Genomic DNA, 69,941 nt, shown 5'->3' on the forward strand with positions numbered 1-69,941 from the left:
TAACTCCTCTGCATCTTTGGAGTTAAGTGCCATTGCCTTTAATAGGATATATTGTTGAAGGCTTTCACGGCCTAAAACCCACCTTCCTGAGTAGATATAAATGACTTGCCAACACCTTTTCCACATTGTGACACTGAGAGATCCCTTTCTTTCGGTGCTACACCTCTGAAGATGCCAGCCACAGCTGCTGGAGAAACGTCAGGAACTACAAAGCCAAGACCACGGGGATACAGCCCGGAAAATCCACAACAACGATAATAGGAGTTTCTTCCAAGTAGATGTGCACAGAACTGAGCTACACGTGAGCGATACGAAAACTGGGAGCGTGAGATACAGAAAAGTGTCAAAAGTGTCACAAGGACAGGCGAAACAGATCCCAGAGGGATGGGCAACATACCGTCAATTGGGGGCGAGGTCGTGAATGGTGGTAGGACTGGTGAGGTTCTCTGCCTTGGCATGTGAGAAGGCCTTGGAGGGCAAGCAGCGGCATAGCGAGCACTCGGCAGGCCGGGTTCTCACGTGCAGAGGAGGAGTTGGGAGAAAGGGCTGCACGAGTCCGGCTCGCAGGGGAGGGCTGCCGCCTCCCTCAAAGCGCCTTGCGCCGAGCAGCAACGCAGCCGGCAGAGGGGAGGGGGCCCCATGATGCCGCGCGCGGGGGCGGGGGCGGGGGCGCCAGCTGTGCGGCGGGGCGGGGCTGCCCGTTGTCGGCTCGGCTGGCCCCGCACGGGAGGGCGGCCGGAGCGCTGGCCTGCTCCGCCATGAGCGCCCCGGACGAGCAGGCGGCGCCGGCCCCCGCCGCCGAGGAGGAGGACGACGGCATCACCTGGTGGTACCGCTGGCTCTGCCGCCTGGCCGGCGTCCTGGGCGGCGTCTGTGAGTAGCGAACGGGTCCGGCCCGGCCCTGCCCGCCGCGGGGCTGCCGTCCGTCGGGGCGCCCGGGCTGGCCGCGCTGCGCCGTCCCCGCCCCGCCTTCCTGCTGCGGGCTTCCAGCGCCGGCCCGCCTGAGCGCCCCGGGCCGGCTGGGCGGAAAGCGACTGCCTCTGGGCCAAGAGCGGCGCGCCAGGGAGGACCCTCCCCCCGCCTGCCTTGGGGCGGCCCAAACAAGGAGCCCCCTTTTGGGATACGCCCCCCCCCCTCCAGTGCATTCAGCGAAAGTTTCCTTTTGCGTGCGCGGCGCGGTGCTTATCCGTGCGAATGCGCGCAGCGAGCGCGTAAGGGCCGAGGGCAAGGAGACGCCTGCCGAACGGTGCGCCGGAGAGCCGGTTGCGGGAGACTCTCATTTGCCACGATGTAGAGGCCGCCCTTCAATCCGATGGTCCTCAGGACAGCTCGCAAAGAACAGTAGCAGTACAAATGTAGTACAGTGCGAGGCGCAGGGAGGGAGAGAGAAACGCGCCCCGGGGAGGAGCCGCGGCCCCGCTTCCCTGCCCCTTGAGGTGGAAACGGAGGGCTAGAACCGGAAGGGGAGGAAAAGGAGGGGTTGGGTGTTCAGGTGGGTGCCTGAAAAAGGGGTGTGTGGAGGAGCCAGCGCTGTGCTGGGAAACAGGTGTGCTCATCAGAGAGGCAGCTCCATACACGGGGGACTAAGCCAAGTTTGTTGAGCTGGAATACGAGGAACGTCCCACGGAGTCACGTTCACATGATGGTGGGGGGTGGGAGCTGTGTGCCCTGCGTGCCTGCCTGTAACATTAATGTAGCAGACAGTGGAGATGAGGGTCCAATTTGTAAGCTTCCCCCCTGGGTGGAGGAAGCTTTAGGAGTGGGGCTCTTGGTCCCCAGAACCCATTTGTAATTTCAGGGAGGAGCCAGTGGGGTCCCCCACCCCGTGATATTATTCAGCAGATGAGCCTCTAGCAAACACAGCTCACTGCTGCCTCTCTGCTAGTGGAATAAAGTTACCTGCTGACTACTCAAAAGGGGATGCAGCCAGTATTGAATGTAGAAGACTTTGTGCAAGTTTAATGAGTGCCTGATAACAGGCACGTGGCCCAGGCTGGGAGCAAAGCTGCTGGCAAGGGCTTTCTCTTTCATTACAAATCCCATGGGGGAAGGTGTTTTGGGGCTACATAAAATAGCATTGCCAGGTTGGGCATTTTTAAATTTTACTGAATTATTCAAAAGGGCTTTTTACTCAGATAGGAGGGCTGTATTGTAGGGAGGGGGTCTTAGATGCTTTGCTAATGAGTTAGGGACCATAGACTTCACCACTATGTTGCCTTATATATTGTCAGAGACCTGCCAGCTGAGATCTCAAATATGCTGCATGTCCAAAGATGCATGAGTTAAAGCTTTTAATAACCTAAGAGTTCAGAACAGAAAGATTTTCTTGATAGGAATAACTTTTTCCTCCCCCTGCTGGGTATATTAAACTCTCCAAGCACCACCCACTCTACCCCCCCCCCCTTTGCTAAATAGTAAAGAGTCCAGCAGCACCTTTAAGACTAACCAACTTTACTGTAGCATAAGCTTTAGAGAACCACAGCTCTCTTTTGCTTCTGATGAGATCAGTTTGCTTCTGTTAATGAAATCAGTTACTTCTGATAATGAGATAACCATTCATAGTCTCTATTCAGTCCAAGTCTGATTGAGTCAAATTTACATATGAATTCCAGTTCAGCAGCCTCCCTTTGGATTTTGGTTTTGCCAGGTTCCCATCTATGCAGAGAAAGAAAGTACAGTGAGAGAAAGTAGAACTGTTATGATTAAAAATCCTTGGCCATGCTGATAACTGCATTCCTTCTTAGCATCTCACAGCTTCCCAAGCTGAATCTCCAGCACTCCCAAAGTACGTTAAAGATCCTAATAGCACTCCCAAAGAAGCCCAAAGAAGATCAGGCCTGCAGCACACCAGTGAATCCCAAATCCCCAGAGCCGTGACCCTGACGCATACAACTACCTGTTGCTTTAAATATGTACTCCTATATACTGCCTGTGCTTCATGTTGTCTAATGTCAGTCCTAGAATTGCTTATATTCTGTTTCAGCATTTCTTCAATTCTGTATTGGGTCTTTGCTAATGCTACGTCTTTGTAAACTTGTATTTATTTACCCTATGGCATTGTTTATGGAAATGTCCTTGATACTGATTGTACTAATTTCACACTATGTAATCTGCCTTGAGTCTCAGTGAAAAAGGCGGACTACAAATGACACAAATAAAATAAAGCCCGCATTTCTCACTGCAAAGATGAATTGCACAGGAATGTGAAAACAACCATAAGCATAACAAGCAGAAATGTAACACAGCAGAAACAAAACATAAGTAGATTGACATGATGTATTGCATGACACAGAAAATCTCAGTCGGAGCATATTTGAACGCATGGTATGCAGTAGTATATTCCCGTCTCCATCCTTCTACCAGAACATCCCTCTGAGCCTTTTCTTACATGACAGTCCTGTTACCTGAGTGACAAATCCCTCCTGAATAATTCAGTTTTGCATAGTCTGCAGAAAGCCAAGAGCGTGGGAGCCTTTCTGACCTCCTCAGGCAGGCCGTTCCGCAAGGAAGGGGCCACCACAGAGTGTGCGTGGGAATGGGCAGTTGTTGATTTTCCTCACTTGCCATTCACAGATTCTCTCCATATTGTGCAGCGTCTCATCTGGTTTGACCGTGAGTGGAATTTCAACCCAGGTCTCCCCAGACGACTCTGTCCTCTCCACTGGCTCTCAGCCTGCCTCAGGCAGGCCGAGCTGAGTTCATCTGAGAGCCAGTTTGGTGTCGTGGTTAAGAGTAGCACAACTCTAATCTGGAGAGCCGGGTTTGATTCCCCACTCCTCTGCTTGAAGCCAGCTGGGTGACCTTGGGACAGTCACAGCTCTCTCAGAGCTCTCTCAGCCCCACCCACCTCACAGGGTGATTGTTGTGGGGATAATAATAACATACTTGGGGTGGTATATAAATCGCATGTTGTTATTCATCTCCCAAGACCAGGGTTGGGTGCATGCTACAGTTTGACAGGGGCAAGGAATATAATACAGGGCACGAAATCCAACTTTCTTTCACCTTGAAAAGAGTCAGTTTCTAGTTCTGATAGCTGTGGGGATCTGCTTCAAAGTGTAGTGACTGTCTGGTGAAATCCTAGAAGTCCTGGGGATGTTGAAGAAGGGTTCTTTGTAGCTTCCCATCCTGTGCCTCTGGAACTGGTACAACCAGAATCAATTATGAAAAATTCTAAAATTGTAGGGAATGTGACCAACTTGCCTAATTTGCACTGGTTGCATCATAATAGGTTGCCTGGGAGCACAATTTGATTAGCACGGAGTAGACACTGGGTCCTGTGCTGCTTGTGGCCAACTACTTGATCCTGTGCCCATTCAAACTCACCCTCTCTGTGCCTGGGCTGGCCGCTGTGGCTCTTGGGCATCTCTCTTAGCCTCTCTTTGTTCCCTTTTAGCTTGTGCCTTAGCCGGCCTCTTCAACTGCATCACTGTTCATCCACTCAACATAGCAGCCGGAGTCTGGATGATGTAAGTAAATGGGGTCCCCTCATCATGTTTCCTTTCCTCTCTTGATCTCCGGCTTCTCAAGTGCTGTAGACCAGCCCATTGTGGGTGAAGTGTGCAAGGGCTGGCTGCTCAGGTGGCAGGGCTGGGAGGGCATTTTCAGGGGAGAAAGAGCCAAGGGGAGACAAGATGCCGAACTCAAGTCCCACCCACTGCCTTTCCCTGCACTCCTCCTCCTCTTGGCTGCCTCCCCCCAAGAGCTCCAGACTGAATCAAATAGTAGCCCATGTGGCTAACGGGGCCCTCCATTTTCAGAGGTGGGCATCTGTCTGGGGACCACAGTTGAAGAGAGACTTTGGTCTCTAAGCTGCTGTGGGAAGCAAAATAGTAAAGAGTCCAGCAGCACCTTTAAGACGAAGAGAGCTGTGTTTCTTGAAAGCTTATGCTGCAATACAGTTGGTTAGCCTTAAAGGTGCTACTGGACTCCACTATTTTGCAGCTACAGATTAACTTGGCTACCTCCTCTGGATCTGTGGAAGCAAGATACTCAACTAGATAGACTCTTAGTCTGATCCAGCAGGAATGTTCTTAGCTTCTCTTGAAGGTTTGATGGAGTTTATAAATCAGCTACTGTCAGAGACTAGAGATGTAACAGGAAAGACGCTTTATCTGATTTAGTGGGGGCTTCCTGAGAAAGCCCTCGTGATGGTCCCTTTTTATGTCTCGAGACTGAGGGTTCACCAGCAATTGTCCTTGGAATTGGGTTCTTTGTCTAAGTTTCTGGACTATTTGGTAGAACCACTTCACTTGCACCTGTCCTGTATCTGGATTTTTGTTAGAAGGAATAAATTTTCTGTCCAGATGGTTTGGCCTGTCCCCCGCCCTCCTCCTTTTTTGATTTGGCTGACTGTTAAAATCTTTTTTGTATAAATAAAAAACCGAAAGCACGAAAGAAATGGAACTCCAGAGTCCTAGGGCAACAAATAGAGAGCCTGCATTTGAGCAGCTGGCTAGGATTTGCCATCAGGATTTGCAGAACGGGATTCTGGGACTACGTTCCATTCAGCTGTGCTCAACACTGAGGAGTCCCTTGGAGGGAGATGGGAGTGGGCTTGAAGACCTGGTTGTGTCAAGCTGATACACACCTGGGACACATAGTTTGCTCTGGTGGGCAGAGAAGCATGCAGTGTGATGAGGTCATGGGGCGAGGTTTGCTACATGTTACAGAGGGGAATTTGGCATGGGGATACTGTTGAGGCAGCTCTGGTACTCATGTGCCCTGACCTGGATAGCCCAGGCAAGCCTGATCTCAGAAGCTAAGCACAGTTGGCCTTGGTTCAGAATTGGATGGGAGACCTCCAAATAAGACTAGGGTCTCTAATGCAGAGGCTGGCAATGGCACACCACCTGTTAGTCTCTTGCCTGGAAAACCCCAGCAGGGGTGGCCATAAGTCAGCTATTACTTGACGGCACTTTCCACTACAGTACACCTGCCTGCAAGATGAGTGTGTACGGACCAGAAGCACCTCACTAGACATCTTGCTCACTTCAGCCATCAAGGGTTGCGTGTGGTGCCTATCGGATGGTTCTTAGGATGCTCTCGTGGGAGTGGGCGCAGGAGAGATGGATCAGTGCAGGTTTTCAGTCTTTTTTTTTTTCATTCCAAAGGCTGAATGCCTTCATCCTCATTCTCTGCGAAGCACCGTTCTGCTGCCAGTTTGTTGAGTTTGCAAATGCAGTGTCGGCAAGGGCAGATAAGCTCCGCCCCTGGCAGAAAGCGGCTTTCTACTGTGGGTGAGTATGCCGGAGGTCATGTTTGTGCACCTCCAGAGGTGCTTTATCCTGAGAGAAAACAAGAGAAGGATTTCAGGAGGTGGGGCTACTTCTCTTCCCCCTCTACTAACTATTATAATGACTTCATAAACATCAACCATAAAAAAGTTGTATGAACAGCAGAAGTATGTGGAAAACATACTGGATAGCAGAAGCCATGGAACTTACTTTAGACAAAAGGGCACACACGTTGTTCTGCAAATCCTAGCCAGTGAGGAAGACCAAGACAGTTGTTCTTGTAGTTAGATAATAAACCTCTTTCAGATAATCCCAACCAACTGTACTCCCTTCCCTCCTTCCTTCCCCCTTTCCCCTTGCGTGCGGAACACAGTTGAAAGTTTCTGCCTGCTGTGACGTACACCTCTGCAAACTGGAGTTTCCTTCCCCTAAATCGAGAAAGTCCAGTTTGCAGTCACCGCGTTGTGGCAAATTGGAATTTGACCCAAGGCTTTGCAAACCAGGAGGTTTTCTATCGGAGTTAAACTGCATGTCCGTCATGGAGAAGCAGAGGTTCATTATGATGTCTGAGTGCAGATGTGGCCTTAAGTGCTAAAAAAAATGAAGTAATCCTTACAACAATCCTTGAAGGCAGACCAGTAATATTGCAGGTGGGAGATCACACTTTGCTACTCTGCTGGCTCAGCTTTCTATGGTCTTAAAATCAGATTAATTTGATTCTATTTTGCACAAGTTAATGTATATTGCTATTGTTTTTCCCCCATAGCTGCTATAGCACAATAAATTCAGAATCTTATATAAACTGTCATTTTATTTTTTGGTATTTTTATATTTATTGTTTAAAATGCGCTGCACCTTTCAAATTAGATATTTGAAATAATAACAACGATGATGATGATGATGGACTTTACAACCTAATTTTTTCCCCTGAAAAAAATTTAGTTTTAGTTGGGCATTGTTATTATCCCCCCCACCTCCAGATTTCTACAGAGAATCTGATTCCCAGCTGCCTGGGAGCAGTTTATAAGGTGAACCTCCTGGCATGGTGTTTGTGGACAGGGCATTTCTGACCCTCTCTGTCTAGAGCAGTAGCCTTCTGTACTGATGGTAGGTGCGGCTGGGCACGATCCGGGGGCCTTACATGTTTCCCTTTCCTTGTCCAGGATGGCTGTGTTTCCGGTCATACTGAGCCTGACTCTGACAACATTGCTGGGCAATGCCATTGCGTTTGCGACAGGCGTGCTATATGGGCTTTCGGCCTTGGGCAAAAAGTAAGAGAAGACTTTTTCTCCCCTGCCCCTTTGCCTTTTGCCGTGAACTAGGAGGAGGTCTGCTCGTGTTTGTGTGAGTGCTAACATGTGCAAGTGGAAAGAGCATTAAGCATGGGGGTCCATTCTACAGGTCCAATATTCTAGAAATGATTTATGGCGGGAATGTTTTTAAATTAATATCCTTTTGGTCAGCGAATTGTGTTCTAAACGTAGACAGGGCAAGTGCATGTTTGGGGCCTCTGAACAGTTAAGGCACAGCTAATCTCTTCAAATGATCCTCATCAGGGTCAAACCAAGTTCCCTGTCCCATCTTCCTTTGCAAGCAACACAGCAGCTGATAGACACCAAACTGGCTGATTGTCAACCAAGTTGCTCTGCAGTCTGTCGTTTTCACTCCCTTGCTTTACCCCGAGCTGCTGTCCACAGGGCTTCTGCTGCATGTGCCAGGAGCTGTGCATGTAGGGAAATGCTTTCCTTCCTCAAAAAGCCAAAGTCTTGTCATTTGCCTTTGTAGGGGAGATGCCATTTCGTATGCGAGGATGCAGCAGTTGCGCAAACAAACCAATGAAGAGGGCCTGACAGGGACTGTGGAAGGGCAGGCGGTGTGACATCCCACTCCGGAAGGATCCATTTGGGGCCAGTAGTTCCCTGCTTGACTTGCTGCAAAGTCCACACTGGTGGTAAAACTGACCTCAGAACTCGCTTTGAAGCTCTCCCAAACTTCCATTCCAGGACAGGGGAGGAAAGCTTAACCCATTTCTCCCCAAAATATCTTTTAGAAAACGGAACAAATGTAAACACTGTGAATCAAATATGCTGCAGCTTTTAATAGGGAGGGGCTTGAATCAGGACTCCTCACTTCAGGCCCCCCTCCCTCTCAGTTCTCAGGTTGGACTGGAACCAAATAGGGTGAAAAGTCCATTCCCCACAATACCAGGATGTATTCTGAGACAACCCTTCAAATGCTGCTCGACAACAGCCCGCTTTGGCGGCTCGGTATAGTACTTCTGGGACCAACAGGTGCTATAGCCCCAGGTCTTGAGTTTTTATGGGGAGGGCAGTGAGGACGTCAGCTGAACACCCGCGTTCTAATTTGTAAGGGGGTCTGGGGGTGACTAAGCTTTGCCTGCTGCTGTGACTTCTGGGTGTTGCAGACTTTGGTAACTTCACCCCCTTCCCTAAAAAGAGTGTTTCTGTTGTTCTAGTTTAGATGTTCAGTGAGATAGTATAGTAATTTTAGAACTTAGTGGTAGGGTGCTGATTATGAGATGCCTCAGGGCAGGCGGGGAGGAGTGACTCCTTAAAGATTCTTGGTTTGTGTTTTTCCAAAATTTTCAGTCTCCCCTAAAGACTACTTGGTGTTTTTACTATTTAATAAAAGAGAATACTTTGTAGGTATGGCCAGAGTCAGCTCCCCTACCCCTCCTAGCTGGCCAGAGGTGGCGTGGTTTGAATGCCCGCCCTGCCAGCTGGAAGGGCCTTGATTAGAGCTCCCCCTCAGCCCTGGCTGTACAGCACAAAACTTGGACTCTTTAACTCTGAGGCATTGGACATTCTGTGCTTCTGGTTGCTCTTTCTTAGAACAGCTTCCTGGGTCTGGGGAGCAGTATAGATTTGATTCTTTTTCAGCTGTTAATTATTAATAAGGTACTTTTCTGTGCTTTCTGTTTACATTTAATTTATTGATGCCTACCACCACCTCTACTCGTCAGCATAATTATTTAAATTATTTAGGACTTTATTTAGGACATTTTTGGTTTTCTTTGGGTATGGAGCACATGACATTGGTGCTTTCTTGCTGGGAAATGTTTTTTTTCTTCACATTCACATTTGTTCTAAGAAAGGAGATGGTTCTTTGTTGCTTGGGAACAAACTCTCTTTAACGGAGTAAAATGCTATCTAGGATTTAGGCATGAGAATTTTACCTGCTGGCTGTAGTGTTGTATACAACCAGCTGGGGTCAGTAGCTGCCACAGGATGTGGTGGGAACAGTAGGAACCAGAGCAAAAAACTTCCTTTTCAAAGAACAGAAGTTGTCCTAGTTTTGTGTTGCTTATTGAAAAGCAGGGGGAAAACATTGTCAGCAAGTTCTTCTTTTTCTCTGAAATTTCAGATGAATGAACGAGTTCAGTACCATTTTCTTCCATGTGCAACTTCTGGGAGTTCTTGCACTGGCTTCTTAGGATGCTGTCCTGCATGGATCTTACACAGGGGACAGGGCCATATCATTCATGAGGCTGACTCGGCTGAAGCCTGGGGGCCCTGCAGGGGCTAGGAGCCCGTCAATATTTTTTTGCTGAGGCACAGGGTCAGGCTGTCAACTGTAGTGGGGTGAAAGATTGACGTGCCAGAAGGGACCTGAAAGGCTAGGGGCTCAGCCATGGGTTAATATGGCCTTGATCGTACACAACCTGGTTGATCTATCCAGAGCCTGCGGCTTTCTCTTTTGGGTGCTTTTAACAACTTACTGTAACCAGCACCTTCTCCTCAGGTGGTAGAAATGCACTGGACTTGAGCGTTCATCACAACAGGGCCATCTGACAGCAATGCTGATTCTGTGAACCTGGGCAGATCATGAGAGGGGGGGCAGGAAGGGTTACACTATGCTTAGTTCTCGTGGCCCCTTCTTACATGCCCAGGGTAATGCCAATCACCATCTTGGGGTCAGGTAGCAATTTTATCCAGGTCAGTTTGGCTAGGGATCCTGACAGTGTTTTGCCATCTTCTGGGCATGGAGCAAGGATCAGTGTGTGTGTGTGTGTGGGGCGGGGGGGAGGGATAGTTGTGAATTTTCTGCATTGTGCAGGGGGTTGGACTAGATGACCCTGGAGGTCCCTTCCAACCCTATGATCCTTTGATTCTGTGGTCTGGAAGTCCACCCAGGTTTGTCTGGCAGGGGAGTGGAATGGCCACTGTAGTGTGCCCCCTTTCTAGAGCTGAACTTTCTAGGGAAGCAGGAGGGGGCATTTTGGGTCCCGTGTACTTGAAAACGTTCACATCTTTGCAAGATGTTGGTAGATCTTCCTACTAACCCCACTGTTTGTTCTGCAAAGAGAGTAGCAACACCCTGTGCAGTTTTGCCGGCTGATTCGGGCCTTGATTTTTTCCTTTAGTGTTGTAGTCACGATCTAGCCAGGCAAAGTCAAATGCACTGCTAATGCAGATGTCTGTTACTCAGGCTGTATTAGTTGGTCTAGGATCCAGGAGACCCAAATTCCGAGCCTCATCCTGCCACGAGAGCTTGGCTTTGAAATCAGCATTCAGGGCTGCCTCAGACATGCAAATACATCTCTTAGTACAGTTACTTTATAGTACACGAGTCAGCCGAATTTGTGAGTGGACTGCACTGGAAAACATGTTTGAATGATCAGGTGTTATAAAAATGCAGATATAACAGACAGATAAATCTCATTCACATACCAAGTTTTGATTTGATGTTGCAATTAACATTTATGTGTAAATTAGTCTAGCGATCAGCATGCAAGTGAACTGGGGAAAGGCATTTTATCTGTGGGATGTATTCCGCACAAGTCATCCCTTCATACTGCCAGAGGTGAAGTTGTGGGCTCGGCTGTGAGTGAGGTCCATCTGAGTACAAAGTAGGTGTTGACAAGCATAACCCAGTCCCAGTTTTTTGGTCACCCTTTGTATTTTCAAAAGTTCACAGGCTCAAAAAGAAATCATCCTGGGCTACAGAATCAGCTGAGATCCACACACCACTTTTATCAGAGGGATACATGATTTTTTTACTGCCGTGTAGTCACAAGGGCTTCTGCATTTGACTGGAGCTGCAGTTGGCTAACCATCTCCCAATCTAGCTTTGCCCAGAGAGGCTTCAGCACTCCCTCCCTGGCAGTGGACCATCTGGAACTTTCCTGCTAGGTTGAAGGGCCTGTCCGTTCCTACCTTGAAAGGTCTTGTGCAGAGAAATCTGGGCGGGCTACTGGCATTCTTGGTTACACCTTGTTTTCTGGGTGGAGGGAATCTTTTGTACAGGGGAACATAAAAATTACAACTGTGTTCAGGCATCAAGGTAACTATGACTTGATCAAACCTCAGTTAGATATCCCATCAGAATGCAGGTGTTCCAACAAACCAGGGCTTGGTTGGCACCAAATCCAGATTTCAAACTAGGTCTTGTAGTTGTTTGCATTGCATTGCCTACCAAACTGCCTGGCCCCAGAATGTGTCCTGCCTACTTGAGGGGTGGAGAAGAGGAAAGAAGTAAGCAAAACCTGAGTTGGTGCACGAACCAGAATTCGTTAATTGCCTCTGGTAGACTAAGGGCCAAACTACACATTTGGGATTTGAAGAGCTGGGTCTGGGTTCACTAGACCAATCTCTGGTTTTCTGCAGCCACACAGCAGCTGTGGGCAATGGCTTTTAAAAAATAAAGGAGAGGCCAAAGGGCTTCGCAACATGACCACAGGGAAAGGAAAGGCTCCTTTCTCAACCCGCCTGCCGTTTGCGTGTGCAGAAGCATTCTGGAGCAGCAAAAATGGGAAAACTACCCCCCCCAGCTCTGTTTCCACCTGGAAAACCACTTAGGGAAGGAGCCCTTCCCTGCCTCCCAGTGGTGTTTGGAGCACCTCTAGGCTCTCCTTCCATTTTAAAAAGCTGTTCCCTGCAGCTGCTGTGGGGAACCTGAACCCAACTTGGTAAACACCCGATATGTGTAGCTTTGCCTTAACCCCAGAATGTGTTGCACAAACTCTGATTTCTCAAACCCACAGCTGATTGTGATGGTGGAGTGCAGCCTACGTCGGCTCAAGTGGAGCAGCCACAGCACACTCTTGCCCTCAGGATAATTCAGCCTTCCTTGGGTCCACCAAATGCAGGGTAAATGTTTTAAGGTGTGTGAATTGTTCCTGAAAGAACTTTGGCATACCAGTTGCGTGTGCAGACAACACACCAGAGCCTCTGCTAGGGAGGAGGTTGTGCTACACCTGGTGTCTGCAGCACTGTCAAATTCCCTGAGCAGCTGTCCTTAGGGTGAGGCCTCCTGGGTTTGGCACTCTGGCTGGTCACACTGGAAGGAGGGAAGGCTGCTGTTGGTGGGACTTCTAGGAAATGACTGGAGAAGAGTTTTTGTGAGATGTTGAAACTTGGCAGCCACCAGTTTACAGGACTGCCTGAACTGCTCCTCTTCTGTGTATGCAGTGAATAAAAAGACCTTTCTACCTCTGGTGAGAACTCCGTGCTTTCAAAGTCTCCTTAACTGCAGTTCGGGTGCGGGTACAGCCATGGAGTAAGAGAAGCCCTCTTCCTTTTAAGATAGTTTGTCTGAAGAAGGGAGCTCTGACTCTCAGAAACTCCTACCTGGAAAATCTTGTTGGGCTCCAAGGTGCCACTGGACCCAAGTCCTGCTGTTCTTCCTCTGAAGAACGTGCTGTGCAAATAGAAAGTGTGTGCAAAGCTTTGAGTGTCCAGCTCTTCATCAGGCAGAATTCAAAGCCACCTGATTTGAGTTGTGACTATTTAGTTTTTCTGCCGCATCTCCCCCGCCGCTCTCCTATTACACAATTAATGATTGAATTTTTAGGCTGCCCGTCATGCGGGTTTGCTAAACTGCACAATTCAGTCGGATATCTAATCCTGACCGGCAGACACCACCACGCTTGCCAGCTTTTTCAACCAGCCCATCATTGTGCCTCCAACCAGCAGCTTGAGATGTGAACAGGAGCAGGAGCCAAGGTTTCATTTCCAGTATTTTTCCCCCTCTCTTCCCCACCACCTTCCTGATTTGCCCCAGAAATTACTGCATTTTTTTGCTGAGGCACAGAGGAAAAGTTTGATTTATTGGGGAGGGGGGAAGAAATCCAAAATAAATTATGCAAGTGCTGGTTAACCAAGTGTGTTCCTGTACAATCACGTGCCATAAATGTGACTGATCCAAAATGTTACCTTTAAATAATCAAATCAATGCAAACAGACCCTTTAAATCACCCCAGAAAATCAGCGTGACACCTTCCCTCCCCCAACGGGTCTGTTAGCTTCTCATCCAGCTTGGCCATGAGCGAGCTGCCTCCCGCCACTGCCTCCTTAGTAGTACAGATGTGTGTGCAGCAAGCAAACATTGCCTGTAGGGACAGGCAGAGAGAGCCCTTTTTAGGCAGTAGTGCTGCTGGTTACAAAGCCTCAAAGATTCCTGGGCTGTGACTTTTTAGCTCTTTCTGTTATTTGGAGTCATGTGGGCTTGGCTGTGCCCCTGGCAACCTTTGGGTGACTATTCAGATGATCTGAGCACCCCTGGCAATTCTCTCAGGAATCTTTCTGACAACCTGGCAGGGTGAGTTAGCCCTGCTCCCATTTTGCAGAAGGGCTGTCTTGAAGGGAGACTGGCTTCCCTAAGACTGCCTCGCGAGCTCATGGTCAGTGCAGGATGCAAACAGGTTTCCTGCTTCCTGGAGCAGACCCCTATGCTACACTAGCACTTGGCCATAAGCAACTTAGCCGGTGCCAATGAGTCCCCCCCCCCTATTTAAAAAGTAGCACTTGCTCTTCTTCACTTGGAGATCAGTTGCCACAGTTGGCCAGTCCATGCTGGCCTCAAAAATCTCTCCTGTCCACCTCTCTTGATTTGTTGCGAGTTCATTGATGTCGCCGAAAGGATTCCAGAAAGGACTTCCGCCCAGTCCGGAAGTATGATTCAATCCGCTCCAAGGACCTGCCTTTGGTTTCAGGAACTAAGCGTTTTGTGAAAATCAGGTTCACCAAACAGATGGTGCTGAAGAAAAAGAAAGGCACCTCCAGGCCGAAGGATCTCTGCGGAATGAAACAGATGTTCCCAGTGACAACCCAGTAGAAAGGACGGGGAGTGGTGTTAAATCTAAGGAGAGTATAAGCTCGTGGTCTTTGGGGTTTGGAACTGTGGTCGAGGGCCATCTTTGGCTGAGCTGGGTGTGAGGGAGCGTGCAGACTAACCCTACGATGCGCCTCTTTATTTGGAACCCCCCCTATGATGTTCAGGAAGGCCACCTGGTGGTCTGGCTTATATCCCCTGCTTCCCACTTGGAGGAAAATGGGGCAGTACAGCCCAAAGGTGGCAGAATAGGCAAGAAAGGGGTCACGCTCTGGAGCATTTTGGAGGTTAAAAATTTTCTGCTAAGAAAAAGTCAGCAGAGCAACCAAAGGGAAAGAGTAGAACATTCAAGCAATGTTGGCAGTAGTGCAGCAGCCCACTGGGAGCTTTAGGGGCAAAGCACAGGACGGGGGTTCCTCCCTGCACACTTCCCTCTTCTCAACAGCCATTCTTGTCTTCTCATGCATTCGAAGAGTGAAGAGGAGTAACAGCTACGCTACAAACTTGTATCAGATTGGGAACTAAGTTTTCTGCTTATGCAAGACTTCTGTCAATATCTCCCACCATCTGCACACACCCACAGCACTCCATGCTATTTCTGAGGGTCTGCCAAGGCCAGAAACTACGTTTTGGGAAGACGCACAGACTGCTAGGGAAGGAGGAGGTGGGAAATGTCCACTTCATAACTGCTGCTGTGCCAGTCCACAGTCCTTTTATACCAATTAAATGGTCACCAGTTTGCATGAAGAACCCCAGCAGCTGCCCTTGGTGCGGAGAGTAACAAGCCCTTGCCCTTCTAGTTGTGCCCCCTCAGAGAGCTGGACTACCTGTTACGCTTTTCCCAGGTGCATCCCTGGGTAAAGCCGACGGGCATGTTTGGGCAGTTCTGTGCTTCCACAGGATGGGGGAGGGGGGCTGGCTTGGATTGGGACTGTGGTGAGAGGAGGTGTAATTTTTATTTTTAAATTTTACTTCATTTATATCTTGCCTTTCTCCCCAACAAGGACCCAAAGTGGCTTCCATTGTTCTCCATTTTACCCACACAATCATCCTGTGAGGTTGGTGTGTGACTGGCCCAAGGTCACCAAACAAGCTTCCATGGCAGAGGGGGGATTCGAACCTGACTCTCATGGGGCCCTTCCCTCTGTACCAGCTTCAAGGAGCTGTTATTTGCTCCACTGGTAAAACTTGTATGTAGCCATTTGATACTTGCAAGTCTCCCCACTGGGGAAATAGGAGCTCGGCAAGATGATTTCCTGTCAGGAAAAATGGGGTGTGGGGTGGGGGGAATCACCCTCCCTGCATGAGGTCCCAGTCAGACTCAGACCCTTGTGCTCTTGGGGTACACAGAATCCCAAAACTCCCCCTGCTGACCTAGGGAAGGTGTATTGTGCTGTGGGGCTTCACTTACCGAAACCAACAAAAAGACTTTCGTCAGGACGAAGGCAGTCAACCAGCTCACGAGCACACAGAGGCCCGACACCACCCCTCGTGCCTTCAGGGGGAGCACCTCGCCCATCAGCAGCCAGGTGATAGGTCCCCAACCCATGGCGTAACCTAGAGGAAGCAAAGCAGGCCAGTCATTTGGGGGAAAAGCCAGCAGGAGGGGGCCTCTGGCACATATCCGCCATCTATCTCCCAAGGCAAAATAGTAAAGAGTCCAGTAAGACCTTTAAGACTAACCAACTTTATTGTATTATAAGCTTTCGGGAAGCACAGCTCTCTCCATCAGATGCATCTAACGAAAGCTGACAATGCATCTGACAAAGAGCTGCGCTTCTCGAAAGCTGACAATGCATCTGACGCAGAGAGCTGCGCTTCTCGAAAGCTTATGCTACAAAAAAGTTGGTTAGTCTTAAAGGTGCTGTTGGACTCTACTATTTTGCAACTACAGATTAACACGGCTAACTCCTCTGGAACTCTTCCAAGGCAGGTCACTCTTCCACACTCTGAGCCCATTTTCCCCACTGAGCAGTCCTGCTTTGGAGTAAGACTGAGAATGACTTCCTCTGGATGAGGGTTCCTGGCACACCAATTGTGTGACACCGAGGTGGAAAATTGCGGGAGCTTTTCATCCAGCTGTCAGACCGCCCAATGATTTTCTGGGAGCAGCACCACCTTACCCACAGCAGTGGCTAGCAGGCCAATGGTCTCAGAAAGTTAGGGCCAAGGACCCATTAACAGCTGCAGTGGGGGAGAAAATAGTCACACCCGGGTCTCTGCTTTTGAGGGCTCCAAGTTGGATCTCTTATCATCCTGGAAAAAGAAAGGGCCAATGTCCACCTCGGAGTCCTCAAAAACATGCCCACCTCTGCCTTAACAGCTGCCTGCCAGGAACGGCTTCAACAAGCACAGCATGCAATTATCCAAGTTGAGTCTTGCCCACAACAGTTGGTGCCTTAAAAGATTGCCCTCTGGGTGTAATCAGACCCTTGGCCGTTTTGATACAGCAGGCTAACAGGGTGACTCTTGGGGGTGCCTGCACCCATTTCAAATTTCTGCCAGTAGCCCAGCTGTTCAAAGAAGCACTGGATTCCTGCCCAAGGTGGAGCCCTGGCAGTGAATTACAGTGACATGCACGGATGCCCGCTTCTAATTTCAAAATACGGCTCTCCTGGCTGTTTTTTCCAAGGGCTGTGGCTCTGTCATGGAAAAGGGTCTCTCCCTGGTCACTATGGCCTGTCTTATTTTCACAATTTAAGGGAATGGAGAAGGTGCTGTGGGAGCAGATGGTGCTTTAGAGATTCCGTGAGCCATTTAGAGCTTTATGAGTAACTGGAAACAGATCGGGAGTTGGAGCAGATCTTTCAGGACCGGTGAAATGTGCTCGCTATGGTAGATCCCTATTAAAAGTTCAGCTGAGAAGCTGAATGTCTACAATGCCGTATTCAAGGCCTGGGAAAGTAACGCCATTGGTTGGGGGGGGGGTATTCTTGGGGACCCAAGATGTCTTACATCATTGTTTTCTCCTCCATTTTATTCTTGCAACAACCCTGTGAGGTAGGTTAGGTTGAGAGCGTGTGCGTGGCCCAAGGTCACCCAGTGAGCTTCCCTGGCAGAGAGGGGATTTGAACTGGGGTCTCCCACATCCTAATCCAACGCCACACTGAGCAACGTTTTTCTCAGCAAATCTTGGCCACATGGGCCAGATAGATCCCAAATTCAATGGGCCTTTCCTCATACGGAGGCAGTCCTCTGGGAATCTGGGATTAGCCTTCTTTGAATTCCTGCATCACCCCTCCGTGGGAATGTGTATTGGCCAGGTGACCTGCAGGCTTCCACATCTGGCCAACCGCAAGCAGGTGACTGAAAGCCGGAAGTGTCTTTCCACTACTGCCCTGAACGGTGTGACTGCTTCCAATGTCCGTATGTGCTGGCCTGGTCCAGACCAGCCCTCACCTATGATGAAGAACATGGTGGCAATCAAGGGAAGGACGGTGAGGCCGTTCGCTGGGTGGGAGGCCAGGCTCTCATGGCTGCCATTGACGGCTGTCACAGAGGCGTTGTGGAGATGCAGAGGGACGTAGTGGATGTAGAAGCCCAAGGTCAGGTTGGATACAAGCATGATGAAAGCTATAGGGGAGAAACGTCAGGAATGTGGACAAGGAATTCATCTCTGACACCGCCTGACCCTTCAGCCACCCCCCACCCCAACTCTGAACCCACTGGAGACCATTTTGCCCAGGTCCCCCGAACCTATAGTTGACTCTGTCTGTGTGCCATGAAAGATGACGTGGTGTGTGTGGGTGTGTGTGGGTGTGTGTGTGGGTGTGTGGGTGAATAGGCGGGGCTGGCACCTGAGATGTACAGGAGGATCTTTCTTCCAGCTCTATCCATTGAGGATGCAGCAACAATCACCGATGCTAAGCGCACGGCCCCCACGATAACAGCATCGTACTGCGGTGCCTGTGAAGAGCAAAGGACATGCAAACGAGAACTGTGTCCCCCTCCCCTTTCTACGGAATTGGCTTGATGGAGAGGAGAGGGCTGTGGAGACTCATAGGGCCTTTAGTAACAGTCTGTGGGCATTTACAATGAAGTGGATTGAGCGACAAGTACCTGGAGTTCATTTTACAACAGCTTTGCCCCCTAGCAACAGTAGCGCCCCCACAAACTGCTTCTCTCCCCAAAGTCCTTGTCCACCCAGCCGGCTAACTCCCCAGTCCAGCTGGTTCCTTGGGTAGATTTTCTCTTGCACTCACGCCTGCCTGGTTTAGGCAGGCAAGCTTTGCTCAGGGCCTGGCTTGTTCATGCATTTTCTCACGGCCTGCATGGCTTGCTCACTCAAAGAGAGTACTTGCTCGCGACAAGGCCCAGAAACCCAACTCTCGAGCTTTTCTTTCCTCGTGTTGTCCTTTCCCAATGTGATACAGTCAGATCTTGGTGTGCATTCTGACCAAGAAATCACTGTATTTGCTTGCCCTTCATGCTCTGGACATGGCAGCAACAAATGCCTCTTCGGTTCCTAACAATGCCTGTCAGACTGCAGAAGGCCATCCCCTGCACCCCACTCTTCAGAGAAGGTCTTCATTTTCTTTGGAATGGTAAAGGTAAAAAGGTAAAAGTAGTCCCCTGTGCAAGCACCAAGTCATTACTGACCCATGGGGGGACGCCGCATCACGAAGTTTTCTTGGCAAACTTTTTACGGGGTGCTTTGCCATTGCCTTCCCCAGTCATCTACACTTTACCCCCAGGAAACCAGGTACTCATTTTACTGACCTCGGAAGGATGGAAGGCTGAGTCAACCTTGAGCCGGCTACCTGAACCTAGCTTCCACTGGGATCGAACTCAGGTCATGAGCAGAGCTTGGGCTGCAGTACTGCTGCTTACCACTCTGCGCCACGGGGCTCTATCAGAGAAGGTCTTCATTTTCTTTGGAATGGTAAAGCTACCTTATTTGTCCAAGATGTCCTCCTTATCTGTCCTCCGCTTCAGGAAGCAAAGGAAAGTGGGCCTCACCTGCGGCAGCAGCCAAGCAGGACTCCCTATAGTTGCCAACCTCCACATGGAATCTAGAGATCTCCCAACGTGACAACTGATATCCAGACTACAGAGATCAGTTCTCTTAGAGAAAATGGCTGCTTTGGAGAGTGGACCGGCATAATGCTCTACTGAGATTCCGCTCCAAAATCCCCAGGAATTTCCGGGTTATCAGCCCTAGGACTTCCCCTGCTGACAGCGAGTATGCTGTGAAAAGGCCTGGAACAAAGATGCGTCCATCACCCTGTCCTTGTCAGCATGGGGAGGCTCTGTGCACCTAGCCCCCCCCCTGCAACAGCATCAGGGCAAGGATGCACCTGAGGCCCTCCCGGAGACCCTGATGCAGCCAACAGGCAGCCCCCGTTGTCAAGGACATGCAGTCCTATTTCAGAGCTCCAACTGACGGGCCAACTGGAGGGGGGAGGTGCTGGGAGGACCTCAGCTGTCCTGCATTTGCCGATCCAGAAAACACAGGTCCCTCCATTTTTAAGTCTGAAAGATGCTGTGCCCCACATGTGTTGAAACTCCAGGAAACACCAGCATAAACGTTCAACTCTCCCAGCTGACTCTGTCGTTCCCTTTTAATTTTTAACAGATGGAATAACTGGTGGTAATAAGATTATACTTTGATTTTTGTTGTTTGAGAGTTAAGATGTTAGCATGTACTGATGGGGTATGGGTGGGTGGAGGAGGGAAGTCTGGGGGGGGGGGACACTGGCCCTTTACCTTCCCAGCAGGGTTTCTGGCGGGTTGCAGCCCTGAAGGTGGCCCAGAGCAAGCCGAGCCCCACGGCCACTGTGGTGGGAGGGGCAGCAGCACAGGGGCAGCTTGGCTGGGAGCTGGGGCACAGCAACTGTGACCGTGGATGGAGGCACACCCCAACAGACCCAGCACCACTGCCGGTGCCAGAGCGACTGCTGGGCCCAGCTTGTTGCAGGGCTGCTTTGGGACCCCAATCTGCCCGGAGGGAAGCCCCCAGGTAGGGATGCCCTGAGGAATACGGGCTGGGAGGTGTCTGGGGCCAGGCCCCGAGGAGCTCTGGAAGGGGAGGTGGAGGGATGTGGGTGGGGAAAGAGGGAGGGAGCCAGTCTTACCAGGATGACAGCTGTGCTTTTGAAGATCACCTGCAAGTACACAAGGATGGGCGTGACGCCAGAGAGTTGCTGCAGGAACCGCATCAGCAAGGTGATTGCCACTGGCTTGTAGATGTAGGGGTCTTTGAGCTCCGCCCAAGTAATTGGTTTGCTCTGGAGGACGTGGAGAGAAAGAAGGAAAGATGAGGCACCCATTTGGCATAGCATTAAATTTCATGCCGTGGCATGGTGCCTTCCCCTTCCCCCGCCCAACATCCTCGATGAGAACTAGCTGCTCTCAGAAAGGCTGATTTGCCCACGTCAGTGATGGAGCCGTGAGCAGGTTCTGCCGGAAAAGGTAAGTGTTCACACGTCTATTTGTGCAGCAAACTTAAGTGTGGTATCGTGGTTAGGGTGTCGGACTAGGCTCCGGGAGGCCCACGTTTGAATCCCTGCTCTGCCATGGGACTTCCCTGGGTGACCTTGGGCCAGCCTCGCACTCTCAGCCTAACCGACTATCCTGGGCTGTTGTTGAGGAGTAAAATGGGGCCAACAACGTTTTAAGCCATTTTTGGAGAGAAAGGCAGGGTATAAATATTTCAATAAATAAGTCTGTTTCAAGCCCTGTTTAATGGCAATGCTCTTGGCCCAGTGTCTGTCGTTCCTTGCAGAGCCAAATCTTTAACAAAGCAAATCTGCAGCCGCTCACCAGCAGTTGTAAAACTTGTTCTGTGAAGGGGCCATGGATGCTCCATGAGATGAAGGCTCCCTAGGTGGTGCCACGTCTCTGATGGTTTGTTTATTACACATCTATACCCCAATTTCCTCCCCAACCGAGATCCCAATTGGCTGACAAGATCATTCTCTCTTTTGCCATGGTCTCCTCACAATAACCCTCTGAGGTAGGTTAGCTTGGGAGAAAATGACGGGCCCGTAGGGCACCCAGTGAGCTTCCACTGCAGAGAGGGGATTCCAACTTGGGTCTTTAAGATTCAAGTCCAACACTCAAGCCACTACGCAACACAGATCATTACTTGAGATTCCTGCAGGTGTGAACTTGTTTACTGCCTTGTGATTCCAAGGGAAATACAAGGGGGTGGGGGGGTGGGGGGGGATGACACAGCATACAGCAGTGCGTGGAGGCACGAGAAGAAGAGCCAGGACGGCATGTGGCGGTTCGCGGGGACAGATCCTGGCAGATAGTTCAACTTCCTGGCTTTTCAGTCCTCAGCTCTAATGCAATCTGCTGTTTCTGACTGGCAAACAACTGGTAAGGTTAGCAACCTTAGCCCAGGGCCTGACCTTTGGGCTAGACATTCTCAAAGTACAGGCTGGGTTTGTGAGTTGCTTGCAATCAATCCATTAATAGAATAACTAAAAGCTCCAGGAAGCCTGAGCGCCCTCTCCTCCAATGAGGCTGCCCCATCTCTGCACTGGGTGTGATTGGATAATTCAATGAATCACAATGTGGAAAAGCAATATAACTAGGTGAGCTCCAAGGAGGCCATCTATTGCATCTCTGTGTGAGTCACTGATCTGGACTAGTTTCCAAATCAGAAGGCATACACACAACAGTGTCTTGGACATAAAGCGCAGGGAGTGAGTGCTTTTGAGGGGAGGCAGGTCACTTTTACACATTCTAATAGTCCAGACTAGTCATAGCTTGGAAGCTAAGCAGGGCCAGCCCTTCTTAGTACTTTAATGGGAGAATGACCAAGGAGGGTTACGACATACAGGAAGGCAAACCACCTCTGCTCATCTCTAGCCTTGAAAATCCCTAGAGAAGTTGCCGTAAGATGGATGCAACTTGATGGCACTCAATTATTATTATAAATGTCGCATTTGTTGAGTGTGTCTTCACACTCACCCTTAATTTGCTTGGGAACGGCTGCTTTAGACTGCCTTCCTTTAACTGCCGCTAGGAGCTGTATTTCCTTTTCCTTGGTGACTCCCTGCTTTGGTGCCCATCGTCCCCCCACAGGCCTCTGCATGGCATACCTGCTCCTTCACGCTGTCTTTGATCTGTTCATACTCCCACCAGTAATTGGTATCCTGCCCCCGCAGCCAGCCCAAGGCGCTCAGTGCTTCGTCCTCCTTCCCCTTGGAGATCAGGAAACGCGGCGAGTCGGGCATGAAGCACAGCAAGGAGAGCATGAGGAGGACTGGCACTTCCCCGGCCACAGCCAGCCAGCGCCAGGGAAGAACGAGGCCTGGATTGGGAGGGACAGAATGGTAAGAAGTCACACAGAGAGCCCAGAAGGATCCCGGATTCCGCTTTGCTGTACAGCCAGAGTAGGCCCTAATTTGTGTCAACTGTTCTTTCCAAAATGCTTGTGATAAGCAGAAAACTTTGGGCCATTTTTTTAAAGAAAGGAAGATGCCAAGGTGGGGGCAAACATGCAATATGTTTGAACCAGGAAATCCTGCCTCTCGATATCCCAGATCGAGGGGCTGATCAGAGGAGCATTCTGCGCATGCCAGAGACTCCCTAGCCGTCATCTGCTTTAAAGTGACTGTTTGCAAAGTGGAAGCCCTGGCAATACCCCCCCCCCCAAAAAAAGGTTCCAGGGTGGGGGAGCTTCTGCCTGTGTGATTTGTGCTGCTTCTTTGCCTCTGGGCCAAAACTCTGAGGAAGATAAGGATGTAGATTTAGTTTTTTAAGAGAACGACTGCAAAGAAGTCGTCATTTTAAAAACATGGCTTGTAAAGGTCTTTGAGGGAGATGGAGCCTTGATAAAACAGAGGAGAGAAATTCCTCTTCAGATAATTTTCCGTAAGAGACAATGGCTACCTAAATTCCTGAAGGGTAGTTGTGTTAGTCGCTTGTAGCAAAACAAAGTGAGCTCTTTCTCATTCATGAAAGCCCCTGCTGGAATAAATAATGTTAGTCTTTAAGGTGCTGTCGGACTTCTGTCTTGTTTCGGTACATTAAAACAGGTTGATCCCAATGGCTTATGAATTAATTTAAGGGCACCAAGACAGACTTTCTGAACTAAACAATACTGCATCTTTGAGTCCATCATGGGCTGCATTCTTACTTTTTAAATTGCTTTGGGGCCTGATCCTGCTGGGACTGCAGCACAGGAGGATGAGAGGGTCCCCCCCCCCCCGTGCCATATTCAAGAGCTGAAACAGAGCTGAAACCCCCATCCCCCACACACAGTGGTCCTCAGCCGGATCCAGCCTTTGCAGCAGGGCTTTTTTTCAGGGGGAACGCGGGGGAACGGAGTTCCGGAACCTCTTGAAAATGGTCACATGGCCGGTGGCTCCGCCCCCTGATCTCCAGACAGAGGGGAGTTGAGATTGCCCAGCGCGGAGGGCAATCTCAATTCCCCTCTGTCTGGAGATCAGGGGGCGGGGCCACCGGCCATGTGACCATTTTCTCCGAGGGTAATGCACTGAGTTCCACCACCTCTTTCTCCAGAAAAAAAGCCCTGCTTTGCAGTGATGCTGAAGGTTAAAAAAAAGTTATAAGGTCAGGCCTTGTGACCATGGCAGACTCAGGGATGCAGTATCATCTCGTGGGGAAAGCAATCCGAGAGTCCAAATGAGTGCTATTGTCAGATACACCTGACAAGACCTGGCAAGACCTGACAGCTACAGGAAAAAAATGAGAGAAACATGGATAGAAATCACGGTAACTTTCAGATGAACAATTCCTAGCATGCAGAACTGTGAATCAAGGGGGGACCTCAAGAATTGGAAAGGGAAAAGACTAGCAGGAGGCTGAATAGTCAGCTAGCTCAAAGAGATGACATTTCCTTCACTCACAGGAACACTTCACTTTTCACATCTTCCTGCCTCAGAGATTCTTGTCTCGTTGATGGAGATTTACCACAAAAGAGAGCAGATAATTATTTTCCTTTTAATCAAGTACGGAACATTAATTCCCCCCTTTGCCAGTGGTCAGAGAGGCAGTCCCTAATGGGAAGTTACTGAGGAGGTTTAAACGAGCTCATTTTCTCCCAAGTAGAGTCTGGTAATGTACGCACAAGGCCCAATTCACCCCAAGCCATTCTCTTTGTGGAAAAAAATTGGCCTAAATGGGAGGGAGACCCCCTAACTAGAGTCAGTTGGTCTTTACGGTGCTATTGGACCCAGATCTTACTCTTACCTACAGTCAGTTTGTCTTCCCTAAATTTAATTAAACACCAACACAAACTGCACGTGTTAGATTTGCAGATTTTAAAAGTCTTTTCACAGGAGAGCGGGGGGAAAACAGATGGGTCCCCTCCATGAGGAGTTTCTAAACAAAATTTTGATAGTAAATCAGTAATCAGTAAAATCAGGAGTAATCAGTAAAAGGAGTAATCAGTAAAGAATAGTAATCAGTAAAAGGAGCAGACAGGAAAGGAGAGCCTTGGAGAATAGCAAGTATATTCATTGATAAAAGCAGGGCTTTTTTTCAGCTGGAACGCGGTGGAACGGAGTTCCAGAACCGCTTGAAAATGGTCACATGGCTGGTGGCCCCACCCCCTGATCTCCAGACAGAGGGGAGTTCAGATTGCCCTCCGTGCCACTCCCCTCTGTCTGGAGATCAGGGGGCGGGGCCACCAGCCATGTGACCATTTTCTCCGAGGGCAACCCACTGAGTCCCACCACCTCTTTTCCCAGAAAAAAAGCCCTGGATAAAAGTATGCACTCCACTACCTGGTAACTACTTTGCTAGGCAGAGGTATTCTTAGGCACTCCATATCTTGGCACAAAGACCTGCATGAAGCCCTCCTCCCAAGCCCAGAGCCTATACCCACAGTTTTCTCCCCAAGGACTGAGGTCTTAGCATGCTGCAGTGAAAACAAAGACTAGTCTTGTAGTGCTGTAAAGCTTAATAAATTTTAATTCCAGAATAAACTTCTCAGGGACTACAGATTGCCAGGTGTGTGTAGAGCAGGGATATATAAAATGCAGACCGGCATGCACATGTAACCCGTAAACCCATGTGGTACAGCCTGTGGCTTTCTCCATCAATTTGGTGACTCAGCAAATGGACTGGACTGCATGGGCTAGATCCCAGTGAAAATGTCTGTGTATGGAGGAGTTCTGCGCACCAAAGCACAACTTTCCTGCAGTCCCCCAACTATATTCCCAGATGCCTCCCTGAAATGCTCCTCCTTGGAGATAGAAGATGATGATGATCATCATCATCAACAACAACAACAACATTTGATTTATATACCACCCTTCAGGACAACTTAACGCCCACTCAGAGCGGTTTATATCCCCTCAACAATCACCCTGTGAGGTGGGTGGGGCTGAGAGAGCTCCGGAGAGCTGTGACTGACCCAAGGTCACCCAGCTGGCTTCAAGTGGAGGAGTGGGGAATCAAACCCGGCTTTCCAGATTCGAGTCCCGCTGCTCTTAAACCACGACACCAAATTGGCTCTGCCTGCCCTGGGATGGAGAACCTGTGAAAATCACCCCCTTTCCATACATGGACCTTCTGATAGATCCAGGCCCCTATTCACACTACTGGTTTCAGCCCTGAGGTAGAGCTGCCTCCGCAGTGTCTCTGTAGCGAGGTGCCAATGAAGCTGCAGCACAAGAGAAGAGTGGCGATTCTTAGCAAGCAGCTGAGAGGGACGGACACCCCGGCCTTTTTTTCCTTTCAAAATGCGAACAAAGCATGGAGACAAATTGCAAACAGTGGCACAGAGAAGAAGTTGAAGAGTTAAACTCCCTGTCCCTTCCCTACGAAACCACAGGACAAATTTGCAGCAGCATGACCCTGCCATCTGCAATGTATCTATAGCAGGGTTGGACTTGGTTAGCAATTGGATGGGAGACCTGCAAGGAAGGCCAGGGTTGCAGAGGCAAGCAATGGCAAACCACCTCAGTTAGTCTCTTGCTGTGAAAACCCCACTAGGGGTCGCCATAATTTAGGTATGACTCGAGGGCACTCCACACACAGACCCAAGTGTTGCCAAATGCCCTGCATTCTCAGGCGGGAAAGTCAGGGAGCAAGGCCTGATGATGTCATGGGGTGGGGTTTTGTGATGTCATACTCTGCCAATGCCACCCACTTACGTCCAATTAAAGTTAATTCTTCCTCATAAACTATTTGAGTTAACTCAAATAGTCAATCAGGCAGAACTGAGATAACATGAACTGATGAAGGGATCCTCCTTAGGCATATTAACACTGGAAATAGCAAGGGAACCCCTCTGTGGAAGCAACACTCTTGCTCCAAATGCCTTTGCGTTCTGAGCAGCAATGAGAGGGAAACGGGGCGTCACACGCACACAACTCACACGGCAGCAGCCTCTTTACATCCATAGTACTGGATCCGATCCTAGCTGAAGCTGGACCTCATTAGCCAGGGGGCTTGAGTTCCTCCTGACCGTGTGAAGCCAAGTAATGCAAGCAGAAACCTGTCAAAGGACTCCTGAAATATCATTGGAGTTACTGAGCAGGTGCCTCCAGCATGCGTTTGTTTTCTGATCTCTGGTCTTGCAATCAAGGGCTGACGGGGGCCTCTTCCTTCTTCCAGCAGGGTGACGGGACTGGGCACCTAAGAGGGGCCTTTTTTGGCCATTTCATTCACCTACCAGGTGGAACTCCATCCCCAGAAGCTTGACCTGCTCCCTCACTTTTCTCTCTTCCACAGTTGGGAGTGTATTGGTCCCAGGCTTTTAACAGGCAAGGCCATTTCTGGTCTGGGCTGAAGACTTCAGTCATCCATTGACTTTTGCCTTCCTTCCTGCCTGAGGTTCTGGCAGCTCAGCCGGAGAGAAATCTGTCAAGGTGCCACCTACAACCTTCTGCGGAGGCCTCCCTGGTAATGCCCTTAAAAAGGCCATGCGAGAAGTCCTGATTCCTACAAAATCTGCGAGTCGGGCTTGCTCGTTGCTCTGAGCAGTTTATTTTTCTTTCTTAACTGGAGTATTTTTATACCACACTCTTTATAATTACTTCTAATGCAGCTTGCAACAATTAAAATACAAACAGGAGAGCCAGTTTGGTGTAGTGGTTAAGAGCGCGGGACTCTAATCTGGAGAGCCGGGTTTGGTTCCCCATTCCTCCATTTGTAGCCAGCAGGGTGGCCTTGGGTCAGTCACAGCTCTCTCAGAGCTCTCTCAGCCCCACCTACAGGGTGATTATTGTTGTGGGGATAATGATAATATGCTTTGTAAACTGCTCTGAGTGGGTGTTAAGTCATCTGCAAGGGTGATATATAATCAAATATTATTATTATTATTATTATTATTATTATTATTATTAAAACAGCACAGTATGAAGCCATAGCAGTCCCCTTCCCTTCCATGCTTTGCTCCCTGGATGTGGGTGGCTCTAACCAACTGGTCTGTCCTTGAAGCCTTCCATGTTGATCTCTTGGGGTTTTGCCCCACACCTGGCAGGGCTGTGGCTCAGCCGCAGAGCACCTGCTTGGCAGGCGGAAGGTCCTGGGCCCTTGTGACAGTTTAAAATGGCTGAATTATTTTCTAAAATGGCGCTGGTGGCCATGGGTCGGACCCAGGGCTTTTTTTCAGCAGGAACATGGGGGAATGGAGTTCCGGAACCTCTTGGAAATGGTCACATGGCTGGTGGCCCCGCCCCCTGATCTCCAGACAGAGGGGAGTTGAGATTGCCCTACGCACTGCTTGGCAGTGCGGAGGGCAGTCTAAATTCCCCTCTGTCTGGAGATCAGGGGGCGGGGCCACCAGCCATGTGACCATTTTCGCCGAGGGCAACCCACTGAGTTCCACCACCTCTTTTCCCAGAAAAATAGCCCTGGTCGGACCCATGGATGTCCTTTGAGCCTGCACGGAAATGTTCTTGATATGAATTGTACTAATCTCACACTACATAATCTGCCTTGAGTCTCAGTGAGAAAGGTGGACTATAAATGACATAAATAAATAGAAAATAAAAGGACCACGGCTGTTTTCATTGGCAAATATATAACATCAGAAATGCTGTGTTTTCAGATTAAATTTTAGCTCAAATCACACGTGGCTCACACTGGATGTGCCTTATTTTGGTGTCCTCTGCATAGAACTGCCCAGTTTGCTGCATGTCCCAGCCACTGATCTTATTTACTTATTCTTATGTAATCTGTCTTGAATCTAAACAAGAAAGGCAGACTATAAATGCCATAAATAAAATAAATAAATAAAAATAAATGTTCCTGCCAACTATTTGTTTATGTGCCATGCTCTCGTTGCTATTGGTTCTTTGCCAAGAAGCAACTGAAGAGGTTATCAGGAGGGACTTTTAAAGAATCAGATAAGGTCAGTAGCCTTGTGAAATGTACAGTTTTCCTCCAAACAAGACAACAGACCAGGGAATTGGGGGAAGGAGCCCTCTGAGGAGGGGCTAGGCTGGTCTTACCAGTCCAACCAGCAGACAAGGACCCAGGTGGGAACAGAGGAGGCAAGTAGTGGCACGTCAAAGAGGAGAGAAAGGATGGCTTAGTCTCTTCTGATCATTTGAGAAGGAGAAGAAGATTTCAAGAAGATTGCTGCAGCTCAACTGGGGAATCTCCAAACATGCCAGCTGCCTAGAACAAAGCCTGCTGGTCTCGTTTCATCTTCAGAGATTTGTATAGGACTGCATGGAGATTTGTACTTGCCTAAAGCGTAGAGGACGAGGGCACCCAAGACAGCCATAATCTGAGGACAGGAACCCAGAGCGCCTCGGATCCCAGGGTGAGAGATCTCAGAAATGTAGACCTGGAGGCACAGAAGGATGGTAAGGGACACACCAAAATCTTTGCTGCTATGCTTGCCAGTCAGCTGGTATCCTGTTATATAAAAGGAAAGCTGTGTTGCCGATGACTCACTTTTTATTCTGGTAAGCCTGAGCAGGAGCACCAGGATAAAAACTGAGTTGTTGGTAACACCGCCCCCAGAACTGTGGCAGTGGAAAGGCCAGGCGAGGCAGTGCATCCCTCAGAGGTCCCAAGGCGGCCGCGGAGGTGGCAGGGAGGCCTGACACAGCGCATCCCTCCCAACCGTTTGCTAGAACCTGTTTCATTTTTTCATGCAATGGGCTTTGTTGCTAGTTTTATCTATTTGACCAGCAAAAACACATTGTGTAAAGCTAGTAAAGGCCAGCTTCCTGAGAAACTCCACTTCCTGAGCAATGGAACATTCACACAGCATTTTCTTGACTCGGCCTGCCTTGGTGGCCTTCTCCCTCCATCACCACTGCCTTTTTAAAAAAAAAAAAAGTAATTGCTATAGCTGTTGTGGGTTTTCCGGGCTGTATTGCCGTGCTCTTGGCATTGTAGTTCCTGACGTTTCGCCAGCAGCTGTGGCTGGCATCTTCAGAGGTGTAGCACCAAAAGACTTTGGTGCTACACCTCTGAAGATGCCAGCCACAGCTGCTGACGAAACGTCAGGAACTACAATGCCAAGACCACGGCAATACAGCCCGGAAAACCCACAACAGCCATCGTTCTCCAGCCGTGAAAGCCTTCGACAATACATCGTAATTGCTATAGTTCCAAAGCATTGTAACACTTTAGTGGTGTAGCAATTACCGATTTAAAAAGAAGAAAGCAGCTCAAAACCAGTTTTCTAGTGATGTGGAGCGAAATGGTAACTGAAGGTGACTGAATCAAAGAAAATGGTGTCGGTGTGCATCATTCTGTCCCACACAGCATGCAAAGGCACCTCGCCAGTGATCTTTTCCAAAACGTTGTATAAGCAGGTTTGGGAAAGATCACAGCAAACACCAAGGGAAAATGCAGAATTAGGACACAAAGAGGACAACAAAAAACCAAAATGCACACTTGCACTATAGCAGCCCAGCTGGAGCAAAACATCTGCGTGGAAGCAACTGTAGACTTTGAAGTGTGTATTGAACTGCTATTGTGTGTTTTCAAGGACACACTGGGAACAGGAAAGGGACTGACTGATGCATTGACCAGAAGAATACCTGCTTCTGTCTAACAAGAGGTTTAACAACACTTTTTGAAATCTATTGCCCTGTTTGCTTTGATGATGGAAAGGCACCCTGTGTATGTTCTAAAATGATGCCTCCACTCAACTGAAGCAGTGGTGAAATGGGGTGGGCTTAACCCTCCCCCCACAGAACATACTGAAGTTCTCTCCCCCAACTACTTTTCCAATGGAATCTCTGCATCTTGAGAAAAGCAACTGGGGGAAATTTTGGTAGAAAAATGCCCTATCCCCTCATCCCCCGCTGGCACCAATCAGATGCATAGCCATCACTCTTGAATCTACACTTCAGGAACTAAAAAAAAAAACACTAATGGGATATGGATTCTTCCTACATCTTGACTGGCAGTATCTCAGACACGGGGCAAGTCTGTCCCTCAGCAGGCAAGGGTACTTTGGGGGTGATCTGGACACCCGCAGAGATTTGCCGGAATCATGCCAGGCAAGGGAGCCTCGTCGGCAAGAGGTGTCTCTTTTGAGGAGAGAGAGAGAACGGCAGCCCAGGTTATTTCAGGACTGCACACCCTCCACTTTCCCCATTTTAAATATTGCTTAACAGAATTCTGTCAAGGCATCCAGTAAATGAAGGAGGAAGGAAGTGTGTGGCCAAGACTGACACGACTTCCCCAGCCCTGCTTAAATGACAGGCCCAAAAATCCACTGCAGGCGGGGGGGGGGGGGGCGCACACACACAACGAGGGCATCCTTCTCTGCCTTCCTTTGCCTTTGACCTCAGTAAAGCTAAGACCGCACAAGGGCTGAAATGGGAGGGGCAGGATGACTTGGCTCCCCTTTGGAAAAGTTTTGGCAGAATTAGGACCACCAAGTTCTCATTTTCCAAGCACCTGGAGCCAGGGGCACCTTTGATTGGTCAGGGGACATACCGTGGTGAAGTTTTAGTTGTGGTGGGAGGCTTGATACGTTTTTTGTGGTTCAGTGGAAAGGAGGTCCAGCAGAAAGAGAGGAGCGAATGCAGTGGGCCTTAGAGATTAGCAATCCAAGGACCTTCATCTTGATTAAAAATCTTTTGCACCTTCAAAGCCGGTTCCTCTTCCTTTGCTAGCTAACAGCTTGCACCAGACAGCCCCTTTTCAAAGTGCGTGCGTTTGTGTGGGGTGGGTAAGACAAATATGCCAATAATTATGTATTGTGTTTTAAATGATGTGATCCACCCTGAGCCCGCTTGCGGGGAGAGTGGAATAGAAGCCTAATAAAATAAATTCTGAAAGGTCACATCGTCTGAAAAATACAGTGAATACCCCATCTGCTACACTTAAAAAGCAAGTTTAAGTAAAATGTTTGTGTTATTGTTACGTAGCTTATGAAGTCAGGTCTCAGAGGGCAAGAGATCCTGTAGGGCCATAACTCAAAAGTCCTAACCCCCGTTCTAATTACCCTGAGCCCTTGCTTAGAAGGGGCTTTGCCCTGCATACTTCCTTAACAGTTAAGGACCAGCTAAGAGGGGGTAGGAAGGAGCCTGGAAAAACTGGCAGAACATCTCACAGAAATAGGAAAAAGCAAAACAAAACAGGGTCATCCAAAACCTGCACACGTGTTATTTTAATTGAACATCACCTTTGGCTATTATTGTCCGTGGATGCAGCGGCATCTCTCTATGGCCAAACTGTTGCCATTAGAAAACAGAGTGAACACTCGTTCCATTCTATACAGGAAGTATCGCATAGTTGTGTATTAGCTCTTAATGAATGTGGACACTGATCTTGTTGTCCACCGTGTTAAATATAAAAGAATTTATCAGTCCTTTGGATCAAAAGATATACCGATGAAAATAGTTCACTAATTGTAACACACATCCTTTTATTTATGTCATTGTACAGCCAATAAAATGCAGGATACTGAACCTAAGGCAAAAACACTGACTGGGACGCTAAAATAGCTGGTGGCAGTCCCATGGAACAGTTGTCTCATAGCAACATGCCCTAAACGGGCTTTCCTCGAGAAAGCGGGCTCTAAAGGCAGGTGCAAGGCTGCTCATCAGGGCAAGCAGCGGAGCAACGATGTACCTGTTCTTCCGGCTCCTGGTCAGTTTCTGGGCTTCCAAGTGCCACTCTTATCCTTGAAAGCCTGACCTGGGTTCAAGGTCTTTCTTGCCTCAGCTCTTCAGGCTGCAGATGAGGCCCTCCTTCAGGGATACCCCTGAAGTTAGGTAAGAAGTCAGAAGAAGTGGCGCAGGGCCTTTTCAGTGGTGGAACTCCCTCTGCAGAGAAACTTGCCTGGATGATCTTTAGGAGACCGGTCAAAACATCCCTTTCTTTTTGTGGCAGGATGAATGCTTTTTTACAAAGTGTTTCTGGATTTTGGCTTTTTCTTGCTGGTCATCATCATCTTATTTTAATTATTTTAGATTTTTAAACTCATAGTGATGTTTCTACAGTTTTTTACAGTGGTACAACCCCTCTTTGAATCTGAAAGGCAAAATCTGCTCAGATTCAGGTGTGGACATTGCGTGAACTTTGGGAGAGGCTTCAGCCCTGATGGTTGGCTGCCTGACTGCAAGGAGCCAGTTTGCCATGAGCAAGAGATGCCGCTCCCCTGGATCTAAAATGCCCTGGCCCTACACCAGGCCAGCTCAACACCTCTTTCCTTGTTTTGGGTCTGGGCTGAGCAGACCTGCAACATTACTAGCACTCCGCTCAGCTTGGCTCCCGGTCGCCAGATCAGGGCAGCAGCCCACTGCAAAGCACCAGTTCCACATCTAGCGAAGGCCTGAACAACTTGTGAGCCAGCAGCTCAAGAGAGGAGCCCGCCAGCAAGTCCATTAACCTGATTTAGCCATACCCAGAAACAGCAAAGCAGCTATCCGGCCTGGAATGAGCAGGCAAAGGGCTGACGCTGGCCTGAAGCTCTCTTACCGGTATGGCGGCGGACGTCACACCGCCTGCAAACCCCGTCAGCAGCCTGCCCGCCAGCAGCATCCAGACCTCTTGTGCGCTGCCCATGAAGAGGTACCCAAGGACAGAAGGGATAGCGGAGAACATGATGCTCAACTTGCGACCCAGGCGATCGTTAAGGTACATGGTGCCCAAGCCACCTGCAGCAACTCCCAGGGTGAACACAGACTGGGACAAGAGAGAAAATGGAACAAGCATGGGAGGGGGCAAACATGGAACATAAGATGGAACACAGCTGCTGGAGACCCAGAGGTGGGGACGCAAGTGTCAGATGTTGAGGTCAGCCCCTGATAATATTAGCTTTCATTTTTTAAAATAGTAAAGAATCCACCAGCACCTTTAAGACTAGCCAACTTTATTGTAGCATAAACTTTTGAGAACCACAACTCTCTTCTGACTCATGCCCTCCATGCATCTAATGAAGAGAGCTGTTGTTCTCAAAAGCTTATGCTACAATAGAGTTGGTTAGTCTTAAAGGTGCTACTGGACTCTTTACTATTTTGCAGCTACAGACTAACACGGCTAACTCCTCTGGATCTATGACCCATTTTTTAAATGACACATTTCTAGTCCTCTTGCTTGACCATGTTATGAATCTCAGGAGCTGATGATGGAAATGAGGATGAGGGGAAAAAAGAGGAACAGGACGTGGTAAGCAAAGTCTGGTGACTGGTTCCCTCTTCAAGTGAATTAAATCTGTGTTTGGAGCCACTAGAGCTGGTGGTTTGAGCCACTGCTCAAGAACAAAACTGTAATGCCAGGGAAAATAAGTACAGCTGCTAACCCTTTAAATCAATTGATTAAATTTAAATATATTTGCATATTTCTAAAGCCTCAGCATAATGCCTTTTTGAGGTATCAACGAAAGTGTGAAATGACACACAAGTTATTGCTCAGCTCGGGCTATAACACATTGGAACTAGGACAACTGGGAGAAGAAAGAAGGGCTGGCTTTTAACAGTACGCCCCCCTGATTACAACTGAACCCCTCCCCCAATTATTAATGCTTTAAATCATCTATTAATTAACCCTTTCAACCCTAAGAGGGGCAATTCAATTCACAAATGCACTCATACAATTAACACTGGCCACAGCAGAGACAGAATTTTGCTTTGTTATTTTTGCAAAGACAGGCTCTCGGCAACCAGAACCTTGAATTTGTTGCCCCCCAGACTGGGAGCTGCTTGTATGTTGTGTGAAATAAATGCATAAAATAATCCATAGCAGAGGAGCAGCATGTCTGCCTCAGTTATTTGTCTAGCTTGTCACCAGTCCGCTTCAAAGAGGCTCATCTCTGTCTCAAATGTGGGTGAATAATTCAAATTACAAGCAAGACAAAGAGGCAGCAGAATTAGGCTTGTGTCTCTGCGTAAGTTACTGCCGCTCTAAGTTTGTCACTTTCCAATCACGAAGCACAACCAGATCAGTGACTCTTACCGAACATCTTCCTCTGGGCAGGTCATTCTCACTGTTTTACACTGTACAGATAAACCATCTGGGTTGTGAAAATTAAAACATGCTTTCTGCTCTGACTGAGAAGTATGCCTTAACTATCATGATGCATCAACAGAAGCATGGTGTCCAGGTCACGAGAAGTGATGGCATCGCTCTACTCTGCTCTGGTTAGACCTCACCTAGAGGTCTAACGAGAAGTGATGGCATCGCTCTACTCTGCTCTGGTTAGACCTCACCTAGAGTACTGGGTTCAGTTTTGGGCACCACAATTAAGAAGAATATAGACAAGCTGGAAGTGTCCAGAGGAGGGCAGTGAAGATGGTGAGGGGTCTGGAGAACAAGTCCTATGAGGAAAGGTTGAAGGAGCTTGGAATGTTTAGCCTGGAGACAACTGAGAGGTGATATGATAACCATCTTCACGTACTTGACGGGCTGCAATATAGAGGATGGTGCAGAATTGTTTTCTGTTTCCCTGGAAGGTCGGACCGGAATCAATGGGTGAAATTACATCAAGAGAGTTTTCAGCTAAACATTAGGAAGAACTTCCTGACAGTTAGAGCGGTTCTTCAGTGGAACAGGCTTCCTCGGGAGGTGGCGGGCTCTCCTTCTTTGGAGGTTTTTAAGCAGAGGCTAGATGGCCATATGATAGCAATGCTGATTCTGTGAACCTGGGCAGATCATGAGGGGGAGGGCAGGAAGGGTTACATCAGTGCTTGGTTTTCGTGGCCCTTCTGACATGCCCTGGGTGGTGCCAATCGCCACCTTGGCATCAGGTAACAATTTTCCACAGGCCAGTTTGGCTAGGAATCCTGGAGATGTTTTGCCATCTTCTGGGCATGGAGCAGGGGTCACTGGGGCAGTCAGGGGGGTGTATTTGTGAATTTTGTGCCTTGTGCAGGGGGTTGGACTAGATGACCCTAGAGGTCCCTTCCAACCCTAAGATTCTATGATCCTATCAGAAGTTTGGGAAATGCTGGAGCCCACTGCCTCCTCAAAGAGCAGATTTTAACAGACCCACTTGCACCCCAGCTCTGGAGGTCAGGGGTGCACAGCCCCCACTGGCACAGATGTGTCCGTGGTGCGTGCGTTCTGTTTGTGGCCCCTCCTGTCCTCCCAGGATCTCAGGCTGGGAAGCTGCTCGTATTATTTTATTCTTACAACAAGCCTGCCAAGGAGGTTAGGCAGAGACAGGGTCTTGCTCAAGCCCAGCCAGAGGAAACACCTCCCTACTCATGGCCTGTCCGCCCACCCACCCTGGGTATCTTTGCCAAAGGAAGTGATGGTTCTGGGTGGTGGGCAAGCCACACCAGACACTGAGATGAGGGATGGAGCCTGAGCATCAAAGGTGGGGGAGCCTGGTAGAAGAATCCAGTAGCACTTTTAAGACTACCCAACTTTATTGTAGCATAAGCTTTCGAGAACCACAGCTCTCTTCGTCAGATGCATCGTCAACTTTCGAGAACCACAGCTCTCTTCATCAGATGCATCCGATGCATCTGACGAAGAGAGCTGTGGTTCTCAAAAGCTGGCGATGCATCTGCCAAAGATTGCTATGGTTCTCAAAAGCTTATGCTACAATAAAGTTGGTTAGTCTTAAAGGTGCTACTGGACTCTTTACTATTTTTCAACTACAGACTAACACAGCTAACTCCTCTGGTAGGATAGAGTAATACTGGTGGGGAGGAGGTGACACCACCAGTGGTCCATCTCGAACCACATCCTGTCTGGCACCATGCCTAACCAGTTGCCTTGGAGGACCAATAAAGAGGGTACAGAGGCCAAGGTCTTCCCCTTATGTTGCCTCCTAGTACCGGGTTTCAGAGGTTGACTGCCTCTGAACATGGAGGTTCCCTTTAGTAGGCACTGAGGGACTCATCCTCCATGACTCTGCCTAACCCCCTTCTACTGCCTTCCGTGCTTCTGGCCCACTGCTACCTCTACTGGCAGTGAATTCCACAACTTTATTTATTATTTGCTTCATTTATACTCTGCCCCCCCCAGCGAGTACTGTCAGCAGCCTCCATAGTTCTCCTCTCCTCCATTTTATCATACATTGAATAAAGAAATATCTCCTTTTGTGTGTCCTGAATCTGCTGCCCATCCACTTCTTTGGGGGCCTCCAAGTTCGAGTATTATGGGAGAGGCAGAAAAGGCCCTCTCTGTCCACTTGCTCCACCCCATGCACAATGTTATAAGCTTCTATGATGTCCCCCATAGTCCTCTTTTTTCTAAAGTGGAAAGTCCAAGCCTCTTCCGCCTTTCCTCACCTTGGTTCCCCTTCATCCTCTTAGCTGCCCTCTTCCGTACTTTTCAGATACAAAGACCAGAACTGTACACAGTATTCCAAAGGAGGCTCTATACAAGAGCATCACAATATTAGCCTTTTTATTCTCGATCCTTTTCCCAGAGTCTGCCTATTTCTCTGCTACCACTCATGGAGCTGACATTTTCATCGTGCTGTCCGCTACAACCCCAAGATCTCTCCCAAGCTCGATTAGCTGAGAGTCCATCAGCATATATCTATGTTAGAGTTGGTTTTTCTTCCAGTGTGCTTACCTTATGCTTAAGGTTCCTTATGCTTACCTACCCTTAACTTCACTAGCCCTTGTAGGTCAGGATGGAGCCCATCCTGCATGCAAACGCTTTCAATGGAGGAGAAAGCAGCGGGTTTCCGTGGTTCCGTGCTGGGCTTCAGACTTTCCACTGGTGGTCCTGAGAAGGAAGCTGCCTGTGCCCGCTCCCCTGTGCCAGACCCTTCGAGTCCCGGCCCAGGACCTCTGCCCACCCTCCGACAACAGGCCTGGGAGCCAGGGTGCCAACTGCGGGTCGGGAAACTTCTGAGATTGGGGGGATGGAGCCTGGGCTTTGGGGAGAAGCGGGCCCTCAGCAGGTGATAATACCACAGAGCCTGCCCTCCAAGTAGCTGCTTTCTCTGTGGTCTGGAGGTCTGTGGTGATTCCGGGACTAGGATTGCCAACCTCCAGGTGGAGGCTGGAAATCTCCTGGAATTAGAACTGATCTCCAGCAGGTGACAAAGGTCAGTTCCCCTGGAGAAAATGGCTGGTTTGGGCAGCGTATCCTATGGGTTTATAACCTGTCGAGCTCCAGCCCCTCCCCACACCCCCAAATCTCCAGGTATTTCCCTACCTGGAGCCGGCAGCTCTGCGACTCCAGGGCGCGCGCGGAGTTTGGCAAGCCCCGCTTCCCCGCCGCGCCGCGCTTACCCCGAACCAGGAGGCCGTGTGGTCCGTCAGGCGCAAGGCCGGCAGCGGCGTGTCCTCCAGGATCGGGATGACGGGCGAGGTGTAGACCAGCGCGAAGCCGAAGCTGAAGTTGCCCAGCACGGCCGCGAAGGCGGCCAGGAGGAGCCGCCCGTTGCGCAGCGCCCTGGCGGGAAGAGGACACGCGGTGGGACGCCAGGCCAGGCCGGGAGGCGCCCGGGGCAGGGCCGGGCAGGGGCCAGGGCAGGGGCGGCCTTACCGGTAGTAGTCCTTCTCCAGCTGCCGGGCGTCCTGCTGGCCCACGGCTTGGTAGTCTTCGCCGGGCTCCCTGCCCAGGAGGGGCTCGTGGATGTTGGGCTCCATGGCGGGGCCGAAAGTGAAAGGCAGGGCGAGGGCGAGGATCCCTGCGCGGCCGCCCCGGAGACCGAAAGGGGAAGCGGCAGGAGGATGAGGAAGCAGCCGGAGAGCATCCGCGGGGGCTGGCCGAGACACGCGGCGCGGAAGCGGCCACCGGGCGCAGGACCCCCTGGCCTGGCCGGCCTGCCCGTCCCCAAATGCCGCTCGGCCCTTGTGCCCTTCGCGTCTCCCCTTGGCCGCCCAAGCCAAGCGCTTTGATTCATTCGAGCTTCGCTCTCAGAAGCTCCTCCTATCAGCTGTGATTGCTAAGTGGAGCCTCCACGGACAGGGGCAGTCTGCCTTTGACTAACAGAAGTTGGGGGCAAACAGCAGGGGGACTTGGATCAAGATGGGTAGCCCTGTTAGTCTGTTTGTAGCAGCTGAAAAGAGCAAGTGTCCAGGAGCACCTACAAGACTGACAAAATTTGGGGTAGGGTATGAGCTTTCCTGAGCCACAGCTCACTTCTTCAGATACAGCTACAATGTGAGTCCATCTGTCCTTATATCTTGGAAAGAGAGAGAGATCCACACCCACTACCCATCTTCACCTATAAGACTAACAACATTTGTGGTAGGGTATGAACTTTCCTGAGTCACAGCACACTTCTTCAGATATCAAGAAGAAGTGAGTTGTGACTCACAAAAGCTCCTACTCTCCCACAAATTTTGTTAGCCTTACAGGTGCTACTGGAGTCTTGCGCTTTTCTACTGTAGGAGCGGAGCTTGTAAGCCTCTCCTTCCTACCTCCGATTTATATTCCTGCTCCTGTGTGTTGTAGCCCTGTGGAGAACTAAACTCTTTCCCTCAACCCCAAATTTTGCCTTTGCAAAACTTGGGAATTTCCCTCTACAAAAATGCCCCAGGCTGGTGAAAATGAAAGGCAAAGCAAAAGGTGATTCATTCCTGGAATTTACTTCCCCTAGATGTGATGTTAACACGCCCTGGGTGTCGCTGGTATCCTCTGAGTGTGGGTGGCCAGATCACAGCCCCAGTAATTCAGGAAGAAGAGGGCTGTGGACAAACGTCGTCTGTGTCCATGGTGAAACAGAGCCTCCAAGCTCAGAGGCAGTACGGCTGCACGGTTTCAAGCAAGAGGCTGGGGATGTTTTCGCTGGGGATATTCTCACTTCTAAAACTTCTTCCAGCTCTCAGACGTTGACCTTGGAATAAAAAATGATCTTATAAAGCAGCCCAACCTTTTTGGCACCAGGGACTGGTTTCATGGAAGACAAGTTTTCCATGGACCCGGGGTGGGGGTGGGGGTGGTTTTGGGATGATACAATTGTGCACTTTATTTTTATTATTATATCGTAAGATATAATGAAATAATTATACAACTCTCCACAATGCAGAATCAGTGGGAGCCCTGAACTTGTTTTCCTGCAACTAGACGGTCCCTACCTCGCCTGCTCCCTAGAGCTGGCTCTGCGCTCGCCCGCCACACACCTCCTGTGTGGCCCGGTTGCTAACAGGCCACGGACCGGTACCGGTCCACGGCCCAGAGGTTGGGGACCCCTGTTATAAAGTGGATAGCATGTCAGATGAGGATCAGGGAAACCTGGATTTTCTGCTGCCTTCATCCAGGTACAGTGACTGTGTGCAGAAATGTGGTTCAGATACGACTCATTTGGTCTCATAAACCTCCCCAACCAATTCTGCATAAATGGGTCCCACCCACCCCGCCTGAAGGGGGCTACTTTAGATGAGGATAGGCATCCGCTCCTCTTCTTACCCAGTGGGCTTTTAAACAATGGTCAGGGGAGCTCAGTTGTGCGCAGGGGGAGCGCAAGCACCAGGCTTTGGCTCTGTGGTGGCCTCCTCAACCCACCCGCCTTACAGAGGAATACGACAAATTCTGTGCACATCTGTAACCTGTTTATTTTAATAAATTATTTTAAAAAGAAAATGTAACAATTGGAAAATTAATCTCTCCCAAATTGATTTCCTTCCCAGATCCTCTCCAATCAATTGTCCTCTGTGCTCTCCCCAATAAAAGAAAGAAAAGGACCCCTTTCCCCCTCGAGCATCCTGCTCTGCCTTCCTTAGTCCAGGCTACTGGATCCTGCCCCTGCTTCTTCCCCTGCCTAGTTGGGATCAGAGCTTCATGCCTCCAGCTCCACCTTCAGGTGGAAGAAGAGGCAGAAACGGAAAATGGGCCGCTGCTCGCCACAGCCTGCAGCCAGCCGGCCAGCCAGCCAGCCTCACTTTCCCCTCCTCTAGTGTGGCCCCCCCAGGTGTTTGGCAGCTCACCACACCTGTCTCTAGAAGCAAGCAGGGAGTAATCACTGGGCCCCCTGTCTACATGTCAGCAAACTTAGGCTCAGAATCACCAGGAAAAATTTTTAATAAGAAAAAGAAAAAATACCATTTCTGCGCGCACACAGATCGCCAAGAATTTTTTTCCCCGCCCTATTCTGCAGTGGCAGCAGCTATCACAATGCCTGCTTTGCATGCAGTTCCCACAATTCGTCTCCCTGCCTTTGGGGTTGTTTTGCGGGATTGAAAATGAAGTGTGACCTTTGACTGCCAATGGTTTGGACTCACCACTTCGCCAAGCAGTGCAAACATACAATGACCAGCCTCATACAGGCTTGGTTTTTTTAAACAGCCCACATTCTGGCAGTGAAAAGCACGCTTTCACGACCATCCCAGTTATTTAAGATATCCAGAAACCTCCTAACCCCTAAAATCTGAATCTTTACAATCCCAAGAACAATCACCTGTGAGGCCTCTGCCAAGTTTTTTGCTGATAAAATAGCACAAATACGCTCTAATCTAGATGCTAGCTGCAATGCAGATGAGATGGAAGAAATACTTAATGCACCATCTAACTTGCATTTGGACTGTCTTGAACCAATTACAATGACAGGAGGCTGACATCTATGAAAGCCACTACTTGTATGCTCAATCTTTGCCCATCTTGGCTGTTAAAATCAAGTAAGGACCACATAATCACTGAGGTCTCTTGTAAATCAATCGCTAACTCAGGGCATCTTCTCCCAGCCAGGCAAAATTAGACAAAAATGATGTGGCCAGTTATCGGCCAGTCTCTAATCTGCCCTTTCTGGGCAAAGTGATTGAGAGAGCAGTAGGTGACCAACTCCAGACCTTCTTGGATGAGTCTAACGCTCTGGACCCTTTCCAGTCAGGCTTCAGACCAGGGCATGGGACAGAGACAGCACTAGTAGCATTAGTGGATGATCTCTGTCTGAATATAGACAAAGGCCTGCCTCCATATTGCTTCTATTGGATCTATCTGCAGCCTTTGATACAGTAGACCATGCCATCCTGTTGAGGCATTTAGAAACAGAAGTGGGCATCAAAGGATGTGCCCTGGACTGGTTTAAACCATTTCTCTTGAAGTGGACGCAAAGGGTGGCCATTGGAGATCAGCTATCTCCAGAATGGGAACTCTCTTGCGGGATTCTGCAGGGTGCAATTTTACCCCCCATGTTATTCAACCTCTACGTAAAGCCTTTAGGAGAACTCATTCGCAGCTATGGAGTGGGATGTCATCGATATGCAGATGACACCCAACTCTGTATCTCGCTATCCAGGTCCCCACAGGATGCAGTGGAAATCTTAGATCGCTGCCTGACAGCCGTGGTAAAATGGTTGAAAAACAACAAAAATTGAACCCAGACAAGACTGAAGTGATGCTTGTTGGGAAGTCAGAGACCTTGAAGGACATTGTACTCCCCACTTTCGATGGAGTTCTTCTGACCCTTGTAGACTCAGTTAAGAGCCTAGGGGTTATACTGGATCCAACATTATTACTAGAAAAACAGGTTAAGGCAGTGGCAAAAAATGCTTTCTACAACCTCACTCTAGCCTAGAAGATGGATTCTTATCTTGACACAGCTGACCTGGCCACCTGGATCCATGCTATGGTAACATCAAGACTTGACTATTGTAATGCTCTATACATTGGCCTCCCATCTAGGCTAACTAAGAGGCTCCAATTAGTGCAGAATGCTGCAGCTCGACTGTTATCAGGAGCGAGTAGGAGCATGAGCATCGCTCCCATCCTACAGTTGCTCCACTGGCTACCCATCAGTTACCGTGCTTAGTTCAAGGTATTAGTTATTACCAGGGCTCATTTTGAGGGGGAACGCGCTGGAACGCAGTTCTGGCAGTTCCCCAAAGAGGTCACCTGACTCGGCCATTTTGGGCCCGTTTCAGCCTGGATTGGGGCCAAAATGGCCCAGATCGGTCCTCTGACGAGTGGTGGATCACTCTCCCACTCAGCAGTGGCCTGATCCTGACCACTTTGGGCCCCTTTTTGGCCATTTTCAGCCCCTTTTTTCCATTTTGGGCCCAATTTAGGGCCCTGAATGGCCAGGATTGGGTCCAAAACAGCCAGGATAGGTGATGACAGGGGGTGTGGCATATGCAAATAAGTTATGCTAATAACATACTTCCGGTGATGGCAAGGGGCATGGCATATGCTAATGAGTTATGCTAATGAGTTCCTCCAGCTCTTTTTCTACGAAAGGACCCCTGAATACGCCTAATAGAGATTTTGTTGGTCTCTCCTTCAGGTAAAATGCAGCGTCTTACTCAAAGACCAGTTAAGTGAAAGCTCCCAGGACTGGGAGCCAGAGCCCACCTTCAGTGTCAGGGCTCCTCAGCCTATGATTAGAAATGAGAATGCCCGAGCATCGGCAGAGTGCATTTCTGTCTCCTTTTTCTGACGGCTGTGCCCTCTTTTTGCATCTGCCCTGGATTTATATCACCTCCCTGAGCCTGTCTGACAGGGAGGTCTAGAAGTGTAATAAAATAATAATAGTAATAATAATGGTGGTGCCTGTGATTTATAGTGATCTTGCAGTAGCCTAATTTGCTTAAAGGCGCCTGGGTCCCCCCCACCCCCATATTACTTGGCTTCTGTGGGTATGATTCTTTTATTGCATGTTTTAATTTCATATCCCTGTCGGAAGCCGCTTGCTTGCAGGATGGGCGGGGTATAAGCTGAGTAAAATACAGACAGACATTTTCTCTGCCATGGAGACAGGAGCTGCTGCTGCTGCTGCTGCTTCTCAGGCTGGCAACCGGAGGGAGAGAAAGTGCACTTTGCTCCTATGTTTCGTAACAGCAGCCCACAGTGCAGAAATTAACTTTCTCCCATTGCTTTTATTTCATGAATTTCATGTCAGGAAAAGATTTTGCTCACTCAGTTTTTCTGTGTCAGGCGGCTGTTACGGACCTAGGATCAGGGACAGTAAACCAAGTGCCAGCATGATGCAGCAGATGCGAGTTCAAATCCCTACTCAAAAATGTGTGTGTTGTAGTGGTTAGAGTGCTGGGCTAGGACCGGGAGACCAAGTTCAGGTGCCCTCTCTGCAATGGAAGCTTGCTAGGCCAGTCAAACACAGCCTAGCCTACCGCCCAAGATCGTTGTGAGGATATACTTGAGGACCGGGCTTTTTTTTCTGGGAAAAAAGGTGGTGGAACTCAGAGCGGAACTACAAGTGACGCCTGACACAGGTTGGACACTTGCCAGCTTCCCTCAAGTTTTGATGGGAAATGTAGGCAGCTTGGCGGAATGTTGGACAAGTGACAGTTGAAAAGTCCGTTGGACAGCAGTCGGAGAGCAAAGCTGCAAGACCAGGATGCCTACATTTCCCATCAAAGCTTGAGGGAAGCCGAAAAGTGTCCAACCTGTGCCTTTTGTCACTTGTGGTTCTGCTCTCAGTGGGTTGCCAGCACAGGACCACACAATGACCTCACTTTGGGTCAGCTGGAACAAGGGGGAAGTTTTTTAAAGTTTAAATCACCCTCGGTGAAAATGGTCACATGGCTGGTGGCCCCACCGCCTGGTCTCCAGACAGAGGGGAGTTTAAATCGCCCTCCGTGCCGCTCCAGCAGCGCACAGGGCAATCTCAACTTCCCTCTGTCTGGAGATCAGGGGGCGGGGCCGCCAGCCATGTGACCATTTTCAAGAGGTGCCGGAACTCCGGTCCACTGTGTTCCAGCTGAAAAGAAACCCTGCTTGAGGAGAGAATGATATGAGCTGCTTTGGGTTTCCATGGGGGAGAAAAATGAGGCATAAATGATGTAAATAAATACAGGATTGTTGTGAGGATAAAACGAGGGGGGGGGGGCTCTCTCTCTATGCTGCCCTAAGTTCTTTGGAGTGAGGGTGAGATAAAAACATTACAAAATATCATTTTTTAAAGAAAAGTTGGTACCCAGCATAGTTTTGAGCCCTCTGCCCCAGTATCTCAAATTAAATTGAGCATTGGTATCTAAAGTGCTCATCTAAATCAAACTTTCTAGCTTTAGGACCCAGGGAAGAATTACTCTTGGTGGCATTCCTGAAGAAGCATCTGAAGGCAGGTGAGAGGTTTAGAGGCAAGTTTGCAGAGCGTCCGGCCGGCAGGTAAGTGGGAAGGGGATAATGGAAGAAAACGTGCTTTAGCTCTCGGGGTTTGGAATGGGTTGTGGGGACAAGCTTTTGCTCTTCCTAATCTTCTTGTCACTTTTTGTTGGAAAGCTGGGGGGAGAACAGAGAGGTTTTGCCCGTGTTCCCCAAACTCTTTTTTTTTTCTAAAGAGGGAAATGTCCACAAACGTACCTAAGCACTTGCTTGTAGCTCAAAATAATAACTTTCCAAGGAGAATTTAGGGGTAACGTGCAGTGTAATTTCCGAACTTCTATGTTTCCTGAAGATGGAGGTCCCCCAAAGAGGCCCTCTTCTTTCTGTTCAGTTGGCAGCCTTGCTGGCAGGTGTCTTGGGTTTTCATTCAGCACCATAAGTCCCTTTGAGGCCAGTGTGCTTGAGAGTATGCTTAAACCTACAGCCACAGGCGGTGGGTTTGAAACGGTGTCTGTGTGGGGATCAAGGCCATTTAATCTCACTGCCCATTAACGAGGCCATTTCACAGCCATATGCCCATCCGGACAATCCACATATTGTGCTGGTGACCAAAGGAGAGCGGAGGCGGCAGCAGGGTACAGACCTGATGGCTGAGCAGATAGCTGAAGATGACTCAAGCAAATGATCCCAGCTGGGCTTTCCACAAGAAGGCAGCCCTCCTCACAACTGGAGGGTATGCCACATGGTCTGATCTCAAGGCAAATGTCTTCTCTTCCTCACTCCTGGCAGGCAGGTGCTGAGGGTCCCTCTGCTTAGACCCTTGGTCCCCCACCTTTTCTGAAAGGTTACCTGTAAGTCCAAATTCACTTGGGCTGTTTTCACACGGCTTACCGGCCACGGAACATTGCACCAAGCTCCCGGAACGACAGCGTCTTCCTGGTGCAATTTCACATGGGTGCGAAATCTCGCCAGGAAGACGCTGTTGTTCCGGGAGTTTGGCACGATGTTCTGTGGCCGGTAAGCCGTGTGAAAATGGCCGTGGAGTGGTGACCCTCTTTGAAAAAACAGCAGGCACAAGTGAATTAAAACGAAGAAGCCGGGGAGACACGTCCGCTGGCTTTGTGTCCTGCAGGCGGCATAAGAGTGGGTTGTTGGGCTGCCACAGTGGCGTCATCTGCAAAGCAGCGGCTTCCTCCTGTTGCTCTGTGGAAGGCCTTGTGGTGCAGTGGCTGGAGCGACAGACTAGGATCTGGGTGGCCCAGGCTTGCCGTCTCTTTGCCATGGAAGCTTGCTGGACCTTTGGCTAGTCACACACTCTCAGCCTAACCTCCCTCACAGGGTTGTTGTGAGGAGAAAAAATGGAGACGAGTGATGTAAGCCACTTTGGGTGCCCACAGGGTGAAAAGGTGGGGTACAAATGAAGTAAAATAAAAATACCCCCCCCCTTCTTACAATGCAGAATGTAACAGGCAGACGCTCAGGAGGTGAAGCTTCCCCATTGCTGTGGTGGAAAGGAAGAAACATCCTCAGCTCAATTTCTGCCTGTCCTGCTGCCGTGAAAGGTGTGTGAGCACTGCCTGAAGAACTTCAGGCTGGTCTTTTGCTTTTATGGACTTTTATGGCCCCTTACCACAAAACTCTCTGTCACTGTTATTGCAAGCACTCGAGCTTTGACCGAGGAGCCTGGAGGAGGCCCTTGTCCCCAGAGTCCCCACTCCGTCTGCAAGTTGTCTTAGGACTCTTTGCAGGGTGGAGAGTAAACTTCAGAAGCTGCAAGAGGGGCAGATGCGGGTGAGTCAGAGCAGTTGTACGGGAAAATCCAGCAACGGAGAAATACTCAACCACTCCCTGCTCTTTGTTTGCACCCTTCTCGGAATGCCTGCTCAGGGCAATAACACAAGGCAGGTTATTTCCCCAAAGACTTTGTGCCTGCATGCAGCAGGTTGGGGGGGGGGCTGAATCCTGAGGGCAGATGGACTTTACCATCTCAGCTTGCAGATGGAATGGGGGGGGGAATATCAGCTTTTTCCCCCTTCAGTCCCTATGCATAGTAAACAAAAATACTCTTGCCTACAAGAAGGTAGTTAGCACATAAAAACAGAAAGTTTTTTGCCATTCCTTTCCCTTCTGAACTAGTTTTCTGCTTGTAGGCATTTTTCCCCCATAAAGAAGCATTCAAAAATATGACCCCAAGGCGCTCCAGTCTATTGTGTCACACTGGACTTGATTCCCTCATTCTGCCGCATGTATACCCTGCCAAAAAACCATCTTTTGTCTCTCCTAACAAGGGAGATGGAAAAGTGGGACCACCCTAAAAAAAAAGTCAATCCAGCATGTGGCTGTCCCTGTGTTGGTTGGGGTTGGTTACCCAGGTTGCCAAGCTCAAGGTGGGGCCTGGAGTTCTCCTGGAATTACAGCTGATCTCCCTACAGAGATCAGTTTCCCGGGAAGGATGACCCTGTGCCATTTATACCCCACCCTCTCCAGGCTCCACCCCCAAATCCCACGGAATTTCTGAAAGTGGAATTGGCAATCCTACAGCCATCGGGAGGATAAACTGCACATGTATCAGGAGCGCCTTGAGCCTCACTTCACATCTGCTTTTCCCGTAATGATGCCTCCCGTTTACCAGGGACAGTCTGAAATTCTGTGTTCCATTCCAGTCAGTCTTCATTCCTAGTTTGACTTTTGGGGGACTTTCCAAGTGCTGTTAATGTCAGGGAAGCAGTCCATCCATCCTACTGAAGAATGACATCCGTGACAACACACTGTCATGGTTTGTGAGGGTAGACTGCAGCCAGAGGAATCCCTGAGGAAGCTCAGCGAAACGGGTTTCCCACTAGCAGCCTGTTGGGGTGACTTGTCACAGCTTCTTCTGAACCAGGGGTGATCTGAAAAACAGGAAATGAAAGCTACTTATGCCATAATACTTAAAGACTTGCATCTTACCTCCAATCCAAGAAGTTGCTTTAAACGGAAGAATATTCCTATCCTGCAGTAAGAGAGAAACAAAAAACGGTTATTTTCTATACTTCTGAACTTCTATGTTTTCCCGAAGATGGAAGTCTTCAAACGAGGCCCTCTTTTGTATACTTGCACTTTTTGCACTGTTTGAAATAATCTATTTTCATATTTTCATTGTATACAGTGGGGCGTGGGGGGTGGGATTCCCTTCTTGCCACTGGTGCTGTTAATGAACAGGGCAGGAGGAGGGGCTGCTCTTCCCGCCCTTGCCTTTCTCTGGCTTTTCCTGCTGCGGAAACCCCCCTCCTGCCCCCTTCCTACCTTCTGACTCTGTTTTAGGAATAGGATGGGGTGACAGGAGGCCCTTAGAGATAAAGTGAGACGTAGACAATTTTTTAAAATAACATTAAGTTGCCCACTGTTTTCTGTTCCTTATACAGTAATTGAAAGTCTGTCATTTCAGATAGTAGGTAAAAAGTCAGAGAACAGACTGGTGGAGGTTTAGTTTGGGGAGCCAACCATTGTCACTCTTGCCATTTCTCATTCACCTTGTACCTGCATTCTAGGGAAGTCTTCCCTAGACTGCAGGTACTGGGTCAATGAGAGGGAGATCAAAGATGGGGAGGGGAACAAAGGAGCTAATACCCGTTTTTTTCACATATCTGTTTTCTTCATGGTCCATTTCAATGAAAATTATCTCATGAGATTTGCACAATCTACAGTAAACATGTCAGCCTTCAAAGCGTCACAGGATCTTGTTTTTCAGCTTCCCCTCTTGGAGCCTGATTGTGTATTTTTCGCTTTTCCTCCCCACACTCAATAAGTGTCGGCTATCAGTGGCGGCTGGAGGGATGGAGTTCTGTTCATAGACAGTCAAGCAAAATGTCACGGCTCCAAGGTAAAGGTAAGTAGCTGGATTCATTTTGCAGATTCCTGATGCTCTCTGGTTGGTTGTGGATAGACAAAAGGAAATACTTCTTCACATGATGCACTATTAACTGTGGAACTCACTTCTGCAAGATGTGGTTCCTAAGTCTCTGAATGTATCAATCAATTTTTGTTGCAGTATCTCAGCCTGCAAGGCTGATATTATATCTGGGAGCACTTGTTTTCCTGCCACCATGGAAAAACAATGGCATTTGAAGAACTCTGTCCTGAACAAATGTCATTCTGAAAATTCATTGTCCCTTGATTGTTTCACTAACAGATGAGTTAAGCTGTGCCAGAAGTGGGTGTAGCATACTGGCTAAAATTCTGGGAGCTGCAGTGGTTGGTGGTTCAAATCTTATCACAGTCACAAGCCAGTTAAATTAGGCAAGCCTGAGTCCCTTATCTGTGCTATAGAGATGATCAGGCTGGCCTGCTTTACAGGACGTCGTAAATACTGTAACAAAATAATGTGGCTTTTGCTCAGCCAACCGTGTTTTGCATAGGCACCTCCCTACCTATGCTCTAGCGAAAGAAGGTGGGCCACTTTCTGGACAGATTCAAGCAGTGGCTGTGCTCCCTGTCTTTTGGATCTCAGTCCAACTTTCCATTTGGGTTTTGATGATCAGAGCTCTGTCAGGGAGTGAAGGCCCACCCTCTGGTCACTGGAGACCTCAGCCAGTAATTGAACAGACCTCCAAGCTTTCAACAGGCATTGATCACATGCTTCCAGTCAGCTGGTGAGGGCTAGCTAGATATTTGTTCTCCCCTCCTTTCAAAATGAAACAGGAGGTTCTCAAAACCCTGAATTCTGCAACAACAACAACCACTTTTCCAAGTATATGTGCAGAACTGCAGAACACGCAGCTCTGTGAGTTCAACTCCTGGTGCTTGTGTGGTGATGTCACTTCTGGGCAGTGCTCCTGTACTTTGCACGGGGCTAATTTTGGCCCGTTTGGGGCCAAAATTGGCCCTAGCAAAGCACGAGAGCACACCTGCAGCCAGCATGATGATGTCACTTCAGGAAGTGACATCATCAAGCACCACTGGGAGCATGCCCAGTGTGTGCTTTCCTGGGTTGCCTGCCAGTGCCAGACGATCTCCGAGGGGCTTGCAGTGGGGCAAACCTCAGGGAGATGTGAGAAGGAAACGCAAGGTAAAAGAGGCAATTGGACCGCTGTTGGGAGTAGATGGAGAAACTCTGATGCAGGACAGAGAGAAAGCAGACAGGCTTAATGACTTTTTGCCTCTGTTTTCTCCCTGAAGAACTCAGGCATATCTAGAGATAGTAGAAAATGTGGCAGGACACCTGAGTGGCTAATTGACATTGACCGAGAGGTAGTGGAGAGGCATCTGGCTGCACTGGATGAATACAAATCCCCTGGGCCGGATGGGGTGCACCCAAGAGTGCTGAAAGAACTTTCCAGAGAACTTGCAGAACCCCTGTCCATCATCTTCAAGGCCTCCTGGAGGACTGGGGATGTACCACAAGATTAGAGAAGAGCAAATGTTATCCCAATCTTTAAGAAAGGGAGGAAGGATGACCCGGGAAACTACAGGCCGGTCAGTCTGACTTCTGTTGCTGGGAAGATATTAGAACAGATTTTAAAGGGATCAATCGGTAAGCATCTGAAGGACCACTCAGTGATCCGGGGAAGTCAGCATGGTTTTGTTCCTAACAGATCTTGCCAGACCAACCTGGTTTCCTTCTTTGATCGAGTGACCAGCTTACTGGATCGGGGGAACTCTGTTGATGTGATTTATCTGGATTTCAGTAAAGCTTTTGATAAGGTCCCCCATGACATTCTGATGGGCAAACTGGAAGACTGTGGAGTAGACTATAGGACAGTTTGGTGGATAGGGAATTGGTTGGAGGACCGCACTCAAAGAGTGGTGGTCAACGGCGTTTCATCAGATTGGAGGGAGGTGTCCAGTGGGGTGCCGCAGGGCTCGGTTTTGGGCCCAGTACTTTTCAATATTTTTATCAATGATCTGGATGAAGGAGTGGAAGGGCTGCTCATTAAATTTGCTGATGATACCAAATTGGGAGCGGTAGCAAACACCCAAGAAGATAGAATTAAAATTCAACAAGACCTGAATACTCTGGAGAAGTGGGCAGCTGTGAATAGGATGCAATTCAACAAAGACAAGGGCACAGTATTACATCTGGGCCACAAAAATGGGAAGCACAAATACTGGATGGGGGATACACTTCTGGGCAGTAGTATATGTTAAAGGGATCTTGGGGTAAGAGTGGACTGTAAACTGAATATGAGCAGTCAGTGCGATGCGGTGGCAAAAAAGGCTAATTCAATCCTGGGTTGTATCAAAGGGGCCATAGCGTCGAAATTGCAGGAGGTCATAGCCCCTCTCTATACTGCCTTGGTCAGGCCACACCTGGAGTATTGTGTGCAGTTCTGGAGGCCTCACTTCAAAAAGGATGTGGACAAAATCGAGAGGGTGCAGAGGAGAGCGACAAGAATGATCAGGGGTCTGGAGACTGAGCCCTACGAGGAAAGGCTGAGGGCCTTGGGAATTAGTTTGGAGAAGAGGTGGTTGAGGGGGGACATGATTGCTCTCTTTAAATATTTTAAAGGCTGTCATTTGGAGGAGGGCAAGGAACTGTTCCAGTTGGCAGCAGAGGGTAGGACGCAAAGTAATGGGCTAAAACTACATGCACAAAGGTAACGGCTGGATATTAGGAAAAACTTTTTCACGGTCAGAGTAGTTCAAAAGTGGAATCAGCTGCCTAGGGAGGTGGTGAGCTCCCCTTCACTGGCAGTTTTCAAGAAGAGGCTGGATGAATACTTGTCAGAGATGCTTTAGGCTGATCCTGCACTGGGCAGGGGGTTGGACTAGATGGTCTGTATGGCACCTCCCAACTCTATGATTCTATGATATGAGATTGCCTGCCACCAGCAGACAACTGGGAATGCTATATTAATGAGAGATGTTGATTTCTTTAAAAAATTGGTGATAAACTCTCTAAGTTCCTTGCAATAATTCCTACAAAAGAAGAGAGGAGAATAATATTGACCCTCTTATAGTAATGGGATAGGGGAAGCATTATGCAGGTGTTCTGGATAGTTTAAAATGGTATTTTCAATCTTCATATGAATCTGAGCAACCAAATTTTGAGACAAGTCAAAAAGTTTCTTTCAACTACTGGTATCCCTCAAATCATTGTTATGGATTTAAATAAACGTGAAGCTCCTTTTGCTTTAGAAAAAGTGAAATCCGATTTTAAGAAGCTGCAAAAATAGTAAAGTACTAGGGCCAATTGACCTTACATCAGATGTTTATAAAGTCCTTTTGGAGAATATTAGCAGTGTTTTATTATTAGCAATCAAAGAATCAAGGTATAAATTTATAATATGCTGAGTGAGATGGCACCAGTAATACTGATCATAATGTGGAATGACTAGTATATAACTAATACATATTGATATAGTTAAAAAATACAGAAAAGCAGATTCTAGTGCTTAATGCAGAAAAAGCATTTGAGTTGTAGAGTGGAGACAGAGAGATGTTCTAGACTGCTTCAGTCAGAGAGGCAAATTTACACAATGATTATTGATGATATATTATAAACCCATGGGGTAAAATGGCTGACTGGCATAACATCAACTAAATTTAATATAGCCAGAGTCACCTTAAAAGGGTGTCCATTACTTCTACTGGTATTTATTTTGGCGACTGAACCTTTGGCAATTTCATTCAGAAACATTCAGAGACGATGACAAGACTTCAGATCAGTAACTGAAAGCTTTAACTTTATTCAGACTCTTTTTGTGACTCACCACTTTACTTACTCTGATAAACTTATTTGGGGAGCACAAAGTATCTGGCTAAAAAGTTAATTTTATGAAATATGAGTGGCAAGGTTTTAACTTGTCTGTAGAGCAAAAAACCTGAACTAAGAAAAATCCTTCAAATTAAACGGAAAACAAAACCGATGAGATACTCAGGATTTGAATCCGACATCCCCCAGGGAATCTTGTGGGACCTGACACATGAAGAACACGTGTCTGGCGTCTTGTGTAGTTTGGCTGTATGTCTTCTGACAGTGAGAAAAAGGTAAAAATAAAAGGGGGAGGGGGAGGGAAGGGAGGTCCATTCTTTCTCACTCTTGGTGTTCCGTTCCTTGAAATGTGTATATTTCAGGGGAAGGCTGTCTGAGCAGACCCCCCAGGAGTAGAAAGAGATGGAGTCCTAAATAGGATCGAGCTGGAGGAATCCAATCACTTCTAGGCCTGAGGTGGTAGACCCTACTTGTACCATGCAGGGCTGAAAGTGAAATACTCTTTTGAGTAATAAACAAGCAAGTCTTGTGAAACAAGACTTCCTATGTGCAGTGATTTTTTTCCTGTATGGACAACTTTAAAACCGTGATGGTACCACTTCAGGCAGACTATTTATTTGTCCAGTTTTGGCCTCCAGCACAACCTTTCTACCCCTTGTCTTGTTCTGTGAGCAGATTCAGACTGGATTTTTTTTTAATGCCCTGTCACTGTTTTTTGTTTGTTTTTTCTGTGTAAGAAGATCAAGATGCCCAAGGAGTGGAGAATGCTGAGAAGAGGGACTTAGACTGTGCAAATGATCCCGGCTGTCAACCCTGGAAGAATGTGGAGGCCGAGGCCAGAGAGGAGACAGCTCCTTCCGCATCCTCAGAAACGCCTTTGCCAGAACCACAGGAGTCCGACTACTTCCCGTCTGTTTCCCTTGCTGCCTTCTTGGCCCTTGTTTTCATCCTTGTGTCTCTGTTCCTGCTTTCCCACGACAAGGGCCACGTGCCTTTGCACGACTGCTTGGCCTTGAGGCCCAACAAGGCATGCCCACATGAAAGCAGCCTGGAGTTCCTTTGTTGCCTCTTCCCAGACCAGCCAGAATCAGCATGGCAGACTCTCCAGCTGTATGTGTATGAGCAGCATGTGGGGAGTCATCCCGGCAGGGCTTGGATCCTGGCTGCAGTGGAGCTGGGCGATACCAGGGGAGCCCTGTTGTGCCTCGCAAAGGCAACTCTATCACTGCTGACGGATGGCCGTGCCACGAGAGCTCACTTTCCTGAGCAGAGGAGTGCCTGGCTTCCCTGGATGGACTTCCTAGAGAATGGGTCATGCGGGATTTCCACCGCTAATATCTACGTGGGACGCAGTCTCGTACCATATGGGGTGATGGTTTCCCTGCAGAGCTCCTCGGATGGGAAATGGTTGGCCACCACGATCAACCTTGCCCTATTGCTGAATGGTTCAGGAGAAGCTCGGGAAGAGCTGTGATTTCCACGATGGTCTCTAACATTTTGAGTGCCATCCGCTTTGCTGACAGGTTGCCAGAACAGTTGATGATCACTGATGAGAGCCTACCTGTCCTCTTGATAAGGTCTGAGCAGTATTTGGAAGATAGTTTTGCTTGCTAAAGAGAAAAATATGGCACGTTAATGCTTTCAGAAGAGGATGGGGCCCAGTCGTCTCTGGTGTGGTTGTAGAATGCACGGGGGGGAAATGACTGAGGGATGAAAGGAGAATGTCTGTGTCACCCAACAGTGATGGATTCATAAGGGGAAAGAAATGTGTTTTTGTTTTCACTCCTAAGATGAGACAATAGATGTTGCGGAAAATGGCTGATGTACATCTAGCTCTACCCTTTTCTTCCCACTGCAAGGCCTAGTTAGGGCAGCAGGTGAAGGGATCATGGTCCACCTTCATGTCCTGGCCCCTTATCTCTGGCTGGAGGGGCAGACCTACACACAACCAGAGGATGTTTGTTTTGATCTTGCCCAATTAGTTCAGCATGGTACCTTCCATTCTCTACCCCAACTGTTGCATCACACATTTCCATAATTAGATGCTGCCCTGAGCAGCAGGCGAGCTGGATGTGTGGATGGCTTGACTTGCAGCACATGTACACATACAATAATGTCAAGTTTAAGACTTGATTGATCCAGGAGCACAGCAGTGAAACTTGGCACCTCTGGGATTGTAGGTGTAGATTAAAGGAGGTACAAAATGGGATGTTTTTAGACAGAAGGCGTGAGTAAGTTACTGGCTGTGACACACACCTTCATAGTATTTTAGGTCTGCCCATGTCAGTGTTTTCGCACCGACATCCCCTTCCTGTATGCCATTACTACTATTTGTGCGGTTGTAGTCATAGCCACACCAGCCTGCAAGTCAAGAAGCAGACCTCCCCATTAATTATTTTTTGCCATACTTCTTAATTGCCTTGCCATGCAGAAAGGAAGCAATGATGAATTTAAAAGGGAAAGATAACACTAAAATCTTCTTTTCAAAACAGGAGCACCAGAGCTAAAATCTGAGAGTTCCTTATATACCTGGCACAGAGCAGATGAGTTGGAATTAACCTTCTGAAATGGCCAGCAGAGATGGGGCTTCACATGCATCTTGAGGAAGGGTGTTTTTAAAAATTATGTTGCCGCTGCAGAAAATGTCTTTCTCTATGTTCTTGCTTTTCTTGCGGGTGGGGCTTTAACAGAGCCTCCACTGGTGACCTTAATTGTGGAGCGGGCACTTCAAAAGAGGGGGTGGGGTTCTCTTATTGTTTGAAGAGCCAGGTGCTACTTATGAGTATGCTTAGCTCATGGAAATAACTTAGAAATAACTTAGTCCACCATCCCAACAACGTAAATATAAAGCAGGTGTTTGCCAATTCTGGCAAAGCATTTGCCACAGACTTAATGTCTTGAAAGCCATCTTGTTAATACCTGTTCCCTGAAAATTATGAAACTGTTTGTCCACTGAGAGCTAAACTACACAAGACAATTTGCACGAGGATGCCTGAGTGAAGGGCGACATGATGTTAGCCGGGAAGCGTAGTTTGAATTTCATCTCTCTCTACATAGCTGGCAAAGATTGCTCCTCAGAGGGTTTGTTAATAATTGACAGAGCCTTTGGTGAGGCAAAGAGGAAATTAACAAACCCTCTGAGAAGCGATCTTTGCCAGCTCTGTAGAGAGGTGAAATTCAAACTACGCTTCCTGGCTAACATTGTGTCGCCCCTTCACTTGGACGTCCTTGTGCAATTCGTCTCATGTAGTTTAGCTGAAACTTTGCTGGCCACCGTTTTGTGTATTTCATCCCTCAGGAACGGGGCATCCTCATATGGCCAGCCCGCTGTGATGCTGCTCTTCAGCACATATCCTCCTGCCTCTGGGCAATCGGAGCTGGCCTGGAAAGCCCCTCAAGAGATGGCATGGGGGGGGGTCTCTCTTGTGATTATGGAATCCTGGGACCCTGGAGTGGGGCCAGGAGAGCTCCTCAGAATGCACCCACCGCTCTGGTGGTGCCTGCTGATGAAATTGCGTTAAAAGAAAGAGCCAGATTCTGTCCAGTGCAGACTTGGTTATGAAAATTGGTTACAAACTGTCAACTTGTATCTAGTTATCCTATGGCATTGTTTATGGAAATGTTCTTGATATTGACTGCACCAATCTCATACTGTGTAATCTGCCTTGAATCTCTGTGAGAAAGGCAGACTAGAAATGACATAAAATGAATAAATATATTAATGGTCTCCAGAGGGTGAAAAGTAATCCCATGCTTATTGCATGGGAAAATCTGTTCATTTCAGTTTGGTTTTTGTGAAGGCTCTAAATAAAGGGATATACAGTTTTTAATTCTGAAAATGCTTCTGCATCTTTTTTTTCCTACCACGAGACACAGGCTGTTTTCACACTGCTTACTGGCCATGGAACATCGTGCCGAGCTCCCGGACCGACAGCGTCTTCATGGTGTGATTTCGCGCGAGAATGGCAGTTCTCCGTTCCCACATGAAATCGCGCCAGGAAGATGCTGTCACTCCGGGAGCTCGGTGTGATGTTCCGTGGCCAGTAAGCAGTGTGAAAATGGCCATAATTTCCTTGTGGAATTAACTACTACAAGAGGTGGAGAGAGGTTCAAGCTTAGATGGCAAATCTGCAGAGGGTAAATCTCTGTTGCTGGCCGTTGGGTGCCTGAATCCCTTCTGTATCTGGACGTATGGGACTGGTGGGCTCTGTTATGTCCTGCTTGTGAGTGGCAGAGTAGGGACGCCAGCCCCCCAGTGGGGGTGGGGGATTCCTTGCACCCACCCCACCCCCTGCAAAACTCTGTTTCGGAGAGGCCCAGTCTCCTCTAAGCCTCTGCTGGCAGCACTGCCAGTCTTAGACCTTTCTAGAAAACACTTCTTGACTGTCTCATGCTCCATGGGTTTGAAGGGCTCCTTCCCTCAAAAGAATGAATGCTTCTTGAGGGGGCTAGAGCTCCCCTCCAGTCTATCCAGTTCAACAGTTTTAATGTTTGTCCAGCAGAGGGCTGTAGAAGACTACAGTATCAAATTCTCTTGCCCCTTCCATCTACTTTACAGGATCGGTTGAGGATTTTACTTCCTTCATAATGATTTCTTTTGGGGTTGTTCAGTGATTGACCAAACGGACAGAGAGGCAGCTCCAGAACAACAGCGGGTATAGGGCTAGAAATCAGCAAGGAGCTGTGTATGTATAGCAAATATACAGTCACATTTAATAAATCAACAGTCCTCTTAATCACTAAAGATCCAGTATTGAAGGTGTACAATATACATAATTACAATAAACACTCATCCAAAAGGGGAACCGCGTCCCTCACCAGTTCAGTGTCCAATATGTCGATTCCAAAATGCTCAATGGCTAAATAATTCAGTTCACTGAGTCAATGGACCAAACCGGTCCAAATGGTGAGGTGCCAAAGAACAATTCGTGTTGGGAGGCAGTGTTACAATCCACAAAGGAAGATGCTTTCTTTTGGGGTTGTTCAGTGATTGACAGCAGGTTCAGGACTGTCAAAAGGAAGTACTTCATACATCACAAAATTAAGCGAGAGAACTCACTGCTACAAGAATGGGAATGGTCATAGTATAACACTATCTATTTGAAATATTTACTTCCTGCAGTATCTTATATTGTAAAATAAAAATATAATAAAACAAAAAAATTGAAACCAGCAACAGATAAAACAGCAAGAATTAGATTAAAACCAGATAAGATCCTAAAATGAGCCTTCAAAACCTCAAACGCAAAATAATATGGTAGATGGGGCAGCTAAAATTAACTGCAGGGGTCAAAGAAGGCCCTAGAGAGTAAAAGCATCTTTACCTGGTGCCCAAATGGATACAAGTTTGGTGTCGTGGTTAAGAGCAGCAGGACTCTAATCTGGAGAGCTGGGTTTGATCCCCCACTCCTCTGCTTGAAGCCAGCTGGGTGACCTTGGGTCAGTCACAGCTCTCTCAGAGCTCTCTCAGCCCCACCCACCTCACAGGGTGATGGTTGTTGTGGGGATAATAACACACTTTGTAAACTGCTCTGAATGGGCATCAAGTTGTCCTGAAGGGCGGTATAGAATGTTATTAGTATTTATTATATGTTCAATGCTAGGTGAGCCTCTGTGTGTGTGTGTGTGTGTTTGTGTGCACGCATGCGTGGGGGGGGAGTAGTACCAAAGACCAGGCATTATCCTGAGAAGGCTCTCATGCTAGCCCACCAAGTTTCCAAAACTGGGGTGTGCAAGGAGGGTCTTTGGGGATGATTTCTGCTGGTTGTCAGTTTGCATGGCAAAAGCTGTTCCTCTGACAAAAAATAAAACATGTCTATCAATACACATGAGCCACGATTGCTGCACAGAATTTCCCTGAGGACAGATGGAGAGGCTGCTGCCCTGTGTCAGGCTATGGATGACAGGCTATGGCAGATAGACCCCTGTACCATTACAGCAAGAATTCCAGTTTCTTGGTTTAAAGGTTTTGTTCAGGAATCAGATCATTTCCACAGATACGTCCACAGGATTACTCAGAAGCAAGGCAAGCAACTAAGCAGTAATAACAGGTTGACAGGAATGACAACATGTGGAAAAACCGTTCTTCTTAAAGAACACAATTACTCCGTTCTGTCAGCACTGTGGCTAGATAATGTCCCTACTCCAGACTACCTTCTGCAATCAGACAAAAGCCCGTTGTTTTCAAAAGTTTACTGAAGAAAGAATTCATTATAGTCCACGGGCCTAGATACAATATCCAGGCTGGTACTCGTGTATTGTTACGAATGACAAGGCAAAGCATGAGTTACAAAGTATCAGAACCCAGCAGGCCCAACCTCCCCCCATAGTTCTCAAAACAATCCCTTTGAAGCTGAGAAAGCGAAAGTTTCCCAAGGCTGGAGAAGCGACAGCCAAAACAATCCTCTTCCGTGAGATAGCTGCTGGGAACATCTTGGCACCTGGGAACAAAACACTAGAATACTGAAAGAATTAAAATGGAGTCTCTTCGGTTACATACATACACTTCAACCCTGACATTCTGCCTCCCCTAAGATGCCTCTCCCCCAGGTTTGAGTGGATACCGAGTGTGAAATGTTCTGACAAGTCTGGGTGCATGTACATGTGAAGAGTGCACCCATTCATCAAACCCAGAGTCAAAGTCCTTCCATCTGATAAGGTAAAATAATTGGTTCCGTTTAAGTTTTGAGTCCAAAATTTGCTGGATTTTGTAATGGGTTTGATCATCAATTAAGGTTGGTATGGGAGGGGCCCGAGCATGCCAGTGGTCTGCTGCTGGTGCTTTTTTCAGAAGACTAACATGGAAGGTATTATGAACGTGGCGCAAATTCTTTGGCAAATCTAAGGCAACAGTCACTTTGTTGATTACTTTTCTAGCAGGAAAGGGTCCCAAAAATTTCAAAGCTAGCTTGTGGCTGGTTTGCGTTACTTTCAAGTTTTTTGTGGGCAGATAAACAAGGTCTCCCGGTTGCAAGTCCCATTTGGCCGCACGATGGAGGTCTGCGTATTTTTTGTAATCCTGTTTGGCTTTGTCTAGATGCTGTTTAATTAGAGTCCATTGTTGAGTAGCTTCCCCCCACCAATCCGAGACGTCTTTGGCTGTGGAAGTAGGAGGGGGAAGCGCTTCAAATGGGAAGGCTTGAAGTGAAAACCATAAACGACCTTAAAAGGAGTCTCTCCAGTAGACACATGTACACTGTTGTTATAGGAAAATTCTGCGAGGGGAAGCAAATCGATCCAGTTGTCTTGTTGAAAGTTAATATAGCAGCGGAGGAACTGTTCTAGTATTTGGTTAGTCTTTTCCAACTGCCCGTCGGTTTGTGGGTGATGGCTTGAACTTAAACCTTGTTCAATACCCAGAATTTGTAAAAGCTCCCGCCAGAAGTTGGCAACGAATTGTCCGCCGTGATCCGAAATCACCTTCGATGGAAAAGAATGTAGTTTTACAATATGTTTTAGAAAGATATCTGCTAGTTTTCTAGAGGAAGGTATAATGGTGCAAGGTTTAAAATGGGCTTGCTTGGAGAATAAATCCACTACAACCAAAATACAATTGTGCCCTTTGGAGGGGGGTAGGTCAGTGATAAAGTCCATGGATATTATTTCCCATGGTCTGCTTGGTGTTTCTAGCGGTTGCAATAGTCCTGGTGGTTTGCCTTTGCGGGATTTGGCACTGAGGCAAATGGGGCAGGATGCTACATATTGGGAAATGTCTTTGTGCATGCCCGGCCACCAGAATTGGCGTTGTACTAAATGAAGTGTTTTCAAGTACCCATAGTGTCCTGCCGTAGGGGCATCGTGACAGCGTTGTAAAACTTCCTTTCTTAGACTTTTGGGTACATAGAAGCGATCTCCCCAAAGCCATTCTCCTTGTTCAGATTGTTGCAGTTTGTCCTTTTCCACTTCAGCTTTCAGTTTTAGTCTCCACCCCTGATCGGGTTGAGGGGGTTGGGTTAAGCGGCTGCGCGTGGTCACCACACCCCCTAATTGCATAGGCGAAAAGACGGTGTCTATTGTCTCCTCCCTTTTGCTTTTGTGCTGGAGCATGCGTGATAGAGCATCAGTGAGAAAGTTAGTTTTGCCCGGTAAAAAGTTCAAAGTGAAATTAAATTTATAAAAGTATTCCGCCCACCGCAGCTGTTTAGCATTTAGTCTTCGGGGGCTGCGTAAGGCTTCTAAATTCTTGTGGTCCGTCCATACCTCAAAGGGATGACGGGCTCCCTCCAACCAGTGTCTCCAGGCAGCAAGTGCTGCTTTTACAGCGAAAGCTTCCTTCTCCCACACATTCCAATTTCTTTCTGCTTCAGAAAATTTTCGGGACAGGAAGGCACATGGCTTAAGTTTTCCATCCTCCCCCCTCTGCAAAAGTACGCCTCCAATCGCGGTGTCGCTGGCATCGACCTGCACCACGAAGGGGCGATTTTCATCGGGGTGTTGTAGGACGGGTTCAGAAACAAACTGCGTTTTTAGGTGGCTGAACGCCGTCTGGCATTCTGGCGTCCAGCGTAATTTGGCACCTGGTTTTTTGGCTTGCTCTCCCTTGTCTTTGGTTTTCAGTAGTTCAGTTAGGGGAAGCGAGATTTGGGCAAAGTTCGCTATGAATTCTCTGTAAAAGTTGGCAAAGCCCAAAAAGGATTGTAATTCCTTGCGGGTAGAGGGTGTTTGCCAGTTTTGGACTGCTTGTACTTTGCCCGGGTCCATTTTTAAACCATCTTTGGAGATGCAATAGCCTAGATAAGTGAGTTCTGTTTTATGAAACTCACATTTAGATAATTTGATGGGCAACTTGTTACACATTAGAGTGGTCAGAACCTTTTTTACAAGTTCCACATGTTCTTCTTCCGATTCTGAATAAATTAACACATCATCCAGGTACACTACTACACCTTGGTATAAGAATTCATGCAGTACTTCATTGATCATGGACATGAAAACCGAAGGGGCCCCAGCCAGGCCAAAAGGCATAACTAAATATTCAAATTGGCCGAGGGGCGTGTTAAAAGCGGTTTTCCATTCATCACCTGCCTTGATACGAACGTGGAAGTAAGCATCTTTTAAATCCAATTTTGTAAAGATCTTACCTTGTGCCACGACGTTGAGCAAATCTCTGATGAGTGGGATGGGGTAGGCGTTGCTGGAGGATACTGTGTTAAGTCCTCGAAAATCTGTACAAAGTCTTAATCCCCCATCCTTCTTTTTTACAAAAAGTACTGGAGCCACATGCGGACTGTTAGTGGGTCTAATAAATCCTCTTTGAAGATTGGTGTCAATGAATTTGCGGAGTTCTTCCCTCTCATTAGGGCTCATGGGATATAGTCTACCCTTGGGCAAAGAAGCGCCCGGCAATATCTCCACTGCACAGTCCGTCCTTCTATGGGGAGGTAAGGAATTAGCTTCTTCTTCAGTGAAGGCTTGAGTGTAAGCTCTGTATTGTTTGGGTATTTGGTTGATTTCTTCTTGAGTGAGAAGAGCGTGTTCAGTGAGGGTAGGATTGGTACCCCAGTTTTGATTCCACCGGTGACTTTTACAAGTATCATGGGTGAACGTGACACTCCCAGCTGCCCAGTCTATGTAGGGGTTGTGATCCCACAACCATCTGCTTCCCAGAATCAATGGATATTTGGCGGTGGCACTAATTACAAACGATCTCACTTCCCAATGTTGCCCCATGCCTGTTATGACTGGCGTGGTTTCGGTAGTGACCGGATTCATGTTAGTGCCATCCATTTGTTCGAAAATAACTGGAGTTTCCAATTCTTTAATGGGAAGTACTAATCCATTCACTAGGGCTGATGCAATAATGTCTCTACAGCAGCCCGAGTCTATGAGAGCTTGAACACGGATGTGCATTTTTCTATCAGGATTCACTAACGTTACTGGAATGAAGAGTATGGACCCTTGCGGTCTGTTCAAAGTGGGAACTGACTGAGGTTTGATCTGCCGTTTGGGTCCTTTCACGACAGATCCATTTCGTTTCCCGAGGTAGGACTCTCTGGATTTTCCTCCCCGGTTAGAGCTGTTGAATCATAGTCCATAATTTCTTCTAGCTCTAACCCTCTTTCGGGAGGATTTCTACGAGAAGCTCCTCTGCCTCTTGTTGTTCTAGGAGCTGGTGTCGGGCGCTGTGGCGCCGGGTAGGTGCGGGGGCTGGACGTCTTAGTTGAAGCGGCGGTCATTGCACAGGCCGGTACGGACATTGCGCCGCAAAGTGACCGCTTTGGCCACACTGCAGACACAGACCTTGTTGCCATCTAGCATCTCTCGCTCCTCGGGTAGCATATCCAGCACCTCTGCCTCCCCTAATGAGAACTGAGGAGCGCCTTTGACCCGCATGTTGTTGTTGTTCCACTAAACGGACTTCTAGCATGCGGTTTTCTACTTCGCAAGTTAATTGAATCCACCCCAGTAAGGTGGGAGGATTATCTTGCATGAGGGCTCTATCCAACAACTTGGGATTCATGCCTTGTTTGAACAGAATTATTTTGGTCGATTCCTCACACCTTGGGCATTTGGCGGCAAGCTGTCGGAATTTTGTAACATAGTCTCTGGCCGACATGTTGCCTTGCCTAATGGACTGTAGTTCTGTTCGAGCTCTTGTCTCCTCTGAAGGGTCTTCATATTGAGCTCGCAGTGCATCCACTAGCCCTTGAAGCGTATTTAACTCAGGGGCCCCTATATCATACAGGCCTACATACCAGTCTGCGGCTTTTCCTTGGAGACGGGATCCCAAGTGTTCGATTTGACTGGCTTCATCTCCGAATAGATGTCCCCATCGATTGAAAAATTGCAGGGCTTGGACTAGGAAAAAGCCTAATTTGGAAGGATCCCCATTAAATGTGGCTTCTAACTTTACCCATCCCATGGGTAATTCTTGCTGCCTGGCCACGGGAGCCGGTGCCGGGTAGTAATCAAGTGGTATGGGTTGCGGCTGAGGTTGAAACAGAGGCTGTTGGGGCCTCGGCTGAGGTAGCCGTGGAGGAGGGCCCCTCGGAATTGGACGTAGCGGGGCGGGGGTCCCCTTGGTGCAGGCAACATCGGCGCTGGTTGTAATGGTGCCGGCTGCCCCGGTAGTGGTTGAATGGGGGGCGTACCTCACGGCGCAGACAAGAGCGGAACGGGCTGTAGCGGGGCTGGGGACGCCCCTCTAGGCGTGGGCAAAAGCGGCGCTGGTTGCAATGGTGTCTCTCGTGGAGCTGGTAGCAATGGCGTTGGTTGAAGCGGTACGGGTTGTACCGGTTGAGGAGTGTCTCTTGGGATCGGTTGCCTTGGGGCTGGACTCCCTCTCGGCCCAGGCGTCAGTAGCGGTCGAGGAGTAGTCCCTCTTCCAATCGATCCCGGTATCGGAGAGAAACGCGGGGTGGCACCTCTTGGTAACGGCGCCAAAAGTCTCGGCAGAAAAGGTTGCCCGCCTCCCTGGGAAGTTGTTGGTGGAATGTATGGCGGTGTGGTGTCGGGAACTCCTCCCGGAGGACGTTCCGGGGTACCTCTTGGGGTCGTCAGAGGTTCCTCTCTAGGCACTCCCCCACCGTCTCCGTTCTCTTCCACTTCTTCCTCTGAGTCAGGCTCAGGGCAGGGATCCTCAGGTTCAGGACAGGGATCCTCTGGTTCAGGGCAGGGATCTTCTGGTTCAGGACACGGATCCTCACCTAAGTTTGGATCTGTTGGTTCATCCGGTTGTTGCGGATGAACAACGTCTGCCGGAAGCGGTTGAATTGGACCCCCCACCTCAGTCCTGGGAATATACTTTTGTAGGTTAGACAGGCTCTGCTGCAGGCTCGCTGGCAGTTCCCGATTTTCTTCCGAACTTCCAACCACGAGTACGGATAGTAGGTGAACTGCATGGGCCAGACTCTCTTCCATGCCTGTCAGCCTTTCCTCTAAGGTTTGCACGCGATTCATATTTCTTTCAGTATCGAGGTACTGAGGTGGTTCCTCGGTGGCTTGCGAGGTATTCAGTGTACGATTCCGCACCGGCAGCCCCGGGCCAAGGCTTTACCTCTCTCATACCTTGGGTCCCTGCACTCTGTTCTTCCTGGGACCTCCCTGCCAAGATCCCTTTCGCTAGTCCCGTAACCGCTAAGATTCCAGCGTCAATTGCTACGGTCCTGCTTTGTAACTGTATCCACGAGTGTTCACTGAAGTCTTGTTGCCCCGACCACGGGGTAACTTCTGCATAGTCCCACTCCGCCTGGTCGGCTTCTCGGTTCCAGTAGTACCAAGGTTGGCTACTAGGATGTTCGGCAATTGCTCCTAAACTCCGCCGGCCGTCCATCGGGGCTTGCGTGAACATGGTGCTTGCCCTTCTTTCTCTCGCGTCCCGCGGCCTCGCGCCCCACTGCGTCGGAGTCGGCAAGGATATCAATGGATCTGCTGCGGCGATGGGCTGGGTATCTGTTCTGCTGGGAGCAACTGTATAGATCGTAGTAACAGTGGATCCTCTTCCCCTGGGAACAGGTCTTGTAGGTTCCAATCCTTGAGAACCGGGGGAGGCATATGGATCAAACAAAGGGTCCCTGTCGGGAACGACTTCGGTATCCGTCTTCTCCGGCTTAGGCATTGGAAAAAGGGTGATTCGTAACAAAATGTCAGAACTGTGGCTAGATAACGTCCTTATTCCAGACTACCTTCTGCAATCAGACAAAAGCCCGTTGTTTTCAAAAGTTTACTGAAGAAAGAATTCATTATAGTCCACGGGCCCAGATACAATATCCAGGCTGGTACACGTGTATTGTTACGAATGACAGGCAAAGCATGAGGTACAAAGTATCAGAACCCAGCAGGCCCAACCTCCCCCCATAGTTCTCAAAACAATCCCTTTGAAGCTGAGAAAGCGAAAGTTTCCCAAGGCTGGAGAAGCGACAGCCAAAACAATCCTCTTCCGTGAGATAGCTGCTGGGAACATCTTGGCACCTGGGAACAAAACATTAGAATACTGAAAGAATTAAAATGGAGTCTCTTCGGTTACATACATACACTTCAACCCTGACACTTTCCCCCTCCCATCAGCAAAACATAACTTTTGGCGTGAACGCGTCCTGAGAACTTCTCACATATTTTAACTGCTTGTAGTTGCACAAGGCCCCTGGCTTGGGAAGCAAATGGCGTTTTAATAGGACCAGGGACCTGATGCCGCGTGTTTCTGGTGGGCAGCTGTGTTAGTCTGCAGTCGTAGAGCAAAATTCCTGAGTCCCAGTTTGGTGTGACAGAAGAGGATGTAGGAGGCCTGGATTTGAATTCCCACTCTACCATGGAAACTTGCTCACACACTCTCAGCCTAACCTACCTCACAGGGTTGTTGTAAGAATAAAATGAACAAAATGATGTCAGCTGTTTTAAGTCCCTACTGGGGAGAGAGGCAGAGTATAAATGAAGTAAATAAAATTACAAAATAAATAAAATTTGAGTCCAGTAGTGCCTTCAAGACCCACAATTTTTTTTCAGGGTATAAGCTTTCACTACTCAAAGCTCACTTTGTCAGATACCACAAGTAAGCTTATTCCATGGAAAGTGTTGGTGGTCTTTGGCACTACTAGCTGTGAATTTTGTTCTGACCCACCAAAGCTCTTGTTCTTATGCCTTGCATGAGAGATGTTGCTGTGTTTTCATTATTTGATGTGTTTTCATTATTTGATGTTTTTTTATTATTGGCTTTTGTATCTGTGTAATTTGGGTGGCTGGAAGAGCACTGTGGTCTTTTCAGAGGGCTGTGTAAGGGCTTTGACAAATGGAAGTATTCCTCACATTAACTTTTGGACACCTGTTCACAGAATCACAAGTTGGAAGGGGCCAAACAGACCTTCTCGTCCAACCCCCTGCCCAGTGCAGGATCAGCCTAAAGCATCTCTGACAAGTATTCATCCAGCCTCTTCTTGAAAACTGCCAGTGAGGGGGAGCTCACCACCTCCCTAGGCAGCTGATTCCACTTTTGAACTACTTTGACCGTGAAAAAGTGTTTCCTAATATCCAGCCGGTACCTTTGTGCATGTAATTTAAGCCTATTGCTTCGAGTCCTATCCTCTGCTGCCAATTGAAACAGCTCCTTGCCCACCTCCAAAAGACAGCCTTTCAAATACTTAAAGACAGCAATCATGTCCCCCCTCAACCTCCTCTTCTCCAAACCAAACATTCCCAAGGCCCTCAGCCTTTCCTCGTAGGGCTCAGTCTCCAGACCCCTGATCATTCTCGTCGCTCTCCTCTGCACCCTCTCGATTTTGTCCACATCCTTTTTGTATTGAGGCCTCCAGAAGTGCACACAATACTCCAGGTTATCAGAAGGGAAGACTAAGGTGGCTGTTAAAAAGATTCAGGCCAATCCTTAGAGGAGAAGGTCTATTGACCAGGTAGTAACTGACAGTTAAAGCAAGCCTCCAGGTATAGTAACAGTAAACCTTAGGGGAAAAGATGGGCTATACATTGAGATGATGATGATGATGATGATAATTGAAATTGTATGCAAAGAACCCCACTGAACTTGAATCATTGCTTAATAAAGTGAAAATGTACAGTGATGATATTCAAATGAAATTTGGCTTAGACAAATGTGCAGTACTCTTCATGCAACGTGGAAAATTAGAAAAGATTGACAGAATAAAACTTGAAATTGGTGACATGAAATCATCATCAAATAATGAAAATTATAAATATCTTGGAATATTAGAATTAGATAACATCCTGCATGTGAAAGTAAAAGAAATGACTCAGAAAAAATATATCAAGACAGTACGAAAAATTCTGAAGTCAAAATTAAATGGTGGAAATACAATCAAGGCCATAAATACATGGGCGATTCCAGTGATCAGATATTCAGCTGGAATAATAGATTGGACTCAAAGAGATTTAGAAAAATTGGATCGAAAAACACGAAAACTAATGAACATGCATCACTCTTTACACCCGAAAAGTGATGTTGATAGGTTATATTTACCACGAAAAATTGGTGGAAGAGGACTGTTACAAGTACATCAGGTAATGGAAGAAGAAAAGAGAGGCCTGAATGATTACATCAGTAGAAGTACAGAAAAATTACTTCAGGCTGTGAAAACAGAGAACACATTAAAAATAACAGAAACAAAGGCTGAATACAAGAAGAAACAGTTTGAGAATAGATTAAATGGCTGAAAGAACAAACCCTCACATGGGCAACATCTAAAAAATATTGAAGGAAAAAGTGACAACAGCCTAACTTGGGCATGGTTGAAGATGGGTACAATCAAGAAAGAGACTGAAGATCTGATCTTCGCAGCACAAGAACAAGCATTGCAAACAAATGTTATGAAAGCCAAAATTTGAAAATCAGTGAAAATCCAAAATGTCGACTTTGCCTGGAAAAAGATGAAACTGTGTCCCACCTTATCTCTGGATGCAGCAAAATTGCACAGACGGATTACAAACCTAGACATGGCCGGGTCGCAAAGCTGATTCATTGGTCATTGTGTAAAAAGTATAACTTGCCAGTATCAAAGAATTCATGGGAACATCAGGTGGAAAAGGTGCTAGAAAATGATCAAGTCAAGATCTTATGGGATTTTAGAATACAAACTGATCGACACCTTGAACATAGTACACCAGACATAACAGTTGTGGGAAAAAATCAAAAAGTTTGGATAACTGACAATGTAATTCCGGGGGATGCCAGAGTCAAAGAGAAAGAACAAGAAAAAATGATTAAATATAGAGATCTGGCAATAGAAACCACCCTGTCAGTTCCTGGCAGGTAGATCCCTTAGTCCCTTTCCAGTGAACACACATTGGTTTCAATAGAAAAGGCTTCATTCAGGATTTTACAGTTCAGATCTGTACTCCATCACAGAGCATTGGTAGAAGTGAGGAATCAAAACATAGAGGCTATGATATACTTGAAAACTCCTGCGCTCCCGCAAAGGTTGGGTTTTTGGCATGCAAGATTACACGGGTTCTGTGAGAACCCTTTATAGTTATGGCTACATGATTAGTACACAAATATACACTCCCAGAGTCTGGACAGAACAGCTACAGCTGGCAATTGGAAGCTCCAAGGTCGCTTCCGACTAGAAGATGCCTATTAGAGAGATGATGATGATGATGATGATGATGATGATGATGATGATGATGATGATGATGATATCGATGGTTGTTGTGGATTTTCCGGGCTGTATGGCCGTGGTCTTGGCATTGTAGTTCCTGATGTTTCGCCAGCAGCTGTGACTGGCATCTTCAGAGGTGTAGCACCGAAAGACAGAGATCTCTCAGTGTCACTGAGAGACAGGCGACACTGAGAGATCTCTGTCTTTCGGTGCTACACCTCTGAAGATGCCAGTCACAGCTGCTGGCGAAACATCAGGAACTACAATGCCAAGACCATGGCCATACAGCCTGGAAAATCCACAACAACCATCATTCTCTGGCCATGAAAGCCTTCGACAATATAATAATAATAACATTCGATTTATATACCGCCCTTCAGGACAACTTAATGCTCACTCAGAGTGGTTTACAAAGTATGCTATTACTATCCCCACAACAAAGCACCCTGTAAGGTGGATGGGGCTGAGAGAGCTCCAGAGAGCCATGGCTAGCCCAAGGTCACCCAGCTGGCTTCAAGTGGAGGAGTGGGGAATCAAACCCGGCTCTCCAGATTAGAGTCCCGCTGCTTTTAACCATGACACCAAACTGTGGAGAGTCCCTTTCCTGGGCCTGGACAGCAATAATTCCAAGAGGAGAGAACATGGTTAATATGGCTAGAGGGGAGAGTACAACAGGGTGGCATTAAGGCATTATAACTTCAGTATACTGGGGCATCAGTGATACAACAAACAAATAAACATGGCATGGCTATACACAGACATGACACACCCAACTATGGATGAAGAATACAACAGTTGTCCCCACTGTCATCAGGGCGCTGGGAACTATTTCAAAAAACTTTGCAACTTATATGGAAAAACTGCAGCTTTCTGATATAACACCTACAAAACTGCAAAAGACGACGTTACTTGGAACAGTGCACATTTTACACTGATACCCGGTTGATACTTAGAGCTCTGGCGGAAACTTGTATCAGCTCAGCAAGGCCGATCGATGATAACATGTGATCTTTATTTATTATTGATTGTGTTGTGTGAAATTTGAATAATAATAATAAATACTGTTAGTTGTGGCAGGCAATAATAATATTAATAACATAACATTCAATTTATATACCGCCCTTCAGGACAACTTAATGCTCACTCAGAGTGGTTTACAAAGCATGTTATCATTATCCCCACAACAAAACACCCTGTGAGGTGGGTGGGGCTGAGAGAGCTCCAGAGAACTGTGACTCACCCAAGGTCACCCAGTTGGCTTCAAGTGGAGGAGTGGGGGAATCAAACCCGGCTCTCCAGGTTAGAGTCCCGCGCTCTTAACCACTACACCAAACTGGCTGTAGAAGTTTGAAAATCCAGTGGCATCTTAAGACTAAATATGCAACTGGACCTTTGTTTTATTTTGCTACAACCGATAACACTGCTCTCCCTTTGCAATCAGTGTGGAAGGTCAACATTTTCCTGGGGTCATCTGGAGGCAGGATACTGGACTCGACGGACATTACTCTGATCCAGCTGAGCTCTTCTTCTGTTGTGAAGCATGCAAGGGGCGGGGCGGGGCAGCCATCAGTCAGCTTGGATATCGTGGGAAGCCACGGGTGATTTTTACTCTGGTGAGTG

General features: G+C 48.2%; 3 protein-coding genes across 6 annotated transcripts; 2 read left to right on the plus strand and 1 right to left on the minus strand.

Moving 5' to 3' along the window:
- The first annotated feature begins 711 nt into the window (after positions 1-711).
- Positions 712-10,264, plus strand: CACFD1 (calcium channel flower domain containing 1). Its single transcript, XM_054998364.1, has 5 exons — positions 712-873; positions 4,397-4,469; positions 6,114-6,239; positions 7,400-7,507; positions 8,022-10,264. The coding sequence occupies exons 1-5, from the start codon at positions 759-761 to the stop codon at positions 8,113-8,115; spliced, it is 516 nt and encodes a 171-aa protein (XP_054854339.1). The 5' UTR covers positions 712-758; the 3' UTR covers positions 8,116-10,264.
- Positions 10,265-13,093: 2,829 nt separating this feature from the next.
- Positions 13,094-38,394, minus strand: SLC2A6 (solute carrier family 2 member 6). The gene is made up of 10 exons (XM_054998640.1): positions 38,112-38,394; positions 37,856-38,018; positions 33,138-33,344; positions 28,932-29,031; positions 22,361-22,572; positions 20,384-20,536; positions 18,107-18,215; positions 17,709-17,882; positions 15,721-15,866; positions 13,094-14,272 (listed from the first exon to the last, which is right to left on the minus strand). Exons 1-10 carry the CDS (start codon positions 38,213-38,215, stop codon positions 14,099-14,101), a joined length of 1,542 nt encoding a protein of 513 aa, XP_054854615.1. The 5' UTR covers positions 38,216-38,394; the 3' UTR covers positions 13,094-14,098.
- A 6,183-nt stretch (positions 38,395-44,577) lies between these two features.
- LOC129342254 (uncharacterized) lies at positions 44,578-55,422 on the plus strand. Of its 4 annotated transcripts, none has more exons than XM_054997928.1 (4): positions 44,578-44,630; positions 46,027-46,129; positions 48,298-48,435; positions 52,998-55,422. In XM_054997928.1, exons 3-4 carry the CDS (start codon positions 48,414-48,416, stop codon positions 53,732-53,734), a joined length of 759 nt encoding a protein of 252 aa, XP_054853903.1. In that variant the 5' UTR covers positions 44,578-44,630; positions 46,027-46,129; positions 48,298-48,413; the 3' UTR covers positions 53,735-55,422. The 4 variants fall into 4 exon arrangements, with proteins under 4 accessions (XP_054853903.1, XP_054853905.1, XP_054853902.1 ...); XM_054997930.1 differs by having other exon boundaries at positions 53,001-55,422; XM_054997927.1 differs by having other exon boundaries at positions 48,356-48,435.
- The last annotated feature ends 14,519 nt before the right edge of the window (positions 55,423-69,941 follow it).

Source organism: Eublepharis macularius, chromosome 14 (genome assembly GCF_028583425.1).
Source record: "Eublepharis macularius isolate TG4126 chromosome 14, MPM_Emac_v1.0, whole genome shotgun sequence".
Lineage (NCBI taxonomy): Eukaryota > Metazoa > Chordata > Lepidosauria > Squamata > Eublepharidae > Eublepharis > Eublepharis macularius.

Bases quoted from the DNA above. Each gene is read 5' to 3' on its own strand.
- CACFD1 (XM_054998364.1), top strand. From the start codon at position 759: ATGAGCGCCCCGGACGAGCAGGCGGCGCCGGCCCCCGCCGCCGAGGAG. The intron at 4,470-6,113 runs GTAAGTAAATGG...TTCATTCCAAAG, and splicing joins GCAGCCGGAGTCTGGATGAT to GCTGAATGCCTTCATCCTCA. The intron at 7,508-8,021 runs GTAAGAGAAGAC...TTGCCTTTGTAG, and splicing joins CTTTCGGCCTTGGGCAAAAA to GGGAGATGCCATTTCGTATG.
- SLC2A6 (XM_054998640.1), bottom strand. From the start codon at position 38,215: ATGGAGCCCAACATCCACGAGCCCCTCCTGGGCAGGGAGCCCGGCGAA. The intron at 22,573-28,931 runs GCAAGTACAAAT...CTCCCAATCCAG, and splicing joins CCTCGTCCTCTACGCTTTAG to GCCTCGTTCTTCCCTGGCGC. The intron at 20,537-22,360 runs GTATGCCATGCA...CACGTCCTCCAG, and splicing joins AAGACAGCGTGAAGGAGCAG to AGCAAACCAATTACTTGGGC.
- LOC129342254 (XM_054997928.1), top strand. From the start codon at position 48,414: ATGTCACGGCTCCAAGGTAAAG. The intron at 48,436-52,997 runs GTAAGTAGCTGG...TTTCTGTGTAAG, and splicing joins GTCACGGCTCCAAGGTAAAG to AAGATCAAGATGCCCAAGGA.